The sequence below is a fragment of the Coffea arabica genome, chromosome 11c (genome assembly GCF_036785885.1).
Source record: "Coffea arabica cultivar ET-39 chromosome 11c, Coffea Arabica ET-39 HiFi, whole genome shotgun sequence".
NCBI lineage: Eukaryota > Viridiplantae > Streptophyta > Magnoliopsida > Gentianales > Rubiaceae > Coffea > Coffea arabica.
Genome location: NC_092330.1, coordinates 917,948 through 989,296, shown reverse-complemented (window position 1 = coordinate 989,296; position 71,349 = coordinate 917,948). Strand labels below are relative to the sequence as shown.

The 71,349-nt window shown below is 38.2% G+C and overlaps 5 protein-coding genes and 1 long non-coding RNA gene across 8 annotated transcripts; 3 read left to right on the top strand and 3 right to left on the bottom strand.

Annotated features, from left to right (window-relative positions):
- The first annotated feature begins 36,048 nt into the window (after positions 1 to 36,048).
- On the top strand, positions 36,049 to 42,409 carry LOC113717048 (uncharacterized). The gene is made up of 6 exons (XM_027241697.2): positions 36,049 to 36,723; positions 37,726 to 37,824; positions 38,768 to 38,945; positions 40,168 to 40,265; positions 41,921 to 41,982; positions 42,068 to 42,409. The coding sequence occupies exons 1-6, from the start codon at positions 36,187 to 36,189 to the stop codon at positions 42,189 to 42,191; spliced, it is 1,098 nt and encodes a 365-aa protein (XP_027097498.2). The 5' UTR covers positions 36,049 to 36,186; the 3' UTR covers positions 42,192 to 42,409.
- A 1,983-nt stretch (positions 42,410 to 44,392) lies between these two features.
- LOC113717046 (uncharacterized) lies at positions 44,393 to 45,951 on the bottom strand. The gene is made up of 3 exons (XM_027241693.2): positions 45,471 to 45,951; positions 45,001 to 45,180; positions 44,393 to 44,844 (listed from the first exon to the last, which is right to left on the bottom strand). Exons 1-3 carry the CDS (start codon positions 45,949 to 45,951, stop codon positions 44,393 to 44,395), a joined length of 1,113 nt encoding a protein of 370 aa, XP_027097494.1.
- Positions 45,952 to 47,015: 1,064 nt separating this feature from the next.
- On the bottom strand, positions 47,016 to 57,561 carry LOC113717296 (uncharacterized). 3 transcript variants are annotated; one of them, XM_027242073.2, is made up of 5 exons: positions 50,016 to 57,561; positions 48,800 to 49,508; positions 48,619 to 48,710; positions 48,163 to 48,492; positions 47,016 to 47,882 (listed from the first exon to the last, which is right to left on the bottom strand). In XM_027242073.2, the coding sequence occupies exons 4-5, from the start codon at positions 48,406 to 48,408 to the stop codon at positions 47,424 to 47,426; spliced, it is 705 nt and encodes a 234-aa protein (XP_027097874.2). In that variant the 5' UTR covers positions 48,409 to 48,492; positions 48,619 to 48,710; positions 48,800 to 49,508; positions 50,016 to 57,561; the 3' UTR covers positions 47,016 to 47,423. The 3 variants fall into 3 exon arrangements, with proteins under 3 accessions (XP_027097874.2, XP_071926797.1, XP_071926798.1); XM_072070696.1 differs by having other exon boundaries at positions 48,163 to 48,710; XM_072070697.1 differs by having other exon boundaries at positions 48,163 to 48,710; positions 49,429 to 49,508.
- Positions 57,562 to 57,590: 29 nt separating this feature from the next.
- Positions 57,591 to 59,493, bottom strand: LOC140016804 (uncharacterized). The gene is made up of 3 exons (XR_011823054.1): positions 59,359 to 59,493; positions 58,953 to 59,209; positions 57,591 to 57,615 (listed from the first exon to the last, which is right to left on the bottom strand). It is a non-coding gene; the product is annotated as an uncharacterized lncRNA (long non-coding RNA).
- Positions 59,494 to 59,649: 156 nt separating this feature from the next.
- On the top strand, positions 59,650 to 64,449 carry LOC113717295 (lipoyl synthase, chloroplastic). Its single transcript, XM_027242072.2, has 6 exons — positions 59,650 to 60,458; positions 61,183 to 61,273; positions 61,451 to 61,608; positions 62,806 to 62,977; positions 63,284 to 63,394; positions 63,701 to 64,449. Exons 1-6 carry the CDS (start codon positions 59,905 to 59,907, stop codon positions 63,788 to 63,790), a joined length of 1,176 nt encoding a protein of 391 aa, XP_027097873.1. The 5' UTR covers positions 59,650 to 59,904; the 3' UTR covers positions 63,791 to 64,449.
- Positions 64,450 to 66,385: 1,936 nt separating this feature from the next.
- On the top strand, positions 66,386 to 69,917 carry LOC113715453 (transcription elongation factor SPT4 homolog 2). The gene is made up of 5 exons (XM_027239655.2): positions 66,386 to 66,545; positions 66,666 to 66,757; positions 66,848 to 66,903; positions 68,097 to 68,158; positions 69,485 to 69,917. The coding sequence occupies exons 1-5, from the start codon at positions 66,444 to 66,446 to the stop codon at positions 69,533 to 69,535; spliced, it is 363 nt and encodes a 120-aa protein (XP_027095456.1). The 5' UTR covers positions 66,386 to 66,443; the 3' UTR covers positions 69,536 to 69,917.
- Positions 69,918 to 71,349: the final 1,432 nt, after the last annotated feature.

The window sequence follows — 71,349 nt, the reverse complement described above, 5'->3', positions numbered from 1 at the left end:
AAGATGTGAATCGCATGAAACGAGAAACCCAAGCCTCTCGTACGGGACAAGATGCCCGGAGAAGGAAAGACATCGGCCGAGGTGAACCCGGCCCAAGTGGCACTTCAAACCCACCACGGGACCGCCGGAGTGTCTTTGACCGGATCGTGAAAGGAAGATCTTCCACCTCGGACGCTGAGCTAACACCGCTCAATTCCAGCCGATCTCATGTCTTGGCTGTGATGAGGCAGAACCACCTCGGCCGAACACCTCCTGAGATCCCTGGAAGAAGAGATAGGAGGAACTCCAGCCTCTACTGTGCCTACCATCGAGATGTTGGGCACGAGACCGAAGACTGCAACGATCTGAAACGAGAGATCGAAAATCTAATTCGGCAAGGACACTTGAAACAATTTGTCCGCAAAGATGGAAGCTTCGGACGAAGTGCCTCCCACCGGGAGAGCCGAGGTCCTCGCCGAGAAGACAGGCGGGACACCAAGTTCAACTGCCGAGGTCCTGAGGACCAGAAAGGGGACCAAAGGCCTCCACGCGACGGGTCACCAGGCTATGGTCCAAACATTGCCGGGGTGATCAACACCATCTCAGGTGGTCCCACGGGAGGAGACAGCCAGAGCTCCCGAAAGCGGACCTACCGCCAAGCCGGCATGGATGTGGCCGAGCCGAGCTCGAGGCTGTCCGAGGTCATAATTTATGGTCCCCGCGACCCTGTCCCCGCTGCCTCCAGCAATCACGAGACCCTCGTGATTGAGATCCTCACAAACAATTATATAGTCAAGAAGGTCTACGTTGACCCCGGAAGCTCGGTAGACGTCCTGTACTACCGAACTTTCGAGAGCTTGAAGCTAACCCGGGAACAACTCACTCCGGTCAGAACTCCCCTTGTCGGCTTCGGGGGACACGTCGTCCACCCGGAAGGCATGGTGAATTTAATGGTGACTATCGGGCGTCATCCCCGTTGCCGAACTGTGCCTGTCAGCTTTGCGGTGGTCAAAGCGGACTCTCCTTACAACATGCTGATAGGCCGGCCCACGCTCAATGCCTTGAGAGCCGTATATTCTACCTACCACCTAAGGTTCAAATTTCCAACACCAGAGGGGGTGGCTGAGGTGAGCAGTGACGTGGGCGCCGCCCGAGAATGCTATCTCGCCACCATCCAAGCCGCAGTCGGACCTCAGCCCCCGCCGAGGTCAGAAGAAAAGAGGCCGGCTGTCCTCTCCATAGACTGCATCGACTCTCACAAGGCAGGAGAGCCCAGCAGGCTTGAGCCAGGGGATGAAGTGGAACAAGTGGTCTTGGATGAAGCCAAGCCTGACCGAGTGGTCCAAGTAGGGGCCGGACTCCCTTCACCCCTGAAAGAAGAAGTGATCTCCCTGATCAAGGACCACCGAGACATCTTTGCGTGGTCCGCAGATGAAGTGGTCGGAGTGCCACCCGAGCTTATGACTCACCAACTTAACGTTAACCCACAGGCCCGACCTGTGCGGCAGAAGCGAAGACACTTCGGCCCCGAACGCAGCAAGGCCATATCGGACGAGGTCGGCAAGCTCTTGCCGGCCAAGATGATCCACGAAATCCAATATCCGACCTGGTTGTCCAACCCAGTCATGGTCAAAAAGGACACCGGCGGATGGAGAATGTGTGTAGACTACACCGACCTCAACAAGGCCTGTCCCAAAGATTGCTATCCCCTCCCGAGGATAGACACCCTCGTCGACTCGGCGATGGGGTACGAGATCCTTTGCTTCCTAGATGCCTTCAAAGGGTATCATCAAATAGGAATGAGTGAAGAGGACCAAGAGAAGACGGCGTTCTACACCGACCAGGGTGTTTATTGCTACACCACCATGCCATTTGGGCTAAAGAACGCCGGGGCGACCTACCAAAGGCTGATCAACCGACTCTTCAAGAATCAGATCGGCCGTAATGTGGAGGCTTACGTGGATGACATCCTCGTCAAAAGTCTCGCCACTTCATCCTTCCTGTTAGACTTGAGGGAAGTCTTCGGGGTCCTGCGAGACTCGAGAATGAAGCTGAATCCCAAGAAGTGCGTCTTCGGCGTCACCTCGGGAAAATTCTTGGGGTATCTGGTTTCCCATCGGGGGATCGAGGCCAACCCGGACAAAGTCAAGGCCATTCAAGATATGTCCCCACCTCGGAACCTCCGAGAAGTCCAAAGACTGAATGGACGCCTGGCCGCACTGAACCGCTTTTTGTCTCAATCTGCTGAGAAGGCCCTGCCCTTCTTTAAAGTGCTGAAAAAGTCTGATCAGTTCGCCTGGACTGAGGAGTGTCAGTCTGCCTTCGACCAGCTGAAGCAGTACTTGCACCATCTGCCCACTCTCGCTTCACCTCGGCCCGAGAAGAAGCTCTACCTCTACCTCTCTGCAGCCGTCGAGGCTGTCAGCGCTGTGCTCATCCGAGATGAGGGCACCCAAGTGCCGGTCTACTACGTCAGCCGAGCTCTTCGCGGGCCGGAGACTCGATACACTCAGGTGGAAAAACTGGTGCTGGGACTAGTCCATGCCGCTCGGCGGTTGAAGCCCTATTTCTTAGCCCATCCTATCTCGGTCAGGACTGACCAGCCCATTCGGCAAATATTGGTGCGACCCGAAGCTTCTGGTCGCCTCACCAAGTGGGCTGTCGAGCTGGGAGAGTATGACTTAACATACGAGCCTCGCACAGCTATAAAGGCACAAGCCTTAGCCGACTTCCTCGCCGAGCTGACCTTCACGGAAGGTCCGGAGTCCGCCTCCGCCGGAGCTGAAGTGTCCACTTCATCCCCATGGACATTGTATGTCGATGGATTCTCTAATGGAGAAGGCTGCGGAGCCGGGCTACTCCTGGAAGGACCTCAAGGAGAGGTATGCTCCTACGCCCTTCGCTTTGGCTTCCCAGCCACCAATAATGAAGCCGAGTACGAGGCCTTAATTGCTGGACTCCAGCTGGCCCGAGGGCTCGGCGCCCAGCAAGTCCATGTCCGCAGTGACTCCCAACTTGTTGTGCGCCAAGCTCTTGGCGAATACGAGGCTAAGGATGAGACCATGCGAAGGTACCTCTCCAAGGTTCACCAACTAACCGCATATTTCAAGTCATTCGAAATCCAAAGAATCCCCCGGTCCCAGAATAAGCGAGCCGACGCCTTATCCCGGCTGGCCTCCACTTCATTCTCTGACCTCAACAAGACGGTCTTAGTGGAAGTTCTGAATGAACCCGCATATGTGGAAGAGGTGGCCTGCCCCGTGCACTCCGAAAATACCTGGATGACCCCGTTCATCCTTTTCTTGGGTCAAGGAACACTCCCTGAAGACCGAGCCGAGGCGAGAAGAATACAACGCAAGGCGGCTCGATACGCCCTCCGCGATGGAGAATTGTACAAACGCTCTTACCTCGGCCCCTGTCTAAGGTGTATCACTCCCGAGGCCGGACGTCATATCCTCCACGAGATCCACGAAGGCCTGTGCGGAGCTCATGTCGGCCACAGGATGTTAGCCAAGAAGACTATGCTCCTTGGATACTTCTGGCCGTCACTTCGGCAAGACTCCCAGGACCTCGTCCTCGGCTGTCCTTCCTGCCAAGTCCATGCACCCGAGCATCACCAGCCCTCAAATTTCATGGTTCCCATCACTTCACCTTGGCCATTCGAGCAATGGGGGACAGATATCATAGGTCCTTTCCCTAAAGCGGTCGGGGGCTATACCTTCCTTGTGACTGCTGTGGACTACTTCACTAAGTGGGTCGAGGCCGAGCCACTTCGGACCATCTCGGGGCTGGCCATTCAAAAATTCTTTTGGAAGTGCATTGTCTGCCGCTTCGGCATACCTCAGATCATCATCTCGGACAATGGGAGACAATTTGCCGAGAATCCATTCAAGACCTGGTGCGAGAACCTCGGCATCAAGCAACACTTCACTTCGGTTGGCCACCCCCAGGCCAATGGTCAAGCAGAAAACTTCAACCGGACTCTCCTGCATGGCCTCAAGACCCGACTACACCAAGCTGGGTCATCTTGGGTGGAGGAACTCCCCAGTGTCTTGTGGTCATATCGGACCACGCCGAGGTCAGCGACACAAGAGACCCCATTCTTCCTCACCTATGGCGCCGAAGCTGTCATCCCGGCTGAGATCCTTACTCCCAGCCCTCGGCTGGCAGCCTATGCCGCCGAGGTGAACGACGAAGAGAGGCAGCTGGACCTCGACCTCGTCGAAGAACGAAGGGATCTCGCCTCAGCCCGGATAGCTTCATACAAGAACACACTGGCACGCTATTACAACGCCCGTGTCAGACATCGTAGATTCCGTCCGGGAGACTTGGTTCTCAGAAAAAATTCAGTCAGCCGAGCTGAACCTCAAGGAAAACTGTGCCCGAAATGGGAAGGCCCTTACCGAGTTGTGGAATCTGACCCTAAAGGGTATTGTAAACTGAGCTACAGAGATGGCTCATTAGTGCCGAGGTTTTGGCACGCCGAGAACCTTAGGTTGTATTATGCTTGAAGTTATGACTCCATTCGGTTATTTCATCAAAGTTGACTCTATCCAGTTATCTTGCCAAGCTATGACTTCGGCTATTATGTTATTTTTTCAACATCGTTATTACGCAGTTAAAAAATAAGGGGGACAAGCAAGGGATGAAGTCAAAGCAAGAAACAAGAAATTAAAGAGCTGAGATGAAAAGAAACAGACTTTCATTCAATAGAAGTATTACAAAAAATACAAGGCCGAAGTCGGAGTGCTACTAGACACTTCACCTCGGCCACCCCCTTGAAGCCTACAAGCCTAAACCCCCGTATCGGCTGCATCCCCGGTCTTGGCTCCCTCCTGGGCATCCATCTCTTCGGCCTCCTTTCCGCCGGGGTGAATTTCATCTCCAGGCTCTTTGCCGATGTCCCCTCCGGCTTCGTCTCCCCCGGCATCCTCTCCAGTCTCTTCCTCTTCAACCCCCTCGAACACTTCGTCGATTTCGGACAGCCATTTGTTGAACTCGGCCTGGACCTCGGCCAGGTCCCTTCCAGCCTGGAGGCCCTCAGCCATCCGGTCGCACAACTCCTTGGAGTCCTCGTTGTAACTGGTATGATTTTTCAGAGACTCCAAGGCTTCGGGAGCGAGATGAGCTGCAGCCTCGTCTATGGCTGATGTGAAGCCAAACATGAAGTTCGGCGTGAGCAGTTGGCCGAGATCCCTGGTGAAGGCCTCAGACCTCCGGAATTCGTCCACCGCCGAGGCTCCAGCACTGTCAAGGGCTTGCTGGTGGGACTTCTTCGCCTCGTCCCCCCTCTTCTGCTCTTCTTCGAGAGCCGATCTGAGACTGTTGACAGTAGCCACGGCCTCCTCATCCTTCACCTCGGCCTCCTTAAGCCGCCTTTCAAGCTCGGCCTTCTCAGACTCGGACACCGCCAGTTGTTTCTCCAACTTGGAGATCTGATTCTGTAGCTTGCCGGTGTCCTGCTCATCGACCAGAGCACAATATCGGTGTGCCATCTCGGCCGCGAAGGCTGAGGTGGAAGCCGTGGTCACCATCAGACTTTGAACCAGCTCGGCCGGGCTCAGCTTCTTCATGAACTCCAAATCCCTTGGCAGAATGGAGTGCATTATTAGCTCTTGAGCGACCCGAGGGTGTTGGCACCTGTCGTTGACCGAAATCTTCCAGTTCGGACACCAATGATTGCCGGAGTGCGTCTTCTCGTCTTCGGAAAACACTGGGGGGCTATGGAAACGATTCCATAGCGAGGTCCCCGACACCGGATTAACCGGAGGCTTCAGCTGCTTGCTTCGGCCAGAAGGAGGTGTGGCTATTTTAACAACTCCAAGGGGAACTCCCTCTGGCGCAGACGAGGTGGACCCAGTAGCCGTAGTGGCCGAGCTGCTCTGGCCAGCCTTGGTGGAAATGCCTTTGGGCGCTGAAGTCTTAGCGGCTGGTCCTTGTGACTTCTTCTTTGGCGGAGGCGCCGATGTCTCGTCAGTGCTCTTCCTCTTCTGCCTCTTGGCCACTTCGGACGAGCCGGAGACGACGAGGTCGGACAGTTTAGTCACTGCACAAGAAATAAATATTATCATATGCCTTAGCCGAAGTGAAAAGAAAAGTCATGAAAGAAAATTACAAGGCTTCTCAAGTTCAGTGGAAAAGAAGGGAGCTTTGGTAGTATTGATCACGGCTCGACTTATCCCCCCATCCACGAGCACGGCTTCGGGGTAGTCATGGCTGAATAGCCGAAGTCCCGACTTCATCAGCTTCTGGAAGGACTCCTCTTCGGCATCCCCCGCTGAGGGGTCGGCCTTCGCCTTAATTGGCCTCCACCAAAAACCCCTCGGAAAGTCCACTCCGGGCACGAAAAAGTAGTCGCGCTTCCAGTTCTTGATCGAGTTGGGAGCACCGATCACCAACTTCGGGATGGCATTGTTCCGGTTGCCAACATAAAACCATCCCTTATCAGTCGCGTGCGCCTTGAGGGTGTAGCATCGGCGGAAGAGATCGACGGAGGGAGTCACCTCCTGATGTCGGCACAGCATCTCAAACCCCACAATGATGCGGATCGCATTCGGGGTGAGCTGGGTGATTCTCACCTGGAAGTGACGAAGTAAGTTCCGGAGGAACCTCGACGTCGGCATCCTCAGTCCGGCCTCCAGCTGTTGAATGTAGACGGCCACCATGCCGAAGGGGGGTTCCGCGGCTGTGTCATCCACCTCGGGCGGCAAAACTTCATACCACGGCCGGAAGGGGTACTTGTTTACCACCTTCTCGGCCCTATCCCTTCCCACTCGACTCCTAAATTTCGGCATCTGGCCGAAATTGATGTTGGCTACGTCCACTGGAGCAACTGGCTCCGGCACGCCCTCGTCATGGGGTATCTCGGTCCCGAGCTCGGTATTGTACTCGACCTCGGAACCACCCTCGCTCATCTCGGACGATTCCAATCCCGAGCCTGCCTCGCCGACTCTCACTTCGGTCGATCCTTCCTCGGAACCCTGTGCCGACCCCTCCGAACTGGACGTCGTCGCTTCTTCCTCAGAATCCGCCCTCATCTCGGTCTGGTAGCTCGGGGTCACGGTTTCTTTGTGGGTTTTAGCCGTTTTGGCCATATGTGAAAGACAAGACAAGAAGAAAAAGGGATACTTACTATTGTATACCGAACTGGACGAAGTGGACGACTTCGGCTGTGATCTCGGCTGGCAGGATTGATCTCGGCTACGCTCACAAATTTTGCAAGTCAAGCGAAGAAAGAAAGTGATGGGCCATGCAGTGAAAGGGACCACCTATTTATAGAGGAGAGCCAGAATCCGAAGAGGCGGCAAGAATACGAAAAGACGATCACGATCGAATTCAAAACGTCACGCCTCCCTCTCTCCTCATTAATGCCCCGTCCTTTCGACTGACACCTTCTGCACGAAACGTCCCACTACTTCACGACGCGACGGTTATCAGTGACCACGTCCTATCAACTGACTCGTCCACGTGTCGAGTCCCCGCATCTTCCGGAGCGGTTTCGGAGCCTCGACTCTTCATGACTTCAGCACTAGGAAGCCTCGGCACCTCCCTTGCTCGGAGCATCCGAGGCTTGGGGGGCTTATTGAGGATGCTCACCTCGGCCATCCCGAGTGGCCGAGGTGGACTCACCTCGTCCCTCATCGGAGTTCATCCGTGTCCCGGACATCATCCCTGAGCTCGGGCTCGGCCGTTCCCATAGCATACTGTGTAGCCGACCTCGGCACCCCCGCCTCAGCTGCACGCTGATGATGTCAACCCACCTGACATCATCCAGGACCAGCACTTTATCTGAAAAGCACTGGAGGCACTTAATGGCACCTGCACCATATCCTCCGTCATCACTCCCAGGCGGCTACAGTGTCAGAGTCAGACCTCCTGACAGGAGACAGAGCCGTAATGCCAGAGTAATGCCAGAGAGTGGGTCCCGCTAGCATGAGCCTTCCGTCTTGACCACCTCTCTTCTATAAATACCCCAGACACACTCCCAACAAGTGGGCACACTGTTCATTAACTCATTCTCATTATTCTCGTTCTCATACTAACTTGATCGTCGGAGTGATACCAGGGGAGAAGCCCCGCCACTCACTTCGGACACCGAGGTTCACTTCGGACACAGGAGTTCACCTCACTTCATCTCAGAGAGGACTGATCCAGGTCGGTCTAGGTACCAACCAAAAATCACCTCCTCACTTGAAAATCTTGATCGGTACCTTATCGTTTTTGTGCCTCACATAGGGGAGTCCCTCTCCCTCTCCAAGTTCTGTATTGTGGCCATCAATAGAATGAGCCACCCTAACAATACGATGCTAACGTTCAGATGGGAGAAAGGGATTAAACCTTGTATAACTATAGCTAAACCTCGCATTAAGATAATCCTTTTCATAACAAGCCCTAGATGACTGAAACATACCTACGTCCCAACTGTAATGGATCATGCTATAGTGGGTTTTACTAGTTTTAATTTAACCCCTTTTTTGAGAAAACCAAATTAATTAGCGAAGCCCCAAATTAGAATAGAATTCTAAGATTCTTCCACTTGAGCAACACTGATTGTTTCAAACTTGAGTTTGAAATCATTTGAAATGTAAATGTCAAAATAAGTTTAGAAAATGACTTTTATGGCCTCTATAAGAAAATATCTTAATCCAGAATTTTGTACAAAGAGAATAATTGTTCCGAATTATAGATGTCTTTACATTATTTATTAATGTAGGACCTCCAAAATTACAAATACTAATACTTCATCAATCCAAATTCCATAGTGTGATGAAAGTATAATGGGTTTTAACTCCCATGATCCAAGAGTAATAGAATCAAATCAAAACCTCGTTTAGTCCACTATATAGTCTTAAACCGACTCTATACAGGGTTTCATGGCCCCTTTAGTGCTTCTAAATCGAAGCCGCTTCACAAAGGAAGCATGTATAGGATTTCGTCCACTTAACCTCTAACACAAAGCCACTTTGCATATCAAGCAATCACTATTCAACATTTACTGAATACTTATATGAGCTCATGTATGCAATATAATCCTTAAATATGCACGTATATGAGTAAAATCATATTCATAACTACATAAATCAGGGAATGAAAACTTTATCAAACTACATAATTGAAAATTGTATACATAAGAGTTACGAGTTATTTGTAACTCCCACTGACCACATAAAAAGCACCACACATTTGACATACTTGCCAAACCATTAAAGTGTAAGCAACTTGGTCAATAATTACTTAACATTTAATCGTTGTAAGTACGTTCGTAAACTGCATTATACTTATCAATCCATTCCCTTTACTTTAGATAACTGTAAAAATTGTAAACATCCATATCACAAGCAGTCAAAAAATTTGACTCGTACGTTGTCATGAACACGATAGTGGAAACATCAAATTTATCCAAGATCAATGTGAGCCTTTGAGCATTAAGATAAGACAGATATAACCTCCATTCTAGAGGATTTTAAATAACTTAATTACCCACAAGTCTAGTATCTATAGTCTTAATTATCCATGTAAATTATTTCAGCATGCTCAAAGAAAATATGTGATGATTAGTTTCTCAAAACTTTATTATTTCATTAGCAGATACACAAAACATAGACAAATATTTACCAAATTTATCCACCCATATAATTACTATGTAGGTAATATCAGTTTTTATACAATAAACTAATACAAAGATCACTCATTACAAATTGTATTAAATTCCACCTGAGGTTCTTAAAGATCATTTTTACTGCATTGCCTTTAATCCCAATTTATCTTTAGCCATGTAATATAATTGACATTTACTTTCAGATTTAACTTTGAAGGTATAATCAATGCAAAGCATGAGTTCCAGCCATTCTTTATTTTTACTATATTAAAGGCATGCTAGCTCCCCAAGATCTTTTACACCAAAATTCTTGAAATATAACTCTTAACCGCACAAAACTTAAATTTTAGCTAGCTGATTGAATAGTAAAGCATAGAGTATGAGCAAAATAAATTTGCTCCCACAAGTGTTGAGAATGGTCTCAAATGCAACAATAAAAATAAAACTGTAACACCATGAAGGCCTTTTAAAATCTTAATTACATAAATAGACCATAAAAAAGTAGTGCACCTTATTTAATTATTTGCAAACTTGTATTTTTTGTTTGGAATAAAGGCTTCATTGGCCTTCCCAAAATTAATGAACAAATTCAGGGCTAACATCTCTTCTTCATGTATCAGATATGCCAATAAAAATAAATAAATAAATAAATATATACATTTAATGTATATATATACACAACACACACACATGTATGTATCCATACATGTGTTTGTATTAAATAAAAAATTATCCAAAAATCTATATTTCTTGAACAAATTATATGTCTTACCGTTCAAATTTGAGCTTGATCGTGAACTCTTTAAATTTTACATGAATTCAGCGTGAGTCTCAAAGTTGTAAGTTCGTCAAGCTCATGCACAATAGTTTACTCTAAGCTTGAGCTTGAGTAAACTAGTATTCAAGCTCAACTTGACTCCTTACCGTGCCAAAATAAGAAAACAGAAAAGATACTCCTCAATAAACAAACTTGTTTAACAAAAGTGCAGCATTCCTTTAAAAAGTTTACAAACATTGACCAAATTAGTTTATAACTCTTGATTTTAAAATGAAGCCTTGTTCTAGTGACAAAATTTAAAAGAAAAAAATTTTAAGATTCCAGAAATAATAGAGTTTATATTCAAGTCTCACACTTGCCATTTGTGGTTAACAAAATATTAGTATTAATTCAATGTTCTGTGGAGATAATTATAGCTTATTTTGTGGGTTATCATACTTTTGTAACATAACAAAATGTTAATACTAGTTATAAACCCATGAATTTGCATAGGTAATTTTTATTTTCAAAATGAATGGAACAAATATTAATTCAATAGAATAAAAAACAAATTTTATATATCTAAAGATACCATATATAAAACAAAGATTTGAAGGTGGATCTAGAATAGTTAATGCATGAACAAATTGATATTTAATTTATATTGAATCATACTCTATATTCAATTTTGCTTATTCTAAAAAATGGTGGTAAAGTAACATGTAAGAGAATACTTTGCGATTCTTCTAATATGTAATTAATTAAATTTCTCTTCGATACAAATTAGGTATTTGAATGTATTTATAGTTTTTGATTTGCAATGGTCTAATTATGGTGAAAGAGGACAAATGTTTTCCCTATACCTTAATTTCCTAAATTAATCACACTGTAATTGATTTGTAATTGACTAATTATAAGAAAAAGGAATATATTGGAAAAACAAAGATACTAATTTTTCGTAGGGATGGATCACAAAAATGAAAAGAATAGAATAAAATAGAATAGACAAATTATTTTTGAACAATAAAAAAATCTAAAAAAGGTAGCTAAAGGAAAAAGAGTTTTTAATTTTCTTAAAGAATAATAAATAAAAAATTAACTTGAAAGGTGACTTTTTGATGCTTGATGAATAAAAATTTTAAAAAACTAATAGAACTTATTATAATCAATACTTTTTTATTAATTGCGCTCCTTCCCTCCCCTATTCCCCTTCCTAACCATTCCCTCCTACCCAAACCTAGTTGGCTAGGATCGTTATAGTCAATACTTACAAAGAGACCACTCTAACATATAATAAGTTACAAATAGAATTGATCCCAACAGAGAAAACATGATTTTTTTTTTTTATAAAAAGAACAATTTCATTTAGATATCTGCACTGTTGCAATCTAACAATTCCGTGTCCATGTTTTCAGATAGTTAGATGATCAAATATAATAAAAACTGTTTCAAACCCAAAGAAAAATTTAGATCTAGCCTCCAGATTTGATTTCTTACATCAACCAAATATTTGGTCTCATCAACTAGAAAAAGGAAGAAAAAAAAATATTCTTTCAAGAATATCATAGGAGAGAATAAATATTCCACAAGAAAAATCTAGGGGAAAAGAATCTCTCACTAGGATAATTTATTCAAACAAAGGAAATAACACTAAGAAAAGAGCTCCATCCCATAGGGAAAGATTAGATTGTCTAGTCTTTCTCCCATGGGGGAGTTGAATGAGATATTAGCTAGTAAAGGAGTTTTAAAGAGAAGGAAGAGAGAATGAGTCTTGAGAAAACCTGATAGCTACTCAAAAAATTTAAGAAAGAACAATTAATTAGACGATCCAAATGTAATATTATGAGCAATATGTTATATATTGGGACATAATGATAGAAAAATGCAAATTGTCAAAACATTAGCTATAGATATAGTGACAGGATTACAAAAATGTTAAAGCATTAGGTAAAAAAGCCAAATAATAGAGTGTAGAAATGTAATTGTCTGTAGGATTTCAAATTTGCTAACCATAAACTGAAAAGAAAGAAAAATGAAGAAATTATTCAACTAGAGAAACTATAAGAAAAGAAAACTATAGGTCGATTAATGAAAAATAAATCTAGAAAGGCACAAAACTTACAGACATATAAAGAGCACAAAAATATTACATTGATCAAGATTCACAAATAAGGGAGTAGGAAAGAAAAATGTGACATTGTCCAACCCTTACATAAATTTTTATTGACAAATTCCCAATAGATGCTCAATTTACACTGATTAGAACATTTGCCAGGTGATGATTCAGTTTTGATTTGACTCTTAAACACTTCTCTTTCCCCTTAGTAAATTCTATTGAAATGAAGAGTTAAACGTATAGCCCACATCATAGAAGGTAGTTTCACAAATAATAATAAAGCTCCAATTTTATCAAGAGGTATCAAAGCCACCATTTGTAAGAACTCTTGGTGATACAGAGCAAGGAACCCTTGGTTATTCAACCTATTGTTCTATATGTAATTACCTAAAAGTTAGTTAGGGTTGTAATTTTAGTACTATTTTTATGTGTTTTATTATTGTTTTCATTATTATTAGGAATAATGACAGATGACGTTGGCCCTATGTTGGGCACCAGACATCGTCGTAGCCAAATATGTAGCTTTGTTCATTTAGGGTTTTTAGTGTTATTTGCTTCCTTTTTAAAATAAGACTCATTATAGCCTATAAATAGGCATAGTTAGGGCTTTTGTAATCAAATATTTTTCTCCAATTAAAATATATTGTTGGTTGTTTTTTTTATCAATTGTGAAAGTTTCCTCTCTTTTTCATGAATTAGTAATTCATGGTTAGGTCTTATTCGTGTAACGTCTCCCCTTGGAAGGGTGTTAGTAAAACCCCTTCGTCTCCTATGCTTCCATTACTGCATCAAATGATATTAGAGCAGGCTTCTTCGGTGATAACTACTAAAGTATCCACTGTGCTACGAGCACTCCACCATCGTTTCAATTGCATTGAAGATGCCCTTGACAAGGCATTGGTGATGATGGCACGACAGTAGGTCTCGCAACACAATAAGATTATGTTCATCAAAGGTGCATAGGTGGAAGATTCACTCCTTACAATTCCAATATTCATGCATTCTTTTCAAATTTTCATAGTTATCAGATCTATGACGATCGTCAATATAGGATCACTCTAACGTCTCCCCTTGGAAGGGTGTTAGTAAAACCCCTTCATCTCCTATGCTTCCATTACTGCATCAAATGATATTAGAGCAGGCTTCTTCAGTGATAACTACTAAAGTATCCACTGTGCTACGAGCACTCCACCATCGTTTCAATCGCATTGAAGATGCCCTTGACAAGGCATTGGTGATGATGGCACGACAGTAGGTCTCGCAACACAATAAGATTATGTTCATCAAAGGTGCATAGGTGGAAGATTCACTCCTTACAATTCCAATATTCATGCATTCTTTTCAAATTCTCATAGTTATCAGATCTATGACGATCGTCAATATAGGATCACTCAACAACAACATCCAATTCACAAAACTGCAATACCAGTTGTTGTGGAAAAATCTAAACCTTTAAAAGTATTGAAACTCGAGATCGAGGACGAATAGGAATATATCTATGAACTCGATGGTGAAAAGGCTAACCTTGTCCTATCTTTCTCAACTGATGAACCCCAAGTCGAGCTCGACTCTACAACTATGAGGCTTGATGGATTGGATGAATTTGTGGGCATGAAGGTTGATGAAATCTTCATCTATCCACTGCTAGATTCATCTCCTATCCAATCTGTTGTCTCTATCAGTATCCTGAGCTAAGATATTATTACTATTGGTGAGAAAGTTATTTTTTGAAAAGTTTTTGTCTATTAATAATTTTCGCACAAAGCCCAAGCAGGTAGAGTAACATATCCTCTAGAGAAAGTTCGTCCAACTTGTTCTGACAAAGGTAGAAGATGGAATTGTTGAGTTTGAAATCTTCTTGGGATTTTCTAGTGTTCATGGCTAGATGCAAAAGTTCCAGATATTATTTAGGCCGTACAAAATTCATGAAAGAATCATCGGCTTGTCATCCTATACCTATATTGAAATACCCTCTAGAAGACTAGAACTCGAGGGCGAGGTTTTGTTAAGTGGAGGAGTCTAATACAGAACAAGGATACGTGACGTTATTCAATCTATCATTTTGTATCTATAGATGTGACGACCCCACCTCCCCCTAGGGCATAGCCAAGGGTTTGGCGAACCGCCTGCTCAACTCTTGCCCGAACTCACAATATTTACTTCATTAAATTCTCAAAATTAACCGTTCAAGCCTCCAAAATAACATTTAAGTTCTACAATTCATTCAAAATTCAAACTTAATTACAACCAAAAGGTAAAACGTAAGATATGACATCAAATGTCCAACATACATTCTATCTACCAAAAGTACAAGTACAAGAGGGTTATACACACTAGTTCACACTTAATTGCTCCGGACCTCCACTCTTATAAGGAAACAAACTAAAAGAATGAGATAAAAACCCAGTGAAGTTCCCAAACAAGCAATCAAGCACATTTAACAACAATCAATCAAAGAAAACACTTAGAGCATTCAAGTAACAATAACACATTCAGTAAAAGGATACGTGCTCATTTGGAGCCATTCAGTCATTCAGTCTCTTTCCATTTCTTCCTTATGCCTCCGACATTTGAAAACATTTGAAAATAAAATTCCAACGGTGATCATTTTATTCAGTCAGTCATTTCATTCGTTGTATTTCATTCACTAAGCAGTACTCCACTTGGTTTCGTGATCATACTTGAGTATACCAAAACAGTGACCCAGGGTCACCAACCTATCCGACTGAGTCCGCTTTTTGCTCAAATAGGCTAGCGACGAAGGGCAAGGGCCCAATTCAACCTATGCAATAAAGTACACATGGCTTATATTCATGCACAAGTAATATTCAATCATTGATCATTGAAAATTCACATTCACTTAGATTGAGTGTGATAAAGTACAAACTTGCCCATTAAAAATCCATTTAACAATCACTGGAAAACATTTAACACTCAAACAATCAGTCACAAATAGTCAACATAGTCACTTATTGCACAAATATGCAAGGAACACTCACCACTCGATCACAATTGTTTCACTTCAACCTTGGTTTGTTCTATTGGACAAGCTCAAATCCTGTGACAATATAATATATCAAGAATCTAACTATCTGAGGTCAATATAAATGATGAAATGTGAGTTTCGAAGCGTCACTTAGAAAACAAAGAAATTTGCAAGTTTAACCCCCATAGAGCTTATCAAAAGTCCAAATTTTTCTTGTTCAAATCAAGAGGAAACCTTATGCATGATAAATCAATGTTTCAAGGATCATATGGAGTACAACATTATCGATTATAATCAAACGTTTGAAGAAAACAAGGTAGAACCTTCGAAATGCAGAGTTGGAAATTCCGATTAGAAAATGGTTTGGAGAAAACTCATTTCGTTCCATTTAAAGCTCTTTATTTTGGCTCAAAATCAACATACATATGAAGAGCAAGGTTTTAACAAATGTCTTGAGCAAAAGTATGTCCAAATCACCACAAAATGGAAACCCAAACTCTCCCTCACTCAATCAACTAACCAAACAAACATTCTCCAGCAACCTGCCCCAAAGTTTCTCTATTTAAACCTCCAATTTTGAACCTTATTTCCATGACAAATATAGACTAGATCATGGTTAACACCTCACGAGGCATATGGCATAGATTCTTGGCAGAGAAATCCATTACAATTCCACATACATATAAAGCTTCAATAACTATATCAAGGCTGGAATTTTGCCTCTCAAAACTGGAAATTTTCATACCAGGACTATAAACCACATATCAAAGGTTCAAATTTCATATTAAAAGCTAAAAGGGCATAACAAAGCTGGACATGGCATCTCAAGGCTGGAATTAATCTATCAAAGTTGGAAATTAACCACTAAAGCTGGAAATTTCACATTAAAGCTGGAAAATTGTATATAGCAGCTAGAAAACCCCATATCAGAGCTAAAACATCTCTTATGAAAGCTGAAAATTCATCTCGAAGCTGAAAATTCAACATTAAAGTTGGAAATTGACCAAACCCTAATAGCAACTTCACCAAACCCTAGCAAAACCATGAAATTACCATAAACATGCTTCCTTTAACTTCAGTCAGAACATCTCTTGCATAAATCTCAAGAAACAAGTAAAAAGAGATGTTATCTAGAAAATTTACCTCAAACCCTAAGATAACAAGCAACTCAAGAGTTTTCTTCCTCAAATAACTCTATCAAAGGCTCACCTCCAAGTTAAACCAAGGTTTATCGGAGTGGATTAGGGTTGGTCTTTGGATTTTCCACAAATCAAGCAAAAATGGAAGTTTTTCTCTCTTTTCTCTCTCTCTTAGGTTCGGCCATAAGGAAGAAGAAAGGTGAAAGTTTTTGGTTCAATTTTACAAGATAAAGGCTAAGAATAGTCTTGGTCAAAGCATGCTTAGATTAGTGACACTAATCGGCTTATGGTTTCATTCTTATCTCTTTGTCTCTCGTATGTTTCTCATAACCAATCCACCTTGTGTTCCTCAAATTCACTCTTAACACTTCTAATCACATAATTTCTCTAGCATCACACCTGCTCTCGTCCACTAAATATAATGTGTACATCTTACTAATCGGCCAAACTACTATAATACTCTACGAAACTTAACACGCACCAAATTATAAAAGGAAAAAGAAAAAAATCTTTACTTAATCTTTAAAATTACCATAAAATTAAGGCTAGTAAATAGGCAAGTAAAGTAAAATAAAATAAAATATAAATTAATTTTTTTCAAAAATAAGAGAAAATATAAAATAATTTTTCGGATCCTCACATTATCTCCCCTTAAGAAAATTTCGTTGTCGAAATTCTAACATTCATGGAATTCTGGAACTGGTTGTTGATCAATAGCTTATACCCTTGTTGGCACCCTAGATCAGTTTGCTCCCTCTTGGATCTGTCTCGAAGTAGTCCTATTCACTTGTTGTACATTCGACCATCTTTGCTGCTTTCTCGTGCAGTTGTTGATTTGATGGTCAACACCCTCACAAACCAAGCACTTTCACCCCTTCACCCAGCATTCATTCTCAGTGTGATTTGTCTTCCCACAATATCCACAAGCCAAACGATGAACCACTATTTGGCCTTCTCGAGAAATTTCCTCTTGCTGCTCTCTTCCTACCTAATTTTCTCTTGTGGAACCTTCTTCTAGTGTTCCTAGTGTCCTTGGTGGGTAAAGTGGAAGGTTCACTTTTCTAACTTTGGAAGATGATACATCGTCTCTAGGTTCCATAGACTTACTGCTTGGCGCATCCTTTTTTCATGTTTGAAAAACCTTTACTTGCACTCTCACATTCTCAACCTACTGAGCTTTCTCAAGAGCTTCCGTAAATGTATTGATTTGAGCTGCTGCTAGAGCCTCTTGGAATTCTACATTCAATCCTTGTATGAACCGTCTTACTCTCCTCTGCTCCATAACCACCAATTCAGGAGCAAATTTGGATAATTTGGTAAACTGAGTTCCATACTCAAATACATTTAAAGCTCCCTGATGTAACCTGATAAAATCATCCTCTCTCTTCTCTTGGACCAGATGTGGGAGGTAATTCTCATTAAACTCTCTTACGAAGTTTATCCATTCCCATGCCACCTGCTCTCTTTCCTATTTTACCCTGATAACATTCCACCATGCTCGAACCGGTTCTTCAAATTGAAAGACAGCAAAAGTCACTTGCCTTTCTTCCGTATAATATAAGGCTGCAAAAATATTAATCATTGTTTCTAACTAGTTTTTAATTACTTTCGGGTCAGACCCTCCAAAGAATTTTGGTGGGAAAAACTTTTAGAAACACTCTAGAGCCTAGTTCTCTCCTATTTCAGGGTCCCTAGGTTGGTTAACAGGTGCTTGATTTTGTTGATCTATCAATCGTGCTAATATATTGGTCATTTGTTGTATAGCCATCGCTGCTCGGTCCCTTACTTCAAACATCGGTCCACGATCTTGTTCAGCCGCTGCTTCTCTTTGATTCCTTGGTTTCTGTGATTGTCTAGCCCCACATCCACGACTTCGTCTTCCCTCCATGCCCTTCTTTTTGTTTTTGTCAAAATAACCTATATAGTATATAAACAAAACAAATCGACTATAACAGCTATGTATAGCACACTAAATTCATACATCAAGTCAAAAAAATATTGTACATATTAACCTAATCAAAATCAAGTACATAAGGCAAAAGCAAGTACTATATACATTAACATTAACACTAACACGTCACTAGCAAAAATACATATAATGCCAAAACAAGAAAATGACGTGTCATCCCAAATATCCAAACTCACGTCGTACAATCTCAATTCTCTAACTTAGTTCATTGTCGAACCATCTGATCCTATTTCTCCCTCAGGCACAGGTTGCCCTTCTTCAGGTTCAAGATCAGATTCGTTAGGACCTGCATTCCCTTGACCTCTCTCTGCTACGTTCACTTGTACTACCTCATCCACAACCATCCCACACTCGATTAAAATATTCTCTGTTCTATCTCTTACTTCTCTGACGACCTGAACGAGACGTCCGTTAACCTCTTACATTTGCTCTCATAAAGCATTAGTCCGTTCTTGTTCCTCGTGAATAGAAATCTCAAACTCTCGAATTCTATCATCTTGCATCCTAAGCATTGCCTTTAACGCTCTATCTCAGTCTGAATCCTATTATTAGCATTAGCCAACTTTTGCCATCAGTACTTATCTCAAATTCAATTGTGATATCGACACTCATCATAAAGCTATCAACTCTTTGGTATTCGGATACAAGAATCCGAAAATAGGATAATTCACCACTAGAGTTGCCTAGTCCCAAAAAGAAATCAACCACATTTGAGATTCTTACCCAACATACATATTTAATTTTTTCCAATAATAGATATTCATTCCACACTTAACAAGTTAATCCCCACAATCCGAGAACTCTCTTCTCGCATGAGCTCAACCTGGCTCTGATACCACCTGTGATGACTCCACCTCCCCTTAGGGCGTACCCAAGAGTTTGGTGAGTCACCTGCCCAATTCTTGTCAAGACTCACTACATTTACTTTATTGAATTCTCAAAATTAACTGTTTAAGCCTCTAAAATAACATTTAAGTTCTACAATTCATTCAAAATTCAAATTTAATTCCAACCCAAAGGTAAAACATAAGATACAACATCAAATGGCCAAAATACATTCTATCTACCGAAAGTACAAGTACAAGAGGGTTATACACACTAGTTCACACTTAATTGCTCCGGACCTCCACTCCTGTAAGGAAAATAAACTAAAAGAATGAGTTAAAAGTCCAGTGAGGTTCCCAAACAAACAATCAAGCAGATTTAACAACAACCAATCAAAGGAAACACTTAGAGCATTCAAGTAAAAATAACACATTCAATAAAAAGATACGTGCTCACTTGAAACCATTCACTCATTCAGTCATTCAGTCTCCTTCCATTTCTTTCTTATACCTCCGACATTTGAAAACATTTGAAAATAAAACTCCAACAGTCATCATTTTATTCAGTCAGTCATTTCATTCATTGGATTTCATTTACTAGCCAGTACTCCACTTGACTTCGTGATCATACACGAGTATATCAAAACAGTGGCCCAAGGTCACCAATCTATCCGATTCAACCAATGTGATAAAGTATGTATGGTTTACATTCATGCATAAGTAATATTCAATCATTTGATCATTGAAAATTCACATTCACTTAGATTGAGTGTAATAAAGTACACACTTATCCATTAGAAATCCATTTAACAATCATTGAAAAGCATTTGACACTTAAACAATCAGTCACAAATAGTCAACATAGTCACTTATTGCACAAACATGCAAGAAACACTCACCACTTGATCACAATCGTTTCACTTCAACCTTGGTTCGTCCTCTTGGACAGGCTCAAATCCTATGGTAATATAATATATCAAGAATCTAACTATCTGAAGTCAATATAAATGATAAAATGTGAGTTTCAAAGCGTCACTTAGAAAACAAAGAAATTTGCAAGTTTAACCCCATAGAGCTTATCAAAAATGCAACGTTTTCTTATTCAAATCAAGGGGAAACCTTATGCATCATAAATCAATGTTTCAGGAATCATATGGAGTACAAGAGTATCAATTATAGTCAAACGTTTGAAGAAAACAAGACAAAACCTTCAACATGCAGACTTGAAAATTCCTATTAGAAAATGGTTTGGAGAAAACTCATTTTGTTCCTTTAAACCTCTTTATTTTGGCTCAAAATCAACATACATATGAAGAGCAAGGTTTTAACAAATGTCTTGAGTAAGAGTATGTCAAAATCACCACAAAATAGAAAGTCAAACTCTCCCTCACTCAATCTACCAACGAAACATATATTTTCCAGCAACTTGCCCCAAAGTTTCTCTATTTAAACCAACAATTTTTACCCCTATTTTCATGACAAATACACACTAGATTATGGTAAACACCTCACGAGGCATATGGCATAGATTCTTGGCAAAGAAATCCATTACAATTCCACATATATATAAAGTTTCAAGTAACTATATCAAGGCTGGAATTTTGCCTCTCAAAACTGGAAATTTGCATAACAAGACTATAAACCACATATCAAAGTTTAAAATTTCATATTAAAAGCTAAAAGGGCATAACAAAACTGGATATAGCATCTCAAGGCTGGAATTAACCTATCAAAGCTGGAAATTAACCACTAAAACTGGAAATTTCACATTAAAGCTGGAAAATTGTATATAGCAGCTAGAAAACCCCATATCAGAGCTAAAACATCTCTTATGAAAGCTGGAAATTCATCTCAAAGCTGAAAATTGAACATTAAAGCTGGAAATTGACCAAACCCTAATAACAACTTCACCAAACCCTAGCAAAGCCATGAAATTACCATAAACATGCTTTATTTAACTTCAATCAGAACATATCTTGCATAAATCTCAGAAAACAAGTAAAAAGAGATCTATCTAAAAAATTTACCTCAATCCCTACGATGATAAGCAACTCAAGAGTTTTCTTCCTCAAATAACTCTACCAAAAGGCTCACCTCCAAGCTTAACTCAAGGCTTATCGAAGTGGATTAGGGTTGGTCTTTGAATTTTTCCACAAATCAAGCAAAAATGGAAGTTTTTCTCTCTTCTCTCTCTCTCTTAGGTTCGGCCATAAGAAAGAAGAAAGGTGAAGGTTTTTGGTTCAATTTTGTAAGATAAAGACTAAGAATAGTCTTGGTCAAAGCATGCTTAGATTAGTGACACTTATCGGCTTATGGTTTCATTCCTATCTCTTTATCTCTCTTGTATTTCTCATAACCAATCCATCTTGTGTTCCTCAAATTCACTCTTAATACTTCTAACCACATAATTCCTCTAGCACCACACTCGTTCTCGTCCACCAAATATAATGCGTACATCTTACTAATCGGCCAAACTACTATAATACTCTACGAAACTTAACATGCACCAAATTATGAAAAAGAAAAGTTCTAACTTAACCTTTAAAATTACCATAAAATTAGGGCTAGTAAATAGGCAAGTAAAGTCAAATAAAAGAAAATATAAATTAATTTTTTTCAAAAATAAGAGAAAATATAAAATAATTTTTTGGGTCCTCATAATAGAGCTATCCAAAAGTTAATTAGGGGTTGAATAATGTGGGTGGTTATAATATTTTATTAGTTGTTTTAGTACTAATTTTATGTGTTATATTAATGTTTTCATTATTATTGGGAACAATGGACGGATGATATTGGTTCCTATGACCGGCCCTATGTTGAGTGTTGCACATCCCCGCAGTTAAATACATAGTTTTGTACATTTACGATTTTTAATGGTATTTGTTTCTTTGTAGAATAGGATTCATTGTGGCATATAAATAGGAATAGTTAGAGCTTTTGTAATCAGACATTTTTCTTCAAATTAAGATACATCATTGGTTAGTTTTTGCCAATTGTGAGAGTTTCCTCTCATTTTCATGAATTGGTGATTCATGATTAGATGTCGTTCGTACAATATCTCTCCTTTGAAGGTTGTTCGTGAAACCCCTTGATCTCTTATGCTTCCGTTACTGCATCACTTGGGTAGTCCCTCATGTTTTCAATTGGATTCAAGAGGTGAGACTTTATTTCTTCAATCGTTTTAGTTTCTTATTGGAGATTCCTTCAAAGGGATGCATTTTCATATATCTTATTTGTGCAGTACCTTTTAGACAAGTTCACTCCTCTCTCTCTCTCTCACTTTCTCTATGTTTTTTTTTAAATACATGATGACCTTATAGACTAGTAGACTGGCAGAATACGAGGGAATGGATAGGGAACAAATATCATGTTCCGTTTCTTGTTCTAACAATGTTTTGGTTATGTTTACTAGTAGGATGGGAATTTGTACTTTGTTAAGATGTTTTGTTTCTCCATGATTATTTATTAACATGCCTGACAGCTCTTTTCAACATGAGCATGCTGAAGAAACTAAGCAAACCGCTTGAGCATAATTATGAAAAATACGATGGCTTGTCCTCCTAGATTTCCTTTTTCTGTTAATGCAACAAAAAAATATTAATTGAAGAACTAATCATGCATTCTTACTCAGGATATCAGGTTTCTTATTCACCTTCAACAATATAAAGGTGTAGAATGAAAGTAATAAATGGAAACAATAAGAAAATCCAAGTGAAATTCCAAATGTTTGTCCAATTAATTTCCAAGTAACCAAATATGGAGATAGTTAACCGATTAGCTATGAATAAAAAAAATAAATGAATAATTAGCCATGAGAACTACCAAATACTCATCCGTAGTTTCTATGGCTCTAAATTTTGTAGCCTTCTTTTGTGCATCATTCAAGGTTACGAAAAATTAGGCTTTCACCTAGAATTATACACCCTAGAGAGCACTTGATGTCCCTGAAATGCTTGATAGAATGATCCTTAGGAGTGTAGACACAAAGCATTCCACAATCCAACCCTAAAAGCTCACTATTCGGAGATATGCATCTGCTTTTGTTAAAGATGAGTTGAAAATTTAATTTGAAATACTTACTTTTTATTCCAAGATGCTCTACTATCACAAGTTTCCTCTATAACCCATACTTCTCATGAATAGCTATGAAAATTTTCACAAATCAAGCAAAGGTTCCCCTCAAGTGCTTCCAATATTGTGAATGAATTATCAACAATTGGTTGATCCACCATTCCAAATGATTCTATTGCTAGATCAAAAGATACCAGAAGTTGAATATCTGCTTGATCCAAATCCCAATAGAGCTTCCCATTCACAAATATCCCGTCATTTAAGGACAGGTAGCCATCAAAATCCATGGTTCTCTTCTAAGATTTAGCCTTGATGCTATAAACTTAGTACTTAGAATCACAGCCCTCACTGAAATCAAAAATGCCTACAACTACTTTATAATCGTCATTCAATTCATCATACCTGAAACTAAATTGGCCTAGTTGATACGGAAACCAGTCATCCCCAAATTTAAGCCTATATCAAGCAACTTTTTGAGATTCTTGTACATGGGTTCCACAAGTACAAATGTAAGTGATTAACAACTATGAAAATCAACCCATTACAACAACAAACATGTGAAGAATCCATCTCTAAGTAATTTTCTTAGAAGGGAAAATCACGATAAGGAGCATTAGTAAGATCTTTTTTCTCCATTCAATAAAGATGAAAGATGTGACAGCCCCACCTAAAGGGTTCGGCGAACCAAAGGGTTCGGCGGACCACCTGTCCAACTCTCGCCAGGACTACGGAGTCAAATCACACAAACCCGATATAGCGCACAAACGAATCCCCAAGAGAACAATCAATCGAAGACTACTAAGTTGAGAAACATGAGTTCTACACCGTAAGGTATCATGGTACTTCGACTAAATACCTCAACAGAAACGAAAATGAAGACGAAGATGCAAATGGAAAGCGGACACATCACAATCCAGCCAAGATACGGCCGGATTTGGTGAACAGTTCCCGCCAGAAAATTTTCTTTCCTGGTTCAAATGCCGCACTCGTCCGATTGTCCCATGATTACCAGTAGCATCTCAACAAACACAAAGGTACCATCTCAAATGAATACACTTAATGTACGTGATACAACACTTACCTATATATATTGAAAACTTTACAATTAAAAGCGTGATACTTAATTAAAAAATAATTAGGGTTTTGATTACACAAGAGCTAACAAAAGAACGTTTACACTAGCTCAACCCTTTTCTCAAAATCACGATTCAAAGTGTGGCTCCCTGTAAGGAAAACAAAAATAACGGGAAGAGGGTGAGCTTATACTCAATGAGGTACCAAAATAATAGCAAGTAAGAATCATGAAATTTCATATTCAATTAGTCACATATGCAAATCAAATAAAGAAATGAACAAACACCATAGATAGAAAGGATACGGGTGGCTCTTAGGAGCCAAATTTCCATTTGCTTCACCGAAACTTGATCAAATAATAGTTGACATTCCGTCAACTTCCAAATAAAGTAACCAGTCCAGTCCAGTAGAACACCATTTTACACCAAAATCCGTCCACCAAACTTACACCTTACCGGGCCCGAACACCTTAACAGAAACAGAAGTGGTAATACTCGAGCATACCGGAATCAAGGGTCTCAATACCCAAAAATTCCTAGAACAGACTGCTGCGGTTTTTTATTTAATCGACCAGACCCTTGCCGGCTCGACTCGAGTAACTTAGCCACAGGATTTGAACTCAGAGGTCACAGAAAGGTCGTTAGATACAAGCTTCCAAACGACGTCAGAACAGATACAAATACAGATAACAGATTCAAATTCGCACAGTAAATAAGCATACAGACAGACAAAAGAACGAGTATGATGAAGTACACCCTCATCTCAAACAGAATAAACAGATAATACAGTCATTCATATCACAGATTGCATGTACAGAAACCAAGTTAAGCAACAATGAAGGGAGTTGTACACTCACCAGTTCCAATAAAACAAATTCAAACGTTCCCCCCCAAAGTACTTCCTGGATCACCAGCACGTCCTAAAATGATCAAAGTAAAACAATTATGGTTCCTATAAGAACGACATTCACAAATGAAACTCAACTATGAGTCGTATGCCTAACCAAACGAACTACGAATGCAAGGGTGCAAAAGCGTGATTTTGGAACGAAAAGGTAACGAGAGGATCTAGGGCTTGAACGACCCAAAAGCCCTTCATTTCTATCTAAAGGCAACTCAAATTTAAAGGAACCAAACGGCCTAGAAAATTGGACAGCATCTCCCCTAAATTTGCTTACTTTTCCAGCTATCATGGCTTCATTTACCCTCAAATCAGCCCCAATGTCACACACAATATAATCCCATTTCAATATGCTCAATGTCGTACAAGTACAAAATCAAGTTAGGAAAATATCCGGAAATTAAGTTTAAACCATAAAACAAAAGACAGATTTGACGTCACTTAGCGTATCGGACACAACCGAAGCTACGCTTATCGAATTGGTGTGCAATTTATACCATTTCGAAACTAAGATAAAGGGCTACAATTTTCATGAAAACCACTCAGTCCAGTCGTAGTGTAACCAGATCAAAATTTCAAATTACAGAACCAGAGTCTCACAATCAGGCTAATTAACCACACAATACTTAAACGACAATAACTCAGGCTACCGAAGTCCAATTGAGGCGTTTTCAGGGCCATTGAAAAGCTAAGACATAGCACTACAACTTCTATGTTTTGGCCAAATGCTAATTCAGTACGGATCAGGGTAAACAGATGCGGTTAAATTGGTAAAATGTCAACACTATCCACAGAGCTCTACCTATGGCAGTCAGGGGTATTTTTATTTTTTCACATGCTACAGTGCTCGGATTGAGTTAAAAATTTACAGGTAATTATAAAACATCATTTCTTACAACTTTCATGTTTTAATCTAAGACTGATTCGGCCTCCATTATGGCCGAACAGAACCGGACAGAATAGGGTAAGATGAAGCCTTAAACTAGAATTTCCGCACCAAACTAGAAATTTTCCACTACCAATCGTATCCAACATATACAAGCTCCATTTTACACTATAACAAGCTATCATCCCATGACTAAACAATAATTATTATATAAAAACAGAAAAATCACTAATAAATTAAAAATCCATCAAAACTCCACTTTCAACCATAAAACCTACCACAAATCAATATATTTAGCCACTAAAGCCACTAATTTAACATTATCAAGAACAAAGGAAGAATTTCTTAGCAACTCACCTCAAAAACTCAAGAAAGCTAGCAACTTAGGTCTCCCCTTTCCAAAACAACTCCACCAACCTCTTTAATTCTTCCTAGTAAGGAGTTTTTATGGAGTGATTTGAGATGTTAATGGTTGGAACTCAAGATTTGGGTTTGAATTTGAAGAAACAAGATGAAGTTTTCCTCTCTTTTCTCTCCTCAAAGGTTCGGCCAAGCTTCATGAAGAAATGGGATATTTTTGGTCAAATTTTTGGTATTTAGTAAAGGTAAAAAAGTTAGGTCAAAATCCAAGTTCCAATAGTTTTGTGACAAGTGGCCCTTTAGGGTTTCAATCCTATCATTTTGTCTACCAATGGTAATTTATCTAACTAACCTCTAATTGTATCCTAGCGCCTTGTAAAATAATATCACTTGATACAAAACTCAGACAAGTTGTCAAAAATATATCGCATTTACCGCACTAGCGGGTCCACGTCAATAATACACTTCAAACTTATCATGAACTAACTTAAACTAGGAAAATAATTTAAAAACTCTATTCACTTATAAAATCTCTGGAAAAATCAAAATAGTAGGGTATAATGAAGAAAAATACAGGCGAGGAAATAATATAAAATAAGAAAAATTTACGGGTCCTCACAGAAGAGAACAAAGTTTAAGATGCCTAAGACGTTTATCATCAAAATCCTTAATGAGGAGATGTTGTTTTTTGACATTGTTGAAATTCAGATGGTCTCTGGTAAATTGTTTGCTTGAGATCAAGGACAGCCATGATTTCCAAATGCACTTGAATCTCAATAGGGGTTTCGTTGGAAGCCTGAACAGAATTTGATGGACAAGATCATGTGGACTATAAAGCATGGCTTTTTCTGACTGCAAAGATTTGAATATGGCTGATGTTGATTTCCAGCAAATTGTTTGGTCTCTATGGAATTTGGACTCTAGGGTTTGAAACTATTCCCTATGCAAACCTCTTACAACTTTCTGATACAACATTATTGGGAAATTAAGTGAGCGAAAGGCGTGGTTTTTTAGTGGATCTGATTGGAAACACTTCTTTTGCAATACCGTCAGTCCAAAGATGAACTGTGGCTTTGAAGCATGAATTTCGATTCAGAGGTGACCTAAAATTGGCTTAACAACAAACTTGTGACATCTTAAAACAAGGCGTGCTCTTTTTTAATCACATGGCAACAATTATCCTAGTCTACTCCTACCCCTACTCTAATCTACACTGGGGCAAAAGGGGAAGAGACACAATAGGGCTTGGAGAAACCAACTAGGACCAAATCGATGGGGCCTAAAGAAACAAGGCGTGCTTGATGAACTAAAAACAAAAAAAAATGGTTAAATGTACTAATTCTTGGAGTTTACATTTAGTTGCACTTTACCCACTAAAATTTTGTTTATAGGCACATATACTCCCTACTTGATATTTTACAATAAACGTGCCCTTCACATATCAATATTTTTGGGTACTTTTTCTCCTTTTTTATTTCCTTCTTACCTTGTTCCTTATTATTTTTTTTCTTATTCTCCTTTTTCTTCACACGATTGTTTATTTTCATCTTTTTACTAATATTATTTGAATATTAATTTTAACGTACCTGAACTTATTCTCTTTTATATCTTTTTGTATGTTCAATTTTTTTGCAGTTATAATAATCACAAATGTATGCTAGCTATATGCAAAACGTATTTCGTATTTTGTACAATATTCAAATTGTTTAGATATATCTAAAACAAATAAGCTTATAAAAAATCAACCATTAATAGTAAAAGAGACAAATAATAAGATTAAAATAAAAAAATTAATGCAATCTACTATTGGTTAATGACACTTTTTTGGAAATATTTTACTCATTAAGCAAGATAAAATTTTTGCCTTTTTTTATTATATTAGTTATTTCACAAAAATGTAGCCTGCACTTTTGGATGTAACCGCTTTTGGAATGTTTGAATAAAAAAAATTATCTATTCAAATTTTAATCAAGATAGGGGGTAATTTTTTTTAAGGATTTTAGGAGTGATTCAGGGGCACGGCTAGCGATACTACTAGAGTTGTAATCTTCATATCAGAGCAATTTTTACTCAAATACCAATATTACCCTTAGTTGGTCAACTTCTTATATTGCCATTAATTTTGTTGAGACCCATTGTCCACTGATTACTCTTTTTCTTCCTCTTATATGCAATGAGGTATTTTTTCTCTTATTTTCACTCGAAGTCCTACCTTCAAATCTCTCTACATCTTTCCTATTTTACAATTTCTTTTCATTTTCTTGAGATCTTTGCAAAATGTGGTTCAAGACCTTTTGTATAATATTCTTTTCTATGTCACTATTGCTATTTTTGCATTACTATCAGTAAGATTTTTCCTGTTTTTTCTTTTCTTTTTTGGTTTTATTCCATTATGTTTTCTGTCAAATAATCTTTGCTTATAGTTTTTTGGAGTGATCATAAATTTTGATTAAATTTGGGATTCAATTTTGTTGCAATTATAGTGAGATTCAAGTTCTCATCTTTTGAGTAATTTTTGTTGCAATGATAGCAATATCATACTTTTTTTGTTTTATTTATTTTTTTTTTTTTGCAATTCACTCCACTACTATTAAATTATCGATTATGTATAAACTTTTAATTTAGGTTTTGTATTACTTTGAATTTGGGTTCAATTATAAATCATGAGTAAGTCTTGTGACTTGTTGCTTGCATTGGAGTAAATCATGAGTTGTTCAATTATTATATCAATCTTAACTTCAACATGTATCCATATTTTTAATAACTAGTGATAGGGTATAATTTGTTAGTAGTTTTATTATTGATTTCCCCTTCTATTCCTGACAAATATTGTGTTAATTGCTGATATTTACTCATATTTGGTATTTGGAATCAATTTCAGGAGTGAAGCAGAAAATTACCAAAAAGGAGGAACTTGTATGGAAAAATGCAGACTTCTAAGGGCTTCAACCTTTGGGCCCTTGAATTGGTGGGGGACCACAAGTTAGTGGAAGGCATTTAGTCATTTGGGCTCTTCAAAGAAAGAAACGTAAGGAGACTTGGAGGAAGAAGTACTTTGGAGGCTTTGTCCACATGTGTGGGGACCACCTAAATAGCTTTAGTCTATCTTTCTTTTGTTTCTTAAATAGGGATAACGTAGGGAAGGAAGACATCACCTTTTAGTTAAGTTTTTAGCCTAGTCTTTAGTTTTTCTTTCTTTCTCCTGACTGGCCTCTGACACACGCCAGGTGTTCGACAATATTCCCCAACGGGAAAAACACCTTTTATTCCTTGCTTCTTAATAGAAAATGCAATGCCTTTGCAATCTATTAATTCGTGTGGTGATTTAATTATGCGGCGTGGCTAAGTCTTCCATCTAGTCAAGGGTCAACTCGACGGCGCAGTCCCGAAAATCTGTGAGATCTAATTAGTTTTCACGCGTTCCTTAATTTATTAATATTTGCACGTTGTCTGCTTGTATTCTCATGGGATTATTTTGTCAATTGGATGTCAAGGGCCCGATGTTCAATGTGATTTATTAATCTCGTGCCAATTTAGTCAATTAAATCCGTAATTGTTTGATTGATTAATGTTAGTGGCAACTGGTGTGTTTACACATTAGGGGAACGTGCAATCTAATTTAAATAACCCTCGTAGCGTGTTATTGGTTAGGGCTAGGTTTTTCTAGTTATTAATGCAATTGGAAAATTAATTCCTACGGTCGTACCTAGGAGTACTTTTCTGGTTAGAGGTGATTAATGGTGGTACCTTGGTCATCTATAATTTAAGGAAAAATTGGTCGTCAGACTATAACTAGCCTATTAATACATTAAGTGAACCTCACTTGCATCAATGATCGGATGATTGGACTGTGCCTGAGTAGTTGTATCCTTGGCTAGAATTTATTTATTCTTGATTTAATTCCTGTTTTACTTGTGCTAGTTATTTATTCATTTTTAGTTAAAATTATTTAATTGTTTTTAGTTTTATTCCGGTAAAATCCCCCCCTTACCAATTGGACTTTAAAAGAGACAAATATATCCAGTCCCTGAGGAGACGACCCTACTTGCCACTGTCTACTATTTAGTAATTTTTTGTCAACTAATTGATTTTGATATATCGGATTAAGCAAACTCTTCGGGAACAGGGTGAATTAAGTAACCCATTGCACACCTAGAGTCCCTGCTCCAGTACCTAGGATCAATTATTGACTGCTTTTAGTGGTAGCTAGGTTCTATATTTATTATTATTATTGCACAGGCTGACGACCTGTCAACTAGATTAAAGTGATTTAAATTGCATTATGTTTTACATCCTATAAATATTGAAGGAAAAGTGCATTTACATTTTTTGGATTATTTTCATTTAGATTGTTAGTTGTTTGAGCAAAATAATGTTGTATTTGCAAAAAAAAAATATCTTTTAAATACAATTTTGAAAATAAAAAAAATAATAGCACTTTAAAGCAAAAGAAGTACAATAGAAGTAAGGATTAGAGTAAAAAACTTAAAACCAAATCAGTGAGTTGTGAAAATAATAGATAAATAAATTAAACAGAAAGAAGAAAAAGGCTAACTTGTCAATTAATTAGAGAGAAAAGAAAAAAAGTAATTAGTAGATAATGAGTCCAATAAAATCAATGCGAATATATGGGACTGACCAGTTAAGGGTAATGTTGGTATTTGAATAAAAGTTACTCTGGTAAGAAGATTATCGCTCTCACACTATTGCCAACCTAAAGGCTCCCATTACAACATATAAATAACACCTCACTTACCACACACACTCACATTTTATTACCCCCTACATCTAGATGTTTTCTAGAATTAGTTTCACTCTTATAAAAAAATTAACACTTGAAACTATTTTAACAAGTACCCCAAAGGTACTCATTAGCCAAACCTTTATTTAATTTGTTCAGTCAATAAGTCTCCAGGAATTCTAATAACAAAAAGAGAGTTCTATTATCATTTGCCAATTATACACATAGTAAAAAGAATTAATAAAAGTGTTAGTTGTTTTGTTTAGTTGGCATTTACTTTTAAACTTTAAATAACTATGTAGCCCAGTTTGTTTTTATTCGTTTAGGTAACTAGGCTGCTAGATTATATACGATTTTTGTTGTGACAAGAATATAGCATTTTTTTCATGTCATATAGTTTGTCATGTATTAATTGTTGTGAACATACACAAGAAAACAAATTACAACAAGAATAATATTATAAGTAATAAATTAAAATATTAATTTAAGTATACAATTAGTAGAACTAATATGAAAGGAAAGGAAATAGTATGATGAGAGAAGGTAAAAGAAAAAGAAAAAAGAAAAGAAAAAATGGAATAGGTAAAAAGGAGAAATAAAGGAATATAAAAAGGGCATTTTTGTCCAACAAATCAAAAAGTGGGATTAAAGTGCCTATTAAAGAAGTTTAAAAGGTAAAGTGCTAATAGACTAAAAGTTCATGCGTTTCTTAAATCCTACCCTCCCGTGTTAGGAAGTCAGAAAAAATCATCTCTCTTCGCTCCCCCACCTACCAAAAAATATATATATATATATATAGAAAATTTACACTAATTTTGGTACCTCTTAATTTATTTTGAACTATTAAGTTTGTGTGGAATGAAGCTGCTAGTAATCATTGCCCTTTTTAGTTTTTCATGTCACTAACACTAAATTTGAAATTATAGAAGAATTTATTTTCTCTATAAACCAACAATTCACGTACAAATTAGGGTATTTTTCTGCATAATTACAAGTGTTTCAATTTTTAAAATTGTGAATCACTCAAAGATGATAATCAAATAAATTGCTAACTAAGTATGATAGATATACTATCTTATATTTAAATTTTAAAATAGTTTTTTAAAAATTAAAAATCATATGTGAAATTATCTAATTGCTTATATATATAATAAAACAATGTTTTAAATCCGATTTTGATAGGTTGCTAAATTAGCTACTCTAGCCTTCTCCCAAGTAGACTATCTATCTTTATGCCACGTAGGCGTCCTAATATTTTTTTTATTCCTTTTCTATTTTTTATGTAACAATTAATTCCCTTCCTTTATTACTTTCTTATTTATAGCACAATTTCTTATTTATAGTCAATTTCGATAAATCTATTAATGACACCTTATATAAATTTATATTAAATGTATCTTCTTTATTTTTTTGTCAGTAAACTCACACCTTTCCATTCTAATCATCTTTAGACTTTAATCACGTAATGTATTCCTATTATTGATTGAATTATCTATTATTATTACCAAAATTTGAATGCTCACAGTGATAGTTTTTTCTTTCATCTTCCCTTTTTGAAGATTCATATAAATATAAATTAATTATTTATTCACTTTCCAGTTTGGTAAGTTGTTGAATTGTTCCCATATTTTGTCAAATGGAAGTGCTATCTTTTTGTCATGTTAATTACATATATATTAATTACGTTTCTTAGTAGATTTTATTCTTTATTTGTTTTTGGTAACAACAAATTACAATCCTTTTTTACTCCCTGATTTAAAGTAAATTTTAAATAGCCTATTAATTACCTAATTTATATTCATTTTATAATTTATCAATTTGTATAACAAGTGCCCTATGAGCACTCGTTAAAATATATTTCAAGTGTCATATTGTTTGAAATATAAGATTAATTAAAGAAAGTATTTTTTTTAAGGGTGTCCCGCAAGGAGTGGATCCCGCAGACTATTCCCCACCCTCCACAACTTGCTGGCAGCAAGATTCGAGCCAGGGACTTAAAGCTCCATTTTCAGTAACCTCAACCGCCAGACCAAGTCCCGGAGGGCTAAAGAAAGTAAATAAATACAAAAGATGGTAGGTAGGATTAAATAGGGAAAGTATATAAATGTAAAGGAAGGTAATAATTGTTAGTATGTATATATACATAGTAGAGTAGGTGAATATTAGGTGTATTAACGAGGGCACCCATTAGAAAAACCCTTTATGCCTTACTCTCTTTTTTTGTCAATAGTTTTTCTATTTTAATTCTCTATGATAACATTCTCTATTCCTATTGTTGGATTCCTAATTTATTACCATTACTAAAATTTAGACCAACTTTCATTTTTTTTCCTATCATTTTATACTTTCTTATTTACAATAAATTTCAATTTGTTAATTCCTTACATACGGTTACATTGATTATTTATTATCGTTACTAAAATATGGGAAATTTTATTTTTTTCTATCATTCTATACTTCTTTATTTTTAGTAAATTTCAATCTATTAATTCCCCACTTTATATACATTTACATTGATGATATCTTTCTTGAATTTTTTTTCTCTATTATTTGACTCGATTGCATACTTGTATATTAAAATTTGGCAATTTCCATTTCTAATGAATCTATATTATACAGTTTTAGCAAATTACTCATACAAGTACATTTAAATTGTATAAATAGCCATTCTTTCCTCAAATATTCTATTAATTTTTATGTTGTCTCCATTCAAATTTGATTTAGGCCAAATTAGTATTTATATAAACATGGGGTTGTAAAAAGTTCTCCAAATTACTTTTTTAAATTTTTAATAAATTGAGCAAATAATAAGTTCATCATTTATTAGTTTACCTTTTAAAATTCTTTTTAGTCATGACAGAATCAAATATTTAATTGAACTTATTTCCTAATATATCTCATTCACTCATATGTTGACTTACAATCATGAATTAGAGTAAAAATAATTGAATTATGGGATAAGATTCGACTGAAACAATTATTAAATTGTTATAAATCAACCATTTTTAATATGTTTTATTTCAATGTTTGTCTTACAATTAGTATGTTGAATTTTATATAATAGTATTTTAAATTCTTTTATAACAATTTTTGTTCAAAAACTAAAAAATTTTAGAACATAAAAAAGTGGCCGTACAAATGCAAGCGAAAGATTTCTGATGTGGCCAATAAATTTGTCGAACCACCCAAAATAATCTGGTAAAATTCTCATATATTTGTTTCCACCAAGAGCGAAACTAGAAATAGCATTTTCACTCAGTTTTTAGTTAGTTGAATAACTAGTATCAGTGTTTTACAAAATGATATGCGTAATTAGTGAAGCGCTTAAACTGTAGTGTATGTAATACCCAAATAAGTTACACAATTGCAAGTCATCCAAGTGAGTTGATAATCAACCAGGCAAAATAGTAATACTAAAAGATAATCCAAATTTAGCCAAAAAAACAAAAAAAGAAACATCCTAAGTCTATTGTGTACTACAATATAATTATCTCTTTTATTTTACAAAGTTTTTTCTATTTTTTCATTTTTCCTTTTTTCCCCCATAATTCACTCTTTTCTCTCTTAAACACATTAAATGTTGTTGGCTATGCCTTCAGTATTACTCTCAACCCAATATGGTATTATTTGAATTTTTACGCAAGTATTATCTTTTTTATTTTTTATCATTTTTGCTTTACTTATTTTTCTAAAATGGAGGAAAGGTCCAAGCTACTAAAACATAACTAAGTTAAAATATAATTGACAATAGTTATAAGGAATAAAAGGAAATTCTTTAAAAAAAAATTGAGGGAGGAAAGAGGGGAAGAAGGAATGGGGTCAATTATCAAATTGGCGAGAGATTCAAAGCATTACCAAATTTCTAACTTATCAAGTTAGTGGGGAAAATGGTGCGTGAGTTAGAGTGTGCGTGAATTTCACTTAAGTTCCATGGGTACAGTCAAAAGAAGTCAGCAATTGCCTTTTGGTTGTATTCGTGGGATTCGTTTAGATGTAGTTTGTGAAAATTACATTTCCCTTAATTTGAAATGCGATTTTTTTAATGCTTAAGGAATAAAAGAATTTAAAAAAGAATCTAATAAAACTTAGTATAGCATTTTTTTTTTGTTTGACAAAATAAAACTTGGCATACGTAATGGTTATGAGGGCATGACTTTGGCCTATAATAAGTTGCAAACATTCCACGTAGAGAAAACAAAACATAACTACTCAAAAATGTTGAGAAACAAATTTTCAACAAAAAAATGTTAAGATGCAAAGGATTAATTAAACAATACTCTAAATAATACTATGCAGATTTGCTAATCAAGAATTAAAAAAAGGAGGAAATTTTAACTGGTGAGAAAGTACAAAAAGAAAGAAAAGGAAACTATGAAAATAAATCTAGAAAGGCACAAATTTTACAAATTGGTTAAAATTTACATAAAATAAGGGAGTGAAAAACATAAATGATAATTGACTAAAAGTTTATATAAAATTTTATTGCTGAGAAACGAGTGCACATTTTATTGCCAAAAAAAAAGAAGAAACAAAACAGAAATAGCAAAATAAGGAAAGCAGAGGGACCTAAAAATTAGAAGTGAAGTTAATTTATTATAAATGACTTTTTATTATAAAGTCTAATTTTGACCAATTTGACAATAATAAGTTAAAGACTGAAAATTCCAACTTCTTCGTTGGTGACGCCACCCCTTATACGCGCCACCGCCGGCCGCCGCCAAACACCACCACCAAAAAGGGCTTCTTCACTCTATCTATTGAGCTTATAGGAAAGTTGGAAGTGGTTATGATGGCTACTTCTTCAACTCCTTGTTGCCGCTCTTCTTCTTCTTTTGCTCTCAGCATTATCATCCCACCCACAAAACCCTCAACTCTGTCCAAAACCCCTCTTCTCAGAGCCGCCAGATGGAACCCCTTTTCCCTGTCTTTGCCGTTCCCCAATTCCTTCTCATCTACTACTACTACTTCTTCCGGTTGCAGCCGCCAGGGCCGCCTCGTATCTGCTATGGCAAGGGGTGGTGGTGGTGGTGGTACCAGTACTAGTAGTAGCAGAAGTAGTAAAAAGGAGCAGCAGCAGAAGAAGAAAGTGGAAGTAGAGGACGAGGAAGTGGAGGAGGAGTTGCCCTGGATACAGGAGAAGGCGTTGGACTTGGTCGAGTTCACGGGCTCTGTTACCCAAGCCCTGCCCGGGCCTAGAGTTGGGCAGAGCTCCTTGCCCTGGGTCTTGGCTGTTCCTTTGGCTTATTTAGGGATCACCTTTGTCTTTGCTTTCGTTAGGACCGTCCGGAAGTTCAATTCCCCCAGAGAAAAACGTCGTCAATTGGTTAGCATTTCTACCTGCATTGCAGAGTTTTTCTTTCTGTTCACTTCTTTTTAGTTTTAAAAAAGCGTGCTTTATGCCTTTATCCCGGAATTGTCTGTTAACAATTTAAATTCCATGTTTCTTCGAGCATTTGTATGTATGTGGTTCAAAAAATGGAAGTATAGTGTGTATGAGGTGTAGGATTGAGCAATGCATGCACTTGTGCAGCTTTTTAGGAGTATGTGATATCCTTGTCCCGCCTTAGATAGGGGATGATTGTTGGACAAAAAGTAGTTGAGCAAGCACGTGATCGAGAGTTTGAAACAATAAAAAGCAAAAAAACTTTTGGATTCCCTTATGGCACGAGACATTTGTATGTCTATTTCTCTAGGTTTGCAATCTGGATCGTGGAGTTCTTGCGTAGGTAAACAAAAAGTCGAGTGGACATGATTATAGCTGTGCCACATCTGAGGCTCATTACAATAGCAGAATTAAGTTGTGGCTGTTACTATCTCCATGAGATTGTGGAGTTCTTGCTTATGCCAGTGCAGTTCATTTGCATCTCACAAGAGTTTGACGATGAAAGTGCATGTCCCGCTTAAGTCATTGTTTCGCTTAAGTCGTTGTAGCATGAAAACATGTAGTCAGTTATTATACAGGACAGGTCACTCTAACATTAGCAGACTAACTGTGTCCTTAACTTCTCAACCAGAAAAAGATTATCTTGTCTTTCTCAGTGTTCCTCATCAGTCATCTCGTGATTTGCAACAGCTGGAACAGTCAATTAGGTGGTTTCTGATTGATATACTTGCACGTCTTCATACAGTGGTATCATGTTTGATTGCTTTTGTAAATTTATGACTATCCCTTGCTTTTGCACTACAATGTGTTTTGATGCGATCAGGTTTATCTGAAGAACGTAACCTAATGTTATCCCTCCTCTATGTGGTTTAATTTGATCACCCTTAGGCAGGATGAATTAGTTTTCTCTCATAGTTAACCTCCTTAAAATGAAATTTTCAGGTAAATAAAAATGCTATGCTATGCAAATCAATAGATGAGCTATTTGAGAAGGGAAAAGATCAAGTCGATCAATCAGCTTTGAAGGGTCTGATGCAGAAGGTAAGGTTCTCTCACTGGCATATGTTCCAAGAGACTATTGTATCTCTGATTTACATGTCATGTTTGGAAAGAAAGAAACCTCTTGAATATGAGTATTAGCTGCCATCTAATAATTATTTATGCGTATGTTTGGAATATATGCTTGTATGATTTACATGAAGTTTCACGTTACATGCTCAGTGATTTGTATTTACGCCTTGATGAGTGATTTGTATTTAAGCCTTTCTTTGACGAAAATGCCTTTGGAATTGTCAATGTCTAACTTGTTGTTCCCTAGGCCTGTCCACTTTCTTCTCTTGCTCTATTGTGCCTGTTCCATTTCTCCTTTTTGAGTATCTTCTCTGCCCTACCATTTGTTTTTCCTAATTCAGATAGATAAGAGCGTCCTCTAATACTTTCATTTGGAGAAGTACACTAATGATCCTTCAGTTTTACCAATAATTACAAGGACGTTCCACGAGTTTTCTTGAATTACATCATTGTTTTTCCCCATCATTCTTATTTTGTGCAACCTTTAGAAGCACTCAGGTGTTTCATTTCTGGTTATATTTGTGTTCATATATATATATAGACACACACACACACACATATATACCAACTAAGATGTTGTAATAACTTATGAAGTCTGAAAAGAAGTTAAACCCTAAACTCCTGCACAAAGGTGCACTTATGGGTATTGATTAGTTAAAAACACTTTTTTCTATATTGCGCTTGACCTCTAAAGTATCATCTTGTTCCTAGGTTCAGGCAATGCTTTGTTAGTTTCACTCTTCCTGGACTTGTAACCTTAAATTTTGCTTTTGACAAGATGGATTATCTTACTATAAGATGATCTAAAATATGTGCTATTTTTTTTCATCAATTTACTGTATATTCTGTTTTTCTGTATGCATGCTTGTCAGGGAGTTATTTTCCTTTGACAACATAAATACTGTTTTCTCAGACAGGTTTTGACGTGGAGGAAATTCTGCGAAAATATATTCGTTATGTGTTGAATGAGAAGCCATTCAACCCAGATCTGGTAGCAAATTTGATTCAACTGAGGAAAGCATCAGGATTGGATGATTCTCAAATAGCTGGAGTTCTCAATGAGATCTCAAGACGGATTGTAAAAGAGAATGGTAACAAACTAGTATCATTGTGGTTGCACTTCTATTCTGTACCATCCTCTTGTAATCTATGAAATGAACTTAGGACTGGAGAAGAATGTATTGAATTATAAGATCTCTTCGTTATAGGTAACAAAATTCAACATGGCAAACTGCTATATGTCAAAGTATAACTATCTATAACATGTAAAAGAGAAAGGTAACAAAGTAGTATCATTGTGGTTGCACTTCTATTCTGTACTACCCTCATGTAATTTATGAAATGAACTTAGGACTGGAGAAGAATGTCTTGAATTATAAGATCTCTTCGTTATAGATAACAAAAGTCAACATGGCAAACTGCTATATGGCAAAGTTTAACTATCTATAACATGTAAAACCAGTAGGGTTTTAAGCAACCACACAAGAATTGCATACTGGGCTTTTCTGAATATGATAGACATCGCATTACATTCTTTCCTTTCTCTTTCTCGGCAGATCTACGTGTTCTGTCACAAACTTTTGTATTTTGGTAAAGGCTATCAATTGGTGGAAGAGGAAACAGAGATGATTAACAATTTCTTTTTGTCCAATTAATTGTGTAATATATGCAGTTCCCCAGTCTCTAGGAACCTTATTGTTTCTTCCAGTAATCTTTTTGTGCATGTTGGATGAAGGAGCAGCCAACAGTCTGGATCACTTTATTTCAGCCAGCAATTATGCCTCATAAATTGATGTAGTTAGCCATAAATAACAGTAAAGGAAGACATTACAGGGCTTGTCCAAGTCTTTATGAAATGTAAAGTTGGAATATAAAATAAGAAAGTTTAACGAAATTGATGCAACAGAGCATGTATTAAGCGACAATATCTGCTTTGTCTGCTTAGGCAAAAATCCTACTTTACTTCTCTCTTGTTGTGCCTGCTGCTTTGTAAGGCTTAACAGGAAATATTAAGTCATAAGCATGTTCCTTTATGTCAAAGCCTTGTGGTTCAGATGTCTGTGTACAAATGTGCTGGATAATCATTGCATTTACTGATATTGCTCGTTGTATCCATTTTTGGTGGCAAAGGAGCCAAAAACGACGTGTTCTTTGATCTTCTTTTTCTGCCTTCTCTTACTTATGATCTGCATAGATATTAACTTCAAAAGGCAGATATGCTTACTGCTGCATGGATGTTAATAGATGCTATCTGCCTGCCTTCATGCTTATGCAGCATCATTATTGACTGACAATGGTTGATTGCATTTTCAGGTCCTGTTGTGATGGATATGTCAGGATATTCGGAGAAGGGTTTCAAGAGAAAGCTTGCAGTACAAGCTCTGTTTGGGAAGGTTTTTTATCTGTCTGAGGTAAGGTTGATAGCTCTTTGCTGAAATGCTTCGATGTGCACCTTGCATGACGAGTTTGTTTGTTGTGTTATTCTGGAATCACGGTTTTTGCATAGTGTATTATTCACTTACTAAGCATTTGTAGTTCCTTTTTTGCCCCTTCTTCTTATGGTTTATGGTAACTTTCTACCAGATTTCTTCTTATGGTAAGATGCGGGGAGTGGTGATAGCAAGTGGTGGGGGAGGAAGAAGGGGTGGGCCGGGGGGGGGGGTGATATTTTATTTTTATTTATTTATTTATAGATATAAGGTTGTATTTGGGTTGTTTTTGTATTGGTGTTACTGTAGACTTGTGTTTGCAATACAAGGGCTCAGTTTGGATTGATCTTTTGTTGAAAAACAAGTTTTTGGGATATAACGCTACAGTAATACACATAACTTCAACAACCTCAAAATACCAAAAACACCAAAAAACAACCTCAAAAACACCAAAAGCAACCTCATCTACAATAAAAAGTTTTTCACTTATATTGCTACAGTAAAATATTTCAAAAACACCCCTAAAACAGTTAAGGATTCTCATTATCCCAAAAATGGGAATCCGTACTGAGCCATAAGGATAAACAAATATACTGTAACATTTGGTTTATTAAAAAATCTGCCCCAATTTCACAAAGTTGGAAGACAGTTTGGTCTTCACATGATTTTAATTAGGGGTGGCAATTTCCGACACGACCTAAAAACACGATACAAACCTAACATGAAATTAATGGGTTTTGGTTAAGGTTTCGCGGGTTCGGGTCGAACCCGATGAATCCAACCCAATATGATCCGATAACCCGTTTTACGAATTAAAAATAATTTAATAAAAATTATTTTATCTAACTAAAATAAGTTATTATTTTCTTCCAAAGGCATTAATCACTTAATCCTAAATGAATTTATTTAACTTGTGTGAAGTTGAAATTATTATATATTTGGACAAATAATGTATTATATTATTTTTTACTTTTATACCGTTTTAATTTATTTTATACTTGTTTTGGGATAAACACTTTTACGGTGTTTTAATTTATTTTAGATTTGGTTTGAGATTATTTATTTAAAATTTTTTTACTTGATTATGTAATTAGTTTTGTGCGAAATTGGTTTTATTAGAAATTACAGTGATAAATTAATAAATTAAAATTAAGTTTCGGGTCATTTCGGGTTGGCGGGTCAGCGGGTTTTTTGTTATATCTGGGTCTCAACCCGACCCGCCAACTCGATTTCGACCCGATTGCCACCCCTAATTTTAACTCCATATGCTTAGTGTGCTAGTGATTAAATTAAACTTCAGAGAACTCCATGTCATTCTCTGTGGGTGTCTTTTAACTATGATGTACTAATTATGTGTAGATCGGTCTTGCTCATGGTCTATCCTAGTTACCAAGGCATTCCTTCTTTTCTTGAAGTTCACATGGATCTCTTCTCTGAGCGGCATCTTGTTTGAAAAGCCTCCCTTCTACACTGTAGTTTCATCAATGATATCTAAGCATGTCTAGGATGAGAAAGATTTTCCTGTTGAGTTGTAATCTTAGTCTAGTATAGGACTTGTTCTAAGCCCAGTTTGTATCACCTATATGCGTTTTGGTACATTTTAACGCATTATTTAACTCTTTTTACCTCTGTACCAGCTGCCTGAGTTCTGTTCAAGGGATAGCTCGTTAATTGTCAAAGAAATATTTGGAGTTGCAGAGTAAGAATCTCTGGTGGAATCTCTTGGCCATTTAATTTAAAACTTTCTACTCAACTGACAATTTGTTGCTTTTCAATTCTTTCAGTGAGGATGCAGAAAAGATCAGGTTACACACAGTTTCAGAAGCTGGGGATCTGGATTCGCTGGAGAAAATGGTTGATTGGTCAGAATCTGAAAATTTTCCAGATGAATCATCCAATGCGCCCTGATTCTCACCAAATATGCAAAATTTTGGCAAATTTGTAATGGGATGTAATGCAAATGCAGTAGGATCAAGGAATGCTCGGATACTATAATGTCTTCGGTACAGTCATAGTTGGACATGTTCGAGTTTACTAGTTACCTAGGATAAAGGAAATTTTGATATGTGAGTCACTGTAGTTCGACAGCTGCAATTAATTTTTCTAAATTATTCTGCTTGATCACATATTTCTTTGTTATTTGAGCTATCTTGGAGAAATGCTTTTATGGGCTATTGCTAATGAGAAGTATCCTGACCTTTGTCACAACAAACCAAGCAAAAAATAATCATGCTCAATTGCACAAGCAAACAGGGACTCGTGAAAGTGCTCCAGTTCTTGGTCTTAAAAGACAGTTGAAGTAACCAGTTTCATTGGTGATATAAATGGTCTCTTGGTATCCTCTTAGTTCTGAGTCTGATTTGCCTTCGGAGCTTCATGGCAAATACTGAGAGAACATTGCAATAACTTTTACCATTATTAGTTTCTTCCATGTTGAAAACGTTAAATGTAAAGTAGCTTTTGACCCTCCAAATCTCAAAACACCTCTTTCAAGAATCACTCATTCACAAGCAGCGCTAAAAAGCATTGGAGGCCCTTCTTGCTCAGTTAAAACCAATAAGGGGGATCAATCTACAGATTGTTATTAACGTTTACAAAATGCCTCTATTCATAAGAACACTTCTTGGTGGTGTCTTAGACCTAAAGAAATCTCTTGGTAATAATATGAAATAGACTGGAAAAATGCCCCATGGAAGTTAGTATTTAACAAAATGAGGTTCCACGGAATCGAATAATAAGTACATTCTGTCTTAAGACTTTTGTTCGGATTTTTTGGATTCTACAGACCAAAGGGAGGGTAAACTTTGTATTCTTTGGATGGTTTTTCCTCTTTCTTGATTTCATCGTCCTCTAAAATGTCCTCTGAAAAAGCATCAGCATTTGCTTTGATACAACTGATGAGGAACCACCAAGGCCTTAAGTCGTCACTTCACAAGGCTCGAGTAAGAATGATCTACACACACCATCAATAAACCCTGGACCAATGACTCGAGCAAGAGCAAGAAAGATGCGTGAGAACCTCCAAACATTTCTCCAAATTGTTCATACATGCATTGGAAGGATTCAAGAGGCTAAACACACGATGGTGAGCCTACTCCAAGTCCATGAAGAAGCCTCAGATTACTAGAGAAAGGATGAACTGCATAATGGGCTTCACTATCGAGTTAAGCGACTAATATAGGCTTGAGAATAAAGGTTGGACAGCCCATGTGGGCCCTAGCCGACCAGCCCATGTTGGGCTTCGTTTGTTAGCTTCCTTAGTAAGCTAGATTTAGGGTTATTTTGAGTTAATATGGGCTGCGTTTATATTCTCTGTTTTTGGAGGTATATTTCAAACACTCTACTGTAGCAGTTTTTGAAAAACAACTATAGTTGCTTGGATTGAAAAACTCCATGTATTTGAAAAAATCTGCGTTTGGATTGACCTGTATTTCAAAAACACCCCTTTTTTTTTACTTCAATGTCTCATCAAACTTGCATAATATTATTAGTGTCAAAATTAGAACCTTGTGAAAGCATTGCTACAAAATTTTACTAACCTGGAATTTAATACATCAAAACTCATTACAAATAAATACACTACACAATGGTTCATTTATGTGCCATTTGACTGGACTTCAGGGCCGGTAGCAAATAAACTACCAAGGCCTCGATTTACTTGAGCAGAAACTTGATGCCCTTGTAAAATCTCGCCATCTACATTCCATACGCTCTCCTTCCCGAAAGAAGTTGGGATGGAAATAATTTGGACTCGACTTGTTGAAATAATTTGGGATCGACTGGAAAGCTATTGCACATATTCGAACCATGATTTGCACCTCAGCTGGAATAAATATGGATACACAAGATACAACCAATTCTGGTCTCAACGCCATGTATAACTACAAGCTATTGAATAAGACATGGTATAGGCGCATAAAAAGCTGCATATTAAGTTCAGGCTTGATTATAGGTGCCACAACTGGAACTAGGCCATCCGATTGGTACCTCCCCAAAGGTTAACCGATGTAAATACAAATCAGATAACATGACAAATTGTTTGGTTGTCAAATTGTAGGAAGCAAGCAAAGTTTATACTTAGTAGTACTACACGCTAGACATAAGCTTCTTTAAGCGCCATGCCGATTCACATACACATGAACTGCAATAGCTCGCCGATTTTCGTTCCAGTTATGTATGCCCACATGCGACATATCGATGGGTTGGGCTTCATGGATTTCATTCCCTCCCTCCTGGAGATCTAGTTGGGCTCTGAGGGCAGCTTCTTCATCGAAGTACTCATCGTTAGGCACATAATCTCTCATGAAGTTGTGGAGAGTACAACATGCAAGCACGATATTGTTCTGAGTTGCTATGAGGTAGTTCTGCATTGGACCCTTCAGTATTGGGAACCGTTTCTTAAGAACCCCAAAACTTCGTTCAATAATATTTCTAACAGAAGCGTGTCGTCGGTTGAATAAAGCTTTAGCGACCCGCTCATGCTGCGTGCCCCTCGCTGCCCTAAACGGTGCCATGAACCCAGGCATGTTAGTGTAGGCGGCATCCACCGTATAATATTTTCCTAACATGTGAGAGCCCCAAATCCATGTCAGCATATTTCAAACTTTATAAATAAACAAACCTTGAAGCAATACTAAAAAGTCTATTAATCTATGCAAGACTCACATATGAAAATCACTTGTTTTACTACAAACCTTTATATAAAAGAAAAGCATACCTAGAGGTGGCATTGGAAATCCTGAATTTGGATGGTGCAGTGTTTCCTGAAGAATTCTGGCGTCGTGTGCACTGCACTCCCAACCGACTCGAACGTAAACAAAACGCATGTCATGATCACAAGCTGCAAGCACATTTTGAGATAGTCCATTGTGCCTATTTCTGTACTGCTCGCTTATCTCTGTTCAACACCAAGCTGAGATGTGGGTTCCATCTAAGGCACCGACGCAATCCTATGAATTTTGAGGCAAATTATTCAAAGTCATGGCAGTATTAGCTAATAAACTATTCATATGGATGTTTTAGCAGGAATACAATGTGCTATTCATATATATTAAAATATTATCAAGACAAATTACGGGAAATCATAGATACGAACTTCATAGTCCTACCAAGAATTGAGTGTTTGTGTATTTACCTTGAACCACGGGTAAAACAGTCCGTTGTTCAAAATTCTGGGGTATGTCTCACCAACATTCCTCGGCCTAACAAAATCACGACCGAGTCGCACCAATGCTCGCAGAACTTTTCTTACATGCCGATCAATTGTCTCTGTGGAATGTTGGAAACGCTCGGCTAAAACCCGATGACGCTCATCATGGCTCAAGCACATTAGAGTTAGGGCAACGGATTCATGAACCCCAACCCTTTGAGAAGGATATGCGTGCCAGTACCCACGGTCAACCAAGATGTCACACAAGTGTAGGAACAGGGGGACAGAGAGGCGCATATTCTTGATAATTCGATCCGGATGGCCGTTTAGCACCTCAAGTACATAATCCCTGCCAGAGAGTGCACTATCTCGGATTCTTCTCCTTCTTGGAAAATGATTCAGTCTGGGGTCAAAGAAAACCATTCCCATGACAATAACCGCCATGAGTATGTTGTCGAGGTCAAGATCGTCCGTCTCATCGTCTAATTGTCCGCCTTGAACGTGGAGCTCGTTATCCATCAATTGAGATAACCCTTGAGAATGATGTCAAGACTAGTGTTATCCCAAGCACAAGCTGATATGAGTAGATGCAAATAAGAGAGACGAGAGGTCAGGCTACCGTTTATATTCAGGAAGTAACTCTTGCTTTATTGACAAACTAATAGTCAAGTTTATGATAGCCTCGGAGATGAAACCATAGTAAATGTTAAAAATCTCATTTTTGTGTAAGGACAATTAAGGTGGAAGTAGGCGTAATCACCAAATATGAAATTTTGGAAACAAAATACACGTGCTGCAGTTCGTGCATGAAAGGAGATATTATGAGAAGACAAATAAAGAGTGCAACCGAAACAAAGCACTGACAATTAGCAATCAATAGAGAGAGAGAGAGAGAGAGAGAGAGACTCGTTACTTTGCGGAGACGTACTATTGCTAGAGCTCCAGAAAATAGCCAACCTACATCCACATGGAAATGCAATATCAATCGAACACAGTTTTCCAAAAAATAAACTGGAAACACTAATGAATGTAGAAGATTTGGCCTATACACTCATAGTGCATATGGATTACACCCAATAATTCCCATGCATGCAAGCGGATAGACATTTTCTATATAAGTGCAATATATTTCCAATCTCGATCTTATATTTCCGTCAAATTACAACTACATGCAACCATAAGACAGCGTATTAATGGGATAGGAGTTAACAACATAAGGTAGCTAATCAATAAAGTACAGTAAAAGTTGATGAAAAATGATGTTAAGGTTGATGGCTTCTACACTTTGAAGCACGGCCAGTTTCATTCCCGAGTCTCATACATTCAGTACGAAAAATAAAGATGGATTGCTGTGTACACACAGGATGGATACACAGGGCACCTAACATCCATATGCGATAGGAGATATTACACAAATGCACCAATAAGCATATGAAAGTTATGGAAATAAACGTAACAAGCTTAACCCCTGCGTACATAGAAAAGTTTAAAACCCGAACAGCTGTAACTATAAACAAAGCACTTAACTTCCATAAGTTAAATGCGACACTAATAATTTAGGACAATTAAAGGCAACATAAAAATCTAATAAACAATTGTTTCATACAAGCGTGTGCGAAAAAAAATAAGGAAAAAAATAATGAAAAACAATTTTCCGGTACAACCGCATGATTGCTACTAAAGTTAAGGCATAGTCATACTCATACCAAACCTACTGCCAACTCAATACTCAAATGGCAGAGCAGGGAGGAAAACACAAGCATTTAACGAGCTCTAATAAGCATAACTATAATAAAACTGGACTGGTCTCGATCTACTCAGGGGGTAAGAACCCTCTGCGCCTCACAAATGCAAGACGAGCAACATCAGTAGTGCAAGTATTCCAAATTGCCCGCTCTGAAGAATTTCACAAAATATCAGCAACGCCCAAATGCACATTTATGTCTAGATTCAGGGCGAGGAGCTGTGCCAACGTGGCCTTTAGCTCAGAATCAGCATCCACAGGGCGATGTGTAGTCTTCGACAGTGAACAGACCGAACCAGTAGCATATGCTATCTCCCCTTTTACCACTCAATTTTGTCTCAATGCTGTCTAGCACACGCATATACTGTTCGAATTCCCTTGAAGAACCTGAGAAGAATGAATCCTCTGACATGCCTCCCGATTTGCGTTTTTTTTTCTCCTTAGTCACGTTCCTTTTCCCTTTCCCTTTCCCTTTCCTAGCCGAGGGCAACTTAACATCTTCACCCGAAGAACCGACGTTAACAACATCCGAGGGCTTAGCACTTCTCGCCGCATTCTCCATTTCCAACTTCTCATCAGTGTTGAGGGGTGATTCTTCATGCGCCCCACTGTAGTCCCCTGTAGCGCCTTGGTTCATGAAGACTTCCTCAAGCAAATGAAATACATAGCATGATCTATTATAAAACCTTGTGAAGTCGCTGTTCACCTTTAAAAAATACATCAAAACAAGCATTAGATAATGCATAAAACACCCAAGACAATTCTTTTCTGTGAGGCTATATTGCTTTGGTCGTTAGCCAGCAAATAATCGAAAGGAAATTTAAATGAAAAATTGATTTCGAACAGATTTGATGTACTGATAAATAATAAAGGAAAATATTGGAACAGGGTACAAAAGGAATTGCACAGCCTGGTCACATAGGCAAGTCTACATAATAGAAAAATAATCGAAATGAAACAGGAAATATAAGTACAAGTTAGCCAACCTGGAGTAGATCAGCCCAGCGGCCATCATCCATCATTAATGTGTACTTCGAAGAGTCCCAACCCATACCAGTACCTCGCCTCTTGAATGAAATATATAGTCTGGTCAGGCTCTGCAGGGCGTAGTATTTCGATCTGATGGTGATTTTGGGAAAGGAAGTGCCGAAGGTAGCGTTAAGCGTAGCCATGACTTCGGGGATGGCATGACTCCCGATGTTGTTAGGGGTAATTTCTCCCATCCTATGCATACTCAATAGATGTTGGGCAAATGCAATTTCGTGTTGTTCAATGAAACTATTACGCTGGGAATACTTTGCTCGTGGTCAACTCATCTTTTTTGGGTTTAGGATGGAAACAACGCATGGCAAAGGAAATTTTTTAGCTTAAACAGTTTGCATGGCATAGTTTCTTTCTAATCTATGGCATTCAACCAGTTTGTATGGCTTAAACAGCTTTACCTTGAAGTAGTTGGTGATGCACAGCTGCAAATCGTTCTCTACACAAGCTGACTTCGAAGAATAACTGCCTAGGCGCCTACTTTTTTGAAAAGCTGGACAGCGAGAGAAGTTAGCGTTATCCATCAATGAATAAATACTCATATAATCTAATAAAGACCCCAAGCGTGGAAGTAGTTCATACCCTTCCAAGCACGTCGAGTAACAGGGGGCATGTAGTTGCAATAGGCTTCTAAAAAGTATCACCTAAATGGTTCACCTCAAAGCGAAGAAGGTTAACCGTATCTGAGCTAAACTTAATACATAAAAATACTAGTATGAGGCTATTTAAGCTGCGGAAACAATTGAACTATTGTTGCCATTAGACTCTTAACAGTGTCCAAAAGCCATATTAGATACCAGTGCTATGGGTTACAGCACATATTACCATCTATTTAAACGAAGAGACCCAATCGGGAGCTTTTGAAATAAAGGCATATGCAAGCTCAACCGACAATTTTAATTGATAACTACTTTCCAACTCTTAATTCATAGAAATTGTAGAAGGTGCATGTATAAAGGAACGAATACTAATGGATATTAACTTCCAGTGTGTGAAAACAAAATTCTTTCCCTCTAAACAAGATCTGTCAAGCAGTAAATTGAATGGCCGCAGGTATTATCACTGTGAAGCACATTTTCTATTATCCGAGATGTGAAAGCAGCTACAAAACGTAACAATTTCTGAGAATTAAAGAAATAGCCGTACAACAGGCACTAATTTGAATTTTATTGCTAGAAATGAAGTACTTCCATGGTGGAGAATATACGGACCTGGTGTGGTAAATGGCCAAAAAGACAGGACAGCGACACTATATCAGAAGCTAGTGCATATAAGAATGAAGCCTACCTCCCTGCAATAACAGTTTTGGCAAAGTGTCGGCCACAACATGATGGATAATTCACTCTAAAGTTACAACTGTCTATGTAAGCTTCAGTCTAAACCCAGTGATATAAGAGATTATTAGCCTAATAAAAATTGCAACTGGATAATCAATTGCAACTGGTAGACATTTTGTGCAATTGAACCCAAACAGGAAGCATAACCATTGCCAATTGATAACCGTCTGAAGCTGAAGACAAACTGGAGACAACTATATGTTCATACCACAAAAAATTTCACAGAGGCTTGTTAATTAACATACCAACGGACAGACATTCAAATTTTGGGGTTTTTGAACCAGCTTACACAAATCAGACGAGATTTGGGTGTTTGGGCAGAATGCTAATACAGGGATGATATGAAGGTCTCAATACATCAAAATGGGGCTATGAGAAAGATGGAGCTTGCTGTATCATTGCATCAAAACAAACTTGAAATGCAAAACATACTGTCGAGAACTCATTCTGGTAGTACTAACCTGATGAGCTGAGATGACCGTTTAACAGTGTAGAAGAAGGTGCCTCAAGTGATTTGATTTTGCCGTAGATCTAGAGCCGCAATGGTCGAACAACCTCGCCGCAAGTTGAATGTCCAAACACAGGTTGTTCAAGGGCAACAATGGCGGAAATAGTGCAGCTTCGGCAACAGCAGTCTTACTGGAGGATATCTCTTCACCTACCATAGGTGACCTGCATTAGCCGTACAACCGGTGCCGTCTACAGGGAGAAGCTCAACTCAAGTTGAATGTGGGTTCTGCGGTTGTTCCAGAGCAATAATGGAGGAAAGGTGAAGCTTGGGCAAAGACAGCGAGAGAAGAGGAAAGTGCTCTTTCGACTACTGAATATTGACACTTGTTCCGTATTTGGGACACAAAAACAGAGACGAGACAGAAATTAAATAAAACGGTGTTGTTTTCTAAAAGGTACACTGTAGATGTTTGAAATTTTCCTGCCATGTTTTTGGACTACAAATACAGTTTTTGAAAAAAATGGGGATCCAAACGCAGCCAAAGGTTTTCCATTGCTAGTTAGGATTAGGAGTACCAAAGCCTATAAATACAAGGCTTGGCCAAGCTTGTTATTCATTCAATAATCAATCAACAATTTTCAGTTTAAAGAGTATTCTCTGAGTTTCGATTAATTTTGAATATTTTAAATTTTGTTCTAAGTGTTCTTCTTGACTTATCAAGCAAGAATCACACTTGCTCGTAGCGCCGTTCTACCAATAGCCGTAAGTTTCTTTAATCTTTTCTTGAGAGTTAAGATTCAATCTTAGTTCTCATCCAAGAGACTCTAAGGGGGTTTAGGGTCCCGCATAATCAAACCATGGAGTCGCTTGTCTAGATCCTGTTTGTTGGTATGCGAGTTCGCCAAGCATGGTTGGGTTCGTATCATCTGGTAATCAGAGTTAGTTGACAACTTCCAGGTTATTTCTTACCTTTTTCTTGTTTTATTTGAGTCATAGTTTATTGCCTCAATTCTGTCTTCTTCAAAATGCAACACAAAAAAAAAAATTACCGTTAGTTTCCCTTGTTCCTTTGCTGTCCGTATTGGTGTCCAATTGCTTGCTTAATTGAACCTGTTGTTTCTGACCAATTTTGGTTCACTAATTGTTGTGTCTTAGTGTCTTAGTGTCTTAGAGTCTTCAAGTGTTGCATAAAAAAAAAAAAGAAACAGAATTCTGATCGCTATATTGCTTTAAGCAATTTGGGTTACAATCTTGAACAAAGGGGTTGGGAAAATTGTACCTTGCACGGCTAAATTACCTTGTTCTTGATATTCTTGAAAACCTTGAAATTAAATCTAGAATTGCCAAGAAAACTTGGACGAAAATCTTGAAAGCCGTGGGAGTTCTTGAACTTCTAGAAACCCAACTAACTAGTTCTTGATCCTTGCATTGGCGACTGTTCTTGCTCACAAACCATAGCCGTAACCTTTGTTTTGGGGTTGAGACCGAATTGGGAGAAGAAAAAGAGATCTGGTTTGCATCAATACTACCACAAAAACAAAACAAAAAAAAGGAGACGCAAGAAAGCAACCAGTTTCGATCCTACCAACTTAAGGAAACCTATTAGAATTAGGAAGCCTAGTTGACTTGGGTTTGTAAAAGCAAATTCTAGTTCTACTTGGAATCCCAATTTCTGATTGGTAACATAAAATCACGTGGGGAACTAGCTACCAGCCGCCACTCTTACACAACGAGGGTCCAAGAAACCCTCCTTTACACCTTCCAAAAACACAACCAAGTGCAAGATCGGGTAAGTCCTTCTAGGAGTCATAAATTTCTGCCATTGTGTCTTTGCTTTAATAGAGTCGGTTGAGTCAAGTAGAGACGTTACCAAATCTGTCTTAGTGAGTCATTTAATTGTATCATTTGTTAAGCTTCAAAACTGATCTGCAATTATTCGTTTCCATTGAGTCAAGACCAAAAATTCTGTTTCGGGTCCTTCAAACTCCTCTCACGTGCCAAGTGATTTTACCATTGGTAAGCCGTTGAACAACTTATTGAGCTGATCTAACCTCTTCAAATGTACAAATCAAGCTTTGAGAATATATTTCTGTGAGCCAAAAAAAAAGGGAAAAAGAAAAAAAAAGTGTGTGATACACGAGAGCGAGAGTAAACACTAAGGGAGCAAGTGAGGAAATTATTTTTTCAAGCTAAACTTTTTCTTGCAAGAATACCAAGCATGCCTAATGCAGGGGGGGATAGCCCATCGGTTTTTGACTTTAAAATCTTTGCCGAATCCCTAAAGGGTGACATCCAACGAATCATGGACCAAAAATTAGAACTTGTCCATGAACAGCTTGACAAGGTGGAAGCTACCCAAAGCGGCACACGAGGGAGTATGAACCGATGGAGAACAGTCCAACATGAGTCGGAAGGGTCCAATTATTCCGACGATGAACTTGGACCACACACGAGGAGGGCTAACAAGAGCTACCAACCAAGGGGAGAAGCAATTAAAGGCATCAAAATGCAAGTGCCACCCTTTGAAGGGAAATCCGATCTGAATGTCTACCTCGAGTGGGAAAAGAAAGTTGAACTTATGTTCAATTACAATGACTATACAGAGGAGCAACAACTGAAACTAGCAGTCATGGCATTCTCCGAGTATGCCATCATCTGGTGGGACCAAATTATCACTAATCGAAGCCGTAGTGGAGACATTGAGATCGCTACTTGATCCGAGTTGAAGGTCCTTATACGCAAACACTTTGTTCCTAGCTATTACCATCGTGACTTGTACCAAAGTTACAAACTTAAGGCATGGAAATCAAAGTGTCGAAGATTACTATAAGGAGATAGAGGTAATCATGCTCTAAGCGGACATAGAGGAGGATCGAGAAGCTACCATGGCAAGATTCCTTAATGGTCTACAAGCGGAGATCACGGATAAGGTCGAGATGTACCATTACGTGGAAATAAAAGACATGCTCGAGAAAGTTTTGAAGGTGGAACGAAAGCTTAAGAGGAGGGGCCAAAATAGGACATTTTCTACACCATCACCCTCTTATAGCCGTACTAGCAATCCGAGGAGGGAGTTCAAACCCTCGGGGAGCTATACCACTCCAACCAAAGCCGACGCCGTTCAAGGAGGAAGGTAAAGTCATTTCAAAGTTGAACAATGAACCTCCTCAAGCAAGGAGTCATGACACCAAATGTTGGAGGTGCCAAGGACTTGACCGTATTGCTAGCCAATGTCCAAATCAAAGAACAATGATCGTACTTCCAAGTGGAGAGATAATATCCGACGACGAGGAAAAATAAAAGAAAATGCCATCATTAGAAGAGGAAGGCGACATGGAAGCGGTCATACAATCACCATTGGAGGAGTCCGTGGGGTTAGGACTCGTGGCATGGCGCACACTAGCCACACATATTAAGGAAGAGGAGATCCAACGGGAGAACATCTTCTACACCCGATGCCATGTAAATGGTAAAGTGTGTAGTTTGGTAATAGACCCTGGAAGCTGCACCAATGTAGCAAGCTCAGTGATGGTCAAAGCATTAGGGCTTCCAACTCGCGAGCACCTCCGACCATACCGTCTACAATGGCTAAATAATTGTGGAGACATCTGAATGTCTCAATAGGTACTCATTTCTTTAAAATTGGCACTTATGAGGATCAAGTACTTTGTGATGTAGTACCTAAGCAGGCTAGTCATATGTTACTTGGTAGACCGTGGCAATTTGATAGAAGTACTAGACTTGATGTACCAACATGTACACTTTTCTACATAAAGGAAAGAAGATCACACTTGCACCACTCACACCTAAGCAAGTGTATGAGGACCAAATGAAAATCCAGCATGAGTGTGAAAAAGCTGATGAGAGGAAAAAAATTGAAAAACAAGAAAGAAAAGAAAAGAAAAGATCCGTGCAAAATGAGCGGGAAAAGGCAATAAATGGGACGGATCTTGAGGTAAAACAAGAGGGAAAAATATTACTAAGTGCAAAAGCCAAAGATGTGAGGAAAGGGTTACTTGGAGGCAAAACCATGCTCCTATTTTATACCAAGGAAGTTTCGAATGATGCTAACACATTTGACCCTTCATTGTCTAGTTCTTTTTCTAAGCTTTTGCAGGAGTATGAGGACGTTTTCTCCGATGATGTGCCAAGTGGATTGCCACGCATGAGGAGTATTGAACACTAAATAGACCTCATACCTGGTGCACCCCTACCTAACCGACCGGCCTATAGAAGCAACCCCGAGGAGACCAAGGAGATTCAAAGGCCAGTGGAGGAGCTTCTAGGCAAAGGATGGGCAAGAGAAAGCTTAAGTCCTTATGTTGTTCCAGTCATCCTTGTGCCAAAGAAAGACAAGACTTGGAGGATGTGCACGGACTGCCGAGCTATCAATACCATAACGGTAAAGTATCGCCATCCCATCCCTCGTCTAGATGACATGTTAGATGAATTACACGGGGTAATTATATTCACAAAAATTGATCTGAAATCTGGATATCATCAAATTAGAATTAAAGAGGGGGATGAATGGAAGACTGCATTTAAGACTAAGTACGGGTTATATGAGTGGTTAGTCATGCCTTTTGGCCTTACTAATGCACCAAGCACCTTTATGCGACTAATAAATCATGTCTTGCGTGAGTACTTAGGCAAATTTGTAGTAGTATATTTTGATGATATTCTCATTTATAGCACAAGTCTAAAGGAACATTTGTAGCATGTTAAACTTGTGTTAGAAGTACTTTGAAAAGAACGCCTATATGCTAATCTAAAGAAATGTACTTTTTGCACTGACCAACTAGCGTTCTTAGGCTATGTTGTGAGTTCACAGGACATTAAGGTGGATGAGAATAAAATCAAAGCCATCCAAGAATGGCCAAGACCGACCACCATTGGGGAAGTAAGGAGCTTCCATGGACTTGCAAGTTTCTATCGACACTTTGTGCGTGATTTTAGCTCCAAAGCCGCAGCATTGACCTCCATTATTAAAAAGGATGTATCATTCCACTGGGGTGAAGAACAGGACAAATCCTTTAACTCTTTTAAACACGCACTCACACACGCACCCGTGTTGTCTCTTCCTGACTTCTCTAAAACTTTTGAAATTGAATGTGATGCATCAGGGATCGGCATAGGAGCAGTGTTGATCCAAAGAGGACGACCAGTTGCTTACCTTAGTGAGAAACTGAATGGTGCAATGTTGAACTACATCACCTATGACAAGGAGTTGTACGCCTTGATTCGAGCACTACAAGTGTGGCAACACTACCTACGACCCAAGGAGTTTGTCATACACACTGACCATGAATCACTCAAGTTTCTGAAATCTCAAAACAAACTAAGTAAGAGACATGTGCGATGGATCTCATTCATAGAGACTTTCTTGTATGTTATAAAATACAGGACTGGTAAGTCTAATATAATCGCTGATGCACTCTCACAAAGGTACACACTTCTTGCTACTTTAGATGCTAAATTACTTGGTTTTGAGCTTATCAAAGACTTATACACAACTGATGACGATTCTAAGTTAGTGTTTGAAGCGTGCAAGCAAAAGGCCCAAGAGAAATTCTTCATAGACAACGGGTTCCTTTACTACTTAGGCCGCTTATGCATCCCTAAATGCTTAATTCGTCAATTACTAGTTAAAGAATCCCATAGTAGGGGACTAATAGGACACTTTGGGATAGGTAAAACTCTCTCTATCTTGCAGGAGCACTTATACTGGCCAAACATGCGAAGGGATGTCAAGAGAGAAGTTGCACGATGCATTCAATGCCTTCGCGTCAAGTCCAAGGTAAACCCACATGGTCTCTACATGCCTTTGCCTATATTTAGTGACCCTTGGGTGGATATTTCTATGGACTTTATTCTTGGTTTACCTAGGACAAAAAGAGGACATGACTCCATCTTTGTGGTAGTAGATAGGTTCTAAAAAATGGCACACTTTATTGCATGTCACAAAACTAATAATGCACCATACATTGCTGACCTGTTCTTTAAAGAGGTAGTCCGTTTGCATGGTATTCCCCGCACTATAGTCTCTGATCGTGATGTTAAATTTTTGAGCAATTTTTGGAAAATACTTTGGTCTAAATTAGGCACTAAGTTATTGTTTTCAACTACTAGTCACTCTCAAACTGATAGCCAAACCGAGGTAGTTAATAGGACTGTGTCTACTATGCTACGTGCCTTAATTATGCGCAACTTGAGAACATGAGAAGAATGTTTACCTCACATTGAATTTGCTTATAACCGTTCTACCCACTCTACTACTCAATTTTCTCCTTTTGAGGTGGTGTACGGTTTCAACCCATTAACACCACTAGATCTTATGCCCTTATCCTTGAGTGAGCATGCTAGTCTTAATGGTAAGAAAAAGACCCAAGTGGTGAGACAACTGCATGAGAAGGCACGAGCAAACATTGAGAAATGCACGGAGCAATTTGTCAAACATGCAAACAAGGGACGTAGGCAACTACTGTTCGAACCTGGAGACTGGGTGTGGCTACACATGCGCAAGGAGCGTTTTCTTGAGAAGAGGCGAAGCAAGTTGATGTCCCGTGGAGATGGGCCCTTTCAAATCCTTGCCAAAGTCAACGACAACGCCTACCAACTTGACCTTCCAGGTGAGTACGATGTTAGCTCTACTTTCAATGTTGCTGACTTACTTCCATTTGATGTAAGTAACGACTTCGATTTGAGGACAAATCCTTCTCAAGAGGAAGGGAATGATGAGGAACCACCAAGACCTCAAGTCGTCACTTCACAAGGCTCGAGTAAGAATGATCTTGAGGAACCACCAAGACCTCAAGTCGTCACTTCACGAGGCTCGAGTAAGAATGATCTACACGCACCATCAATAAACCCTGGACCAATGACTCGAGCAAGAGCAAGAAAGATGCGTGAGAACCTCCAAACATTTCTCCAAATTGTTCATACACGCATTGGAAGGATTCAAGGGGCTAAACACACGATGGTGAGCCTACTCCAAGTTCATGAAGAAGCCTCAAATTACTAGAAAAAGGATGAACTGCATAATGGGCTTCACTATCGAGTTAAGCGACTAATATAGGCTTGAGAATAAAGGTTAGAAAGCCCATGTGTGCCCTAACCGACCAGCCCATTTGAGCTTCGTTTATTAGCTTCCTTAGTAAGCTAGGTTTAGGGTTATTTGGAGTTAATATGGTTTTCCATTGCTAGTTAGGATTAGGAGTACCAAAGCCTATAAATACAAGGCTTGGCCAAGCTTGTTATTCATTCAATAATCAATAAACAATTTTCAGTTTTAAGAGTATTCTCTTAGTTTCGATTAACTTTGAATATCTTAGATTTTGTTCTAAGTGTTCTTCTTAGCTTATCAAGCAAGAGTCATACTTGCTCGTAGCCCGTTCTACCAATAGCCGTAAGTTCTTTTAATCTTTTCTTGAGGGTTAAGATTCAATCTTAGTTCTCATCCAAGGGATTCTAAGGGGGTTTAGGGTCCCGCATAATCAAACCATGGAGTCGCTTGTCTAGATCCTATTTGTTGGTATGCGAGTTTGCCAAGCACAGTTGAGTTTGTATCAACAACTCGGCAGAGCCACAAATGGTCTAACACAGTCCGAACCCTGCAGGGAAAAGTAGCAGACAAACTGAGAGGCTGCGACAAGAGACAGACATATAGACAAAAGGAGGAAAAAAAAATATGAAATATGAACATCCTATATTGATGGCAAACGCAGTATGCATAAAGGAACTGTGATTGTGCATTTGCTTATCCTATCAAGCATTAACAGTGTGGAAGTTGAATGCAACACTTTCTTCTTCTTGAATGACTAAAAGAAAGGACAGATCAATATGAAGATCATATAACCCAATTCAATACACAGATCAAATATAAATGCATATCTCAAACCAAATAATTAAAGATTTGGAAGTGCGGATCATAAGGTTTTCAAGCAATAACTGCCAACAACATGCTCTGTAAAGAGTATAGGATTAAAATTTAAGAATACAGAGTGACTACATAACAGGGCCAAATTTCCTGCTAAATTTTAGCTTGGAGTAGTTAACACTTGAGTAAATTTTAATCTGCTATAGAGCTTACATGGCCTGATTGCAGCGTAAGCTGTGGCAAGCCGCGGACAATTGCACCAGCATAGACATGTGCTGGTGTATGAGAGCGAGCACAAATGTTCACATCAGCAAACATGCATACTAGAACATGAGAGATGCGAAGGACACGAGATTTCTTGGAAAAACTAATTTCATGTCGATTATCAGGTCTTCCTTTCTCAAGATTAAATCTTTGAGCGCCAAGGTAAATACTAGTTTTGATTTAGGGGCTTTGATAAGGTTGACTTCATCTCATTTTCAAGTTTATTCTCCTCTTGCAAAGTATAACTGATGTGGTCAAAATTTTGGCTTTAGGTTTAGTTGCAGTCTCCCACCAATTTTCAACCATCACAAGTCCTCGTGAAAAACAGAAGAGACGTGCAAGGACGGGCTCTATGCAGACACAGACAACATAACAGGGATTATTTCTCGGGCAATTGCAGCTAATTCCATCTCTCTATCTCCTTCTATATATAGCGCACGCACACATGGGGAGGAAGAGATGTGGGAATTTTCTGGAGCAATTGTGGCTGATTATCCGGCCCATTCGATCACCATCTATGTCAGATTTGGTTTCTAATAAGCTATAAAAAATTGCCCCAAAAACCCCACAACCATATCAACACTGCACAAACATTTGTTTCTGGCCCTGATCGGATTGAAAAATCATACTTCTTACACTTGGATTATAATGCTAGTAATCACACCAATTAGATAGTATGTTAGGCCAACTCAAAAAATTGTATTTCAGGTGATTTGCCAGTAACTTGAATTGCATACTGAATCAGTGCAAGGCAGAAAAAGGGGGGGAAGAAAAGAGAAAAACCTGAGTTTAAGTTTTGGTAATTACCTTCTCTGGAGCATAACAGAGGAAGGCATCAGAGAACTGGAAGCCACGAGGACCAGTCCTCAAATGAGCAATGCAAGGCCATTCCAGTGCTCTTTGAGCTTTTTCCTCCACTGACTATAACATTTCAACGATGCCAATTTTAAAGACACATAAATTTCAGTCAGTCCCAAGTCTGAAGCGCAATATATTAAAAAAAAAAATCCCCAAAAGCAGAAAATTGTATTAGCATGCTTAATAATCGCCAAATGCTGCAGCTTCTGCACCCCAAAAGAAGAAAAAGAAAAGTTAGCAACTTTTGATCAGGGTTTGGGGTTCAGGGTTTAAGGCTCGTCTATTCAGTCCAACATCAGGTCAAATTACCAGAAGCAACAATCTAGGAAAGAGAAAGAAAGGAGGAGTATTGTACCAGCAATCAAAGAATCAAGAGGTGAATTCGCTGAAGAAGGGTTCTTTTCGTCCTCTGGGGCTGCTGCTTGGCCTTGTACCCGTCCCATGTCTCATCGAGATTGGATGCTACGGAGATGAAGAAAGAGGAAAAGACAACAGCAGCAGCCAAAAAATTGGGATGGACGAGAATTTTGAAGTCGGAGTTGGGGCTGGGTGCTATCTGCAACCCATGTAAAGTTGTGGAGTGATTTGCAATTAATCTGTTAAATGTTAACATTGTGCCAACTGCCAACAGAATTGGAATGGACATCAAAGTCCAGTGTAGGCCGACGACGGACGGAGCTCTCTATGCCCACCCACTTCTGCAACAAAACCACCGAACTTTACATTTAATTCCTCATTCTTTTCACTCTTTCCGCATCGTCATTTTCGCCACTCCCAACCCCGGTTCCCCTTTTCTTCTCCTTCTCCGTTCCCCCATTCCTCTTCTCAATCAGAAGAAGAAGAAAGGAGAAAACAACAACATTTCTTGCACTTAATTTTCCCATTTTCAATTTACCAAGTAATGATGATTCCTGCTCAATATCTCACAAAATCCCCCACCAATCCTTCTCCTCCTCCTTTGTTATACGCTTCTCGTCATCATTCTAACACTAGAGTTTCCGTCATCAAATGTGAATCTCAATCCCCACTGGAACTAAAACCCAACAATTCCCTCAATAAGACGAATTTCAAGACCACGACCACAGGTGCGGGTGCTGGTGCTGTGGGCCCTCCTCCGCCGTACCCGGGCGGAGTGGGGCCTTATACGGGGAGGGATCCGAACGTCAAGAAACCAGAGTGGCTGCGGCAGAAAGCTCCGCAGGGGAAGAAGTACGATGAGGTGAGAGATTCCTTGTCCAGGTTGAATCTCCACACTGTCTGCGAGGAAGCCCAGTGCCCTAATATCGGGGAGTGCTGGAATGGCGGCGGAGACGGCGTCGCCACCGCTACCATTATGCTGTTGGGGGATACCTGTACCCGGGGCTGTAGATTCTGCGCTGTCAAGACGAGTAGGAATCCCCCGCCTCCCGATCCTATGGAGCCTTACAACACTGCCAAGGCTATTGCTAGCTGGGGGTATCTATCTAAACACGTTCTTTCCCCATTTTTGTTGTTAGATTATTATAATTTCCAAAATCTTTACATGGTAGGTGCTGATTTCATGACTGTTTGATTCATTTAGTTGTTGGAAACCTGTGATTAATTGCTAAGAAATGCTATGGTATGGTTACTGATAGATAATGAGGAAAGAATAGAAAAGAAAAGCATCTAGTGATAGGTGGTCTATTTCAAGCTTGCTGAGCCCGGAACTTTATCAGGGAGAAACACAAAAGTGAAGTTGTGCAGAACTTCTTAGAAACATGATGAGCATTTGTTTAAATATGATGATTTATTTGGCAGGAAATAACTCTATGATTAAATGGATTGGATTGATAATGAAAATACTGTGCAGACTACATAGATTGGTTTAATGTACAATTCTTACTTTGTGCGGTATGATGGCTTCTTATGGCAGCAGTATTATGAGGACTGAAAGAGCTGAGTCTTCTTGAAGATTGAATACATGTTAGAGGCACAAACCGTGTGTAAATGATTGTTCGTAGATTGGCTTGCTAACTCTGAATTTGTTATGAAACACAAAAAATAGCACCAATGTTGACATCTTAAAACTTCGAAAACATCTAATTTTTCTACTAGTTCCATCCGGAGCATAATGAATTAATGATATCATACCTTTTGACTCCTGTTGCAGTCAACATAAAATTTGATTGATTGAACTGCAAAAGGTTTTATCTTGCAGAGTGGATTATATTGTTCTAACCAGCGTTGATCGTGACGATCTACCTGATGGGGGGAGTGGCCATTTTGCTGAGACGGTAAAAGCAATGAAGGTCTGGACTATCTGAATATTAGACTTTTATTACGTTTCCATTCTTAACGACTAAAATTGATATGATCCATATATGAAGGTCTATATTTGTTTGGAAAAACAGAGAGTCATATGTTAGAAAATCTCTTCATAAGTTATAATCAAAAGTCTTACTTAAGTTGCTCAATTAGCCTTGCAGATGCTCAAGCCTGATATTATGGTCGAGTGTTTAACTTCCGATTTTCGGGGTGACCTAGATGCTGTATCTGCTCTAGCTCGCTCAGGCTTAGATGTTTTTGCCCACAACATTGAGACTGTCAGAAGACTCCAACGTATTGTTAGAGATCCCAGGGCTGGGTGAGTTCTTTAGTTCTTTGATGCTATCTAAGGAAAATAGTATTGTGGTGTTGTTTCTAGCAGCTTCTTGCAAACTATTGACGTAAAAATAATTTATCGTTCTATTCATCAATCATGCAATAAATTAGCATTGGGTGACTGAGATTTCTATGAAACTATGTTAATTGCTCTTCAAATGCTAGTGCTTTGAAGAATAAGCATTTAGTTTAGTGGCTTCCTAATCAGTTTTTGTGTCGAAAGTCTATATGTTATGATGACTTGTGTGATTATCCAACTGCCTACCACTTGAAAGCACTAGTTCTTAGGGATCATGCTCATCTATATGTACAGGTAAACTAGCACACTTCATATTTCCTCAATTATTTTATCCTAAGATGAATTGAACTCCAAAATAGTGACCTTTGCTAAACAGTTTAATTATGTACTAGCTTAATGACTTGTTGGAGCTAAAATCAGTAACAAAAATGTTTATGCTAAACAGTTCAATTATGTACTAGCTTAATGACTTGTTGAAACCAAAATTGGTAACAAAAAATGTTTAAGCGAAGTTACTAGTAGTAATTTGTGTGTTATCTGGAAATTCCAAAAATTATCAGATGGGATGTTGGACAAAGACTTGAAGTTTCACAGTATTGCCCTGTCGAAGCTGCATCCCCATTTGTGATGTCTTGCTTGGAATTCAAATCAGTTCTCTAAGCTCTTCATACTTACCAGGCAATGTAGAGGCAATCTAGGATTCCAGACTTCAGGTTGTTATCCTCTCTAATGTGTTGTGCCACCACGTCACCTAAAATTAGCTGTTAGAGGATTAACTTATTTTCAAGCATTCTAGCATCCTTCCACATGAGATTTCAAAATAATCTTATTGTCGGGCAATCCAGAAATTTGGTGCTCTTTTTTATCCAGGAATGTACGTCAATGATATGACAAGTGGATTAATCTTAGTGATAGTTATATGAATGTCTTAGTAATTTGCTGTCTTATACTTGCTTGATCGTGGGGAGTGTTTGGCCCGATGGCTACCCAAGATGAGTGAAGTTGGCATTTGAATAATGGTGCTCTTGTTGCTTAGCAATGAACATTAGCTTTTTGCAAGTTGGGAACACATCTGAATATTGACTTCTTAAGGATGATAGCACTTCTAACTGTTGAAAATCTTTAGACCATGGATTATGCTAAATATCTTATTTGATGCAGATATGAACAAAGCTTGTCTGTTTTGAAACATGCAAAGCTAGCCAAGGAAGGGATGATAACTAAATCTTCAATTATGTTGGGACTGGGTGAAACTGATGAGGAATTGAAGGAAGCCATGGCAGACTTGCGTGCTATAGATGTCGATATTCTAACACTCGGACAGTATTTACAGGTGAGTGCAAATGTGCAAGCTATTCTTCACCATGATTTTTGAGAAGTAAGATGATCTAATCTCGAACATGTAACACGTCAATTGGGAAACTAGGTTAGTGTTAATATCTCGTTTCATATTAATCTACATCATCTTACTCATTTTGCTTGTACATGATGTTGCATGACCTGTAGAGGAGCCATAGACCCATCGTTTCACATTGTTCTATATCCTTTTAACCCATTTTAGCAATATTCTGACTAGATTATCGTTAGAAATATGCTTATGACACTGTATAGATTATTTTGTGTTGGTGTTGTTTTGCAGCCAACTCCATTACATCTTACTGTCAAAGAGTATGTCACCCCAGAAAAGTTTACCTTCTGGAAAGAATATGGAGAGTCTATTGGTTTCCGATATGTAGCTAGTGGACCCCTGGTGAGTTTTGCATCATAAGGAGCTTAAATCCTCAATCACTTAAGTTAGCATGAATAACTATTGGCATAATAGTATGGTTATTAAACAACTGCATTCTGTGAAGTTAATTTTTTTTGTGATTTATTTAATATTTCATGTGAAATCGATGGTCTGGATGGATTTTATCACTGTTTGAGATTATGCAAAGCTCTAAATCATTGTCTAGTAACAAACTGACATTTTTTCGCTTTATCGAGAACTAAAACTTGTGTGCTATTGATAAAATCCCATTTTGCCTAATCTTTGCAAGACTTGTCACTTTCATAGGTTCGATCATCGTATCGAGCTGGGGAGCTGTTTGTGAAGACTATGGTGAGAGACAGGGCAAGAAGCACATCTTCTGCATCTAGTACATAGTTTTCATTTGCTTTAGTAGTAGTAGTCCTGGCAATGGTAGATTTGAAACACGTTATTTACTTGATTAGAACTGCTTCTTTGTCTGCAAATGGGCGATGAGAAAGTGCGCTTTCTGAGAAGTTGGTCAACTTTTGGTGGTCGCATATTCAATTTTGACAGGGTGAACAAATATATAGGTGGAAGTACTTGTATTTTCCATTCTTCATCTAGCAGGTCATTTGTTTATTTTTATTTCTGCTTTGCTTCCATATATATGTTACTCAGAGTACATTTTGGATTTTGATAATCATCGAAGCAGCAGAAGAGATGGCTGGCACCTTGTACATTCTTTAGATTGGGCAATAGATGAAAATTCGACACTTTGGAACGTCATGAGGCGATGGTTATGGTTCAACACTCTTTAAGATGAGCAGAGCAGAAACTGAATCTGAAAGCTCATCCTTGTTTTCTTGAGGGCTTCAAAATCTATTGCCTGAACTGATGCTTAGATCTGATCTAAACTTATCCAATCTGCTATTAATATCCACATACAATTCATTTCAACTAGTAGTATAAATTTACTACATGTACCAACAGCACCTTGTACATTGACAAGTAATTATTTTGTTCAACTATTTTGCTACGTGGATGGTTAGAATGTATCACTAGGTTCACTCTTCTTTTGTGTTCATCTGAAGTCATAGGCTCATTTCTTTTTCAGAAGGGTGGTTGGTTTATTAGTTCACTATTATACCCATATTTAATGTGGATATTTATCAACAAATATGTTACTCCATTAGTCAAATATTTTAGTTGAAATTGTCATCCCTCAATTCTGTTCATCAGACATCGTAAATTTGACTCAAAATTTTCAGGAACACTTCCTTCCTTTCCTGTTCTTGGGCCAAATTCACAAATGCAGAATTCATACTCAATTCTGAGATGATTCAACACCTTTTTGGCAAGTGTTGTCTTCCCAAGACCAAGCATTCTAATGATTGTTGGGGTTACTTCTAAAGTTGATCCGATTGGAAAGAGATAGACCAAGCATTCCAATGGTTCGTCTCTCATCAAGAAGACGGACTTTCAATGAACAGCCACCACCATGAGAAACAGAGAAGACCATCCACAGCAGTGTGCGAGCACTCGATTGATATATTATGAGTGATGACAGGAATGTGGCATCCAAGAATCTTGAATCAAAAAATCTTCCAGAGGGCCGTCTCACTTGTAGTTGTAGGTGCCTCATTTTTTTTAACTTGGATGGATGATATCCTCTTTCTAGAAAACAAGAAGGACCTACAAGTCTAGAATGGGCACTTTGATTTATTTTTAGGGTTAATTTTAGATGGCAATTTCACTGAGCTCCTCTAAGATTTGAAGAATTACACTTATCTTCCTTGATTTGATAGTTTTAGTCCTGAGGTTTCTAGCAATTTCACTGGGCTCCTCTAAGATTTGAAGAATTACACTTACCTTCCTTGATTTGATAGTTTTAGTAACGAGACCTTAAAGTAATATTTATTTCGACAATTTTTTAAATGAATACCCAAAAATGCCCCTATGGAATGAGTTTTAATTTATTTTTCTATACAATTATATGATTATTTAGTATAATTATAAGGAAAAGATGCCAAAGTTTGCATACCCATACCTACTATGATATGATAATAATTTTATTACTATGATATGATATTTTTGCTGGTATTTTATTATGGATTTAGATTTATAAGATAGAAAAGAAAATGTTGAAATAATTCATTTACAATTTATAAATTTTTAGAGTAGTGGGATTATCATAATTTAGTAGTGCTTTTGTGCCATTTCTTTTTGATTTATTGTTAATTTTAATACCAAAAAATAGAAAACAAAGATCAACAAAAACATTAGATTATATATAAAATTAACTCGTCAAAAAAATCACTAGTTTGATATTTAATTATAATATAAACCTAGAGGTAATAGTGGTAGATCTATAGTTTTATTGGTGAAAAGAAATAAGAAGGAAAAAGAATGAAAAAATAATTTTAAAACTCATTCTAAGTATAAGCATACCAAATAAAAGAATTTCATTAAAATATTTAAGGGTAAATTGTCATTTTAAATGACAAGAGAGGTATGTGTAATTTGTTAAACCTCAGGAAACTCAGTGAAATTGTCAGAAACCTCAGGGGAGGTTCCCTAACCAAAATATTAAATTAATGTTTTAGCATATATTGATGTGGTGATTAAATATTTTGCATATAGTATTAACTTTTTTGACGTAAATATGAATAATATGTGAGAACATTGTTGATAAATTATATATGCATTGCATCAACTGATAAATAATCACAATAAAAACAATTCAATAAAAAAAATATTGCTTATGACTGAACTTCCAGAGTCTTGAAAATCATTCTCTATTTTTTTGAATATGTTATCTAATAATTCTTGTTTAGGATAGGAGCACAAATTTTTCAAGCTCATGATCTCCCCACTAGTTTGTAAAGACACGAGAAAGAAGAAAAGCGGTGGACAATGAGGGTGCATGTGGGCCTCCACTGCCCATCACCGGCCCAACAAGGGGAGGCATCCACGTTTGGGCCAGATTTGAATCAATATAAACACTTGTCTGTCCATGTGAGAATGCTTGAAGAAAGAAGACGAAGAAGAAGAAGAAGAAGAGAGGACAATGGGAAGCACCGGCGCCGTAGGAGCGGCTCAAATTCCGACGAGCTTCGGCCACGAGCTCCGAGCATGCCTTCGCTGCCGTCTCGTCAAGACCTACGATCAGGTTCTGCCCAGTTTGTAGTTTTTCCTCACGGTAACTGATTAGGGTTTTATTATTCGACAAAATTGATTTTTTTTTTGGGTTATTGGAAATTGAAATTTGGATTTGTGTGGGGGAGCGTAGTTCAGGGAGTCGGGATGCGAGAACTGCCCGTTCTTCAAGATGGATGAAGATCATGAACGCGTTGTAGACTGTACCACTCCTAATTTCACTGGGTAATTTCTGTTCTATAAGAAAAATGTTCAAATTTTGCTTGAGTTTTGATTTTCTTCTCGATTATGAAGTACCATTATTGTGGCGATTAGGATTATCTCTGTCATGGACCCTACTCGGAGTTGGGCTGCTCGTTGGCTCCGCATTGGTATTATACTTATAACATTTACCCAAGCCCTTCTCATTTTATCTATATACACTCATATATATTTGGGATATTGAGATGCTTTATACGCATGTTTGCATGTTTGTCTGTCTGTGTCCTGCATTGGTTGGTTGGATCCTTGTTAGGATTTGCTTAGTTTTCTTGGATGAAGAAAGCTTTGCAATTGTAAAGGCCATTCCTGTTGTCACTTAGGAAGCAATAGAAGTTGGTATAGGTGTGCATTTTGATTTTGAGGTGCTTAGGGTCTGCTTGTTTTGCCCTCCAATTGATTCTTCTATTTTATAAATTATGTCTCACAATATGATGGTTGTTTATTATCCGTTTATTTGAGACTTGAATGTGCATAAATTCAAGTGTATCTGTTGAACTCTTAGTGGGCATGCACAATCTGTGTGAGCAGGCTAGATTCTTTTGCAGGATTTGGCTGATGACTTTGTCCTGATGATCATGCAATTATTTCTTGAGTTGTCCTTTTGCTAATTTACTATCATAGGGAGTTGTTAGGTTTATTCTCTGAAGAAAGCCAGCAGAAGTTAAACAACTTCTGACATACTGTGTGTTAAATGACCGTCTGCAAAACAACACGTACGAATTAATAGTCCGCATCCCTTCCTTTCTACTTTGATCTGAAAGAGTTAATACCTTAGTGCAAGTTAATTCAGATGTACATTCATACATACCGAACAAGTACAATAATAACCTTCCTATTGAAACCTATAATGATGACAATTTTATAGTTGTCTCATCAATTATGGCTCTGTTCTCATCAATGAGAGTTGAGAGCTTATTTTTCTATCATCTGAGATTCAAAAGCACCTTCAGTTACTTTTGAGAATCTCTTTTTTCTTTAGCTTAAGTGAACTAAGATTATCATGGCAAAAGAACACTTAGAAACAACTTTGGTTCTAGAAAGCTAGAATCATTCGCTTTCCAGTAATCAGTTTGCTTTTGCAATGTTAAGTTTTGGGCTTTTTAGACAATAATTTTTTTTAATGACTCTAGCATTTTGTTTCCTAGAGTACCTCATGGCTTCTCCTTCTGTGCAAAATTTTCTGTGGGCTTAGTGGTATTCCCATTTGTTTAGTAAAATTTGTCATGAAATTGGCTTGCCTGGATGCTCTACGCCATAGCATTGGTACTAACTCTGGATCATGTGGTTCTCTGGACATTCACAGGAAAATTTGTCCCAGGATGCTACACTCTTGCAGTCTCAGAAGCACTTCCAGAAGACTTACAGGTATTCATTTATCAGGAGTTGCAAAACAAATTACGCATGAGATATGTTGTCGTATGTTGAACTTCTGCATTTATGCTTTTGATATACTTCCAGAAAAAGAAGTGAAGAGCCAAAGAAAAATACAGTTATATAATTGGTTACTGGACTTTTGTTCCTTGAATCTGAATGGGTACTATTTGAAAAAGGCAACTTGGAAGGAAACTAAGAACTAATGATTCTTTCACAGAGAACTCTACTTTGTTTTACTGCAGCTTCGGTCTCCTGAATATGACTGGCTTATTGGGTCAAGAAATTCATGTTTGTTAGGATCATACTTGCTCTGCTAAATAAGTAACTCATTTTCATACTTTGGCTCTCGTGATGATTGAAGTGTTCATTGGGCCTATAGTTTTGTTGGTCCAGTGGACTGGCAACTTTGCTTTGTATAAATCAGAACTTTAAATGAGCTTTAGAAATGCCCAAGTTGTTCTCTGTAGAATAATTTTGCATGTTAGATACTGCAGAGCTTGGTGACAAGAGCTCCTTCTGTAGTTTGCTTGTGTATAATGCCTTTCAGTTTTAGGTGGTTTATGTTAGGTTTTCTTAATGCTAAAACTTACATTGACTAGGTCAAAGTCAAACTACTCTCTGTTGTCTTCATAATAAACATTATAGGCTTTGGCGTGTTTATAGAGACAGGATTGCTGCAACATATATATTCTGTGATATTTTAAAGGTTAAAAATGTGGTACTAGTATAATTTTGACGTAGATAGCAATAACTTGCACTAAATGGTCCTACTGTTGCAGATATAGTCACATTTGCCAGTTTAAAAATTATCAGACATATGCGTGTTATGCCATTAGGAAAGCTGTTGTCCTATTACTTAGTTATGTCTTTCATACCTAAAATTTGGCAAGGGTTGCATCTTTAAAACAGCTGGTTGATTTCCTATGTATTCTTTCTTCACATTGTTTTTCATGTTGTACAAAAGAGATGTATTCTTTTTAAGTTCTTGCTTACAAAAGAGATGTAAAGTCATACTGAAACTCAAATTTCAGTGTGCTGAGTCTGGATACAACAGTCAATTTTAGTTGGTTGCTAGTCTTCTGACATAAGTCCCTCTGTCGTTCATGAATAAGTTGAATAAGTTAAGTCTACCTGAAATCAGCTTTGTTGACGCCGCTTCTCAGGCTGGAGGTTAACATGCTTGTTGAAGGGAAAATCTCCCTTTTTAATGTCGGACAGTCAAATCCTGAAGTCTGTTTTTTATATGTCAGCTTTGTGTTTTCTCATGTCATTTCTTGTTACAAACTTGTCAAAAGTTAATCATTCTTCTCTGGGCAGACACTGTGTGAAGATGAACGGGTGCCATACGTCGCACCAAAACGAGTATGACTGTTGCAGAACTACCATAGCTCCAAAGAAGTCCTCTGGAAAGAAGTTATATTAGTGTATCTTGGCGCATCATTGCTGGGTACTTTAGTGTGATCATTGTATATCCTGTTTCTAGGAAGTAAACTGGAATTATGTGAATATGTTATCTACCTTGAAGTATTTTAAGATCTGATTGAACTAGTCTTGGTTTTTGTTACTTGCAAGTATACTTGCAAAGCTTTGAGGCATTTTGAGCCTTAGCTGAAAAAAGGGTTCAGCAATTTTCTTCTTAAGATTATCGTGGAAAATTCGGGAATTGTTTCATGGTATGAAGCAGACTTTGATATTCCAGTGGAGATGGTCTAATCAGGTATTTTAGTAAAATTACCATGCTTATCAGGTTTGTTGCTGGCTTCCGTTTTTTCTTTTTTTCCCTGAAACGTTAGAATTTGTATTAATTTGAATAAACTTTACACTTAAGTGAGCGAAGGCTCAGGTATACTATATACAAAAGGCGCCCTTTGACACTAAGGATACAACCATTCCTCATAATGCTGTATGCCTATGGCAATAACTATGAATAAACTTGGAGCTATTTATATTCTCATTAGTGGCTAAACAAAATGAGCATTTCTGCTTTGTGATGTTGCTGACTTCCATTTACAGTTCGCTCTTTCCCATTTGATCAGTGTGGGTGTGGAAACAGACTACTTTGTAATGTGCTAATAGACAAAGCAACTTTTACTACTTACGTTTCACTGAAAATTCCTATTCCCCCGCCTTTATTCTTTCTTCTCTTAATTTTTCAAATTCTGGCCCGTGAATGATTGAGAGGTTTCCAGCTATGAGTAGGTACTCGAGTTACAGACTTGCAGGTTTCTTTCGTAGAAGAAACAAGGCAGGAACAAGCTTTTGTATCAACAATTGAGCACAGAAATGTGGCATTCTAATGGTTATCAACATTTGTCAAGCATGTCAGAACGGCATGAACTCTTGTGAGAGGAAGAAAAGGTACCACAAGAAAATAAGCCAATGAGTAAGAATCCTAGCCAAGAAAACATATTACTAATAACGAGTAAGAAAAAGAAAGGAAATTCATTTTTGCACTTTTCATTTAGCCTCTAGCACTCCAATTCACTCGTTAAAAATATAGCATTCTTAGAGTACGTCTAGCACTCCAATTCACTCGCTAAAAATACGGCCTTCAAAGAGTGCCCGAGACTAATTGAAGAGTGCAAATATCACTTCCCAAAAGAAATTGAGCAATTGTAGTTCAAGGTCAATTGGGGAATCTTTTAATCATCTTACAAAATATTTACCTTGCACTTGGGGAATCTTTATCATCTTAAAGAACCCTAGACAAACCCGGATCGTGATTTTGGGCTGGGTTTCGATTTTCTGAGATGTTCTTCCTAAGGTCGTCTAGACCTTTTGCTCTGAGAAGGGGCTCACTGATTTGACCCATATTAACACCTTGACACCTGACAAAGTAGGGAGGCGGTGGCATAGGATTGCAGATAGCTACCAAGTGATCGTGTTAAATTCACTTTTTCAGATACAATTAAAGTTGGTGGCACTGGGCCTTTGGTCCGGCGGTCATCCCAAGCCTTCTTAAATTTGGTGATGCGGGAGGTTAAGGGTTCGAATCTTGCCTCCCACAAAATTTGTTACAATATGTGACGGTATTCATTGACCAGTTTCGATGGAGTTTCTACTCACATCAAGTCCCCTCCCCCTCCTTCCTAAAATAAGCTAACTTAGGTTATAAGAATTCTATTATATCGAAGAAAAAAATACCATCCCTAGATTCTCTCCTATTTGAGGTAACAAAACAA

Excerpts from the sequence above, each read along its gene's own strand:
- LOC113717048 (XM_027241697.2), top strand. The coding sequence starts at position 36,187 with ATGATGGCTACTTCTTCAACTCCTTGTTGCCGCTCTTCTTCTTCTTTT. Across the intron at positions 38,946-40,167 it reads ACGGATTGTAAAAGAGAATG|GTCCTGTTGTGATGGATATG; the intron begins GTAACAAACTAG and ends TTGCATTTTCAG. Across the intron at positions 41,983-42,067 it reads GAAATATTTGGAGTTGCAGA|TGAGGATGCAGAAAAGATCA; the intron begins GTAAGAATCTCT and ends CAATTCTTTCAG.
- LOC113717046 (XM_027241693.2), bottom strand. The coding sequence starts at position 45,951 with ATGGATAACGAGCTCCACGTTCAAGGCGGACAATTAGACGATGAGACG. Across the intron at positions 45,181-45,470 it reads TGTTAGGCCGAGGAATGTTG|AGATAAGCGAGCAGTACAGA; the intron begins GTGAGACATACC and ends GGTGTTGAACAG. Across the intron at positions 44,845-45,000 it reads ATTTCCAATGCCACCTCTAG|GAAAATATTATACGGTGGAT; the intron begins GTATGCTTTTCT and ends CTCACATGTTAG.
- LOC113717296 (XM_072070696.1), bottom strand. The coding sequence starts at position 48,408 with ATGCATAGGATGGGAGAAATTACCCCTAACAACATCGGGAGTCATGCC. Across the intron at positions 47,883-48,162 it reads GCTGGGCTGATCTACTCCAG|GTGAACAGCGACTTCACAAG; the intron begins GTTGGCTAACTT and ends TATTTTTTAAAG.
- LOC113717295 (XM_027242072.2), top strand. The coding sequence starts at position 59,905 with ATGATGATTCCTGCTCAATATCTCACAAAATCCCCCACCAATCCTTCT. Across the intron at positions 60,459-61,182 it reads AAGGCTATTGCTAGCTGGGG|AGTGGATTATATTGTTCTAA; the intron begins GTATCTATCTAA and ends TTTATCTTGCAG. Across the intron at positions 62,978-63,283 it reads CACTCGGACAGTATTTACAG|CCAACTCCATTACATCTTAC; the intron begins GTGAGTGCAAAT and ends GTTGTTTTGCAG.
- LOC113715453 (XM_027239655.2), top strand. The coding sequence starts at position 66,444 with ATGGGAAGCACCGGCGCCGTAGGAGCGGCTCAAATTCCGACGAGCTTC. Across the intron at positions 66,546-66,665 it reads TCGTCAAGACCTACGATCAG|TTCAGGGAGTCGGGATGCGA; the intron begins GTTCTGCCCAGT and ends GGGGGAGCGTAG. Across the intron at positions 68,159-69,484 it reads CACTTCCAGAAGACTTACAG|ACACTGTGTGAAGATGAACG; the intron begins GTATTCATTTAT and ends TTCTCTGGGCAG.